The sequence below is a fragment of the Engystomops pustulosus genome, chromosome 5 (assembly GCF_040894005.1).
Source record: "Engystomops pustulosus chromosome 5, aEngPut4.maternal, whole genome shotgun sequence".
NCBI lineage: Eukaryota > Metazoa > Chordata > Amphibia > Anura > Leptodactylidae > Engystomops > Engystomops pustulosus.
The window spans coordinates 5059317-5131405 of NC_092415.1; the positions used below are offsets into that span (position 1 = coordinate 5059317).

At 41.9% G+C, this 72089-nt stretch overlaps 3 protein-coding genes across 4 annotated transcripts; all 3 read left to right on the top strand.

Annotated features, from left to right (window-relative positions):
* Positions 1-15791: 15791 nt before the first annotated feature.
* LOC140133930 (forkhead activin signal transducer 3-like) lies at positions 15792-18485 on the top strand. Its single transcript, XM_072154619.1, has 3 exons — positions 15792-16259; positions 16473-16577; positions 17829-18485. The coding sequence occupies exons 1-3, from the start codon at positions 15990-15992 to the stop codon at positions 18483-18485; spliced, it is 1032 nt and encodes a 343-aa protein (XP_072010720.1). The 5' UTR covers positions 15792-15989.
* Positions 18486-23276: 4791 nt separating this feature from the next.
* On the top strand, positions 23277-27472 carry EXOSC4 (exosome component 4). Its single transcript, XM_072154620.1, has 3 exons — positions 23277-23564; positions 23743-23949; positions 26984-27472. The coding sequence occupies exons 1-3, from the start codon at positions 23394-23396 to the stop codon at positions 27353-27355; spliced, it is 750 nt and encodes a 249-aa protein (XP_072010721.1). The 5' UTR covers positions 23277-23393; the 3' UTR covers positions 27356-27472.
* Positions 27473-33986: 6514 nt separating this feature from the next.
* On the top strand, positions 33987-49534 carry GPAA1 (glycosylphosphatidylinositol anchor attachment 1). 2 transcript variants are annotated; one of them, XM_072151076.1, is made up of 13 exons: positions 33987-34233; positions 36803-36887; positions 37744-37923; positions 38440-38551; positions 38625-38772; positions 39529-39630; positions 39818-40014; positions 40650-40846; positions 41265-41418; positions 43313-43384; positions 43459-43655; positions 45866-46036; positions 48947-49534. In XM_072151076.1, exons 2-13 carry the CDS (start codon positions 36814-36816, stop codon positions 49188-49190), a joined length of 1848 nt encoding a protein of 615 aa, XP_072007177.1. In that variant the 5' UTR covers positions 33987-34233; positions 36803-36813; the 3' UTR covers positions 49191-49534. The 2 variants fall into 2 exon arrangements, with proteins under 2 accessions (XP_072007177.1, XP_072007178.1); XM_072151077.1 differs by lacking the exon at positions 33987-34233 and adding an exon at positions 34365-34385.
* The last annotated feature ends 22555 nt before the right edge of the window (positions 49535-72089 follow it).

Sequence of the window (72089 nt, forward strand, 5' to 3'; positions counted from 1 at the left end):
AAGGTTATTTTAGATGTGGGGCGAAAAAATGCACAACATGCAAATACGCCATTAATAACAAAAAAATCCATTTTTGACAGTACGGGCACAAGAGAATGTTAACTGTAACTCCCAAAATGTGGTCTATGTCATCATGTGCATGATATGCAACCTTATGTACATAGGCCAGACAACACGAAAACTGAAAAATTCGACTGTAAGAACATCTATATGACATTTCACACCCAGAAGGAAGGAATCTTTCAGCAGCATCGAAACACTTTCTGATAGAGCATGGTGCCAATACAGATTCTCTAAAAACATTTGTCATCAAACAAGTATCAAATTCGACTAGAGATGGTAACATAATAGACAATTTATGCATTTCTGCATTTTTAATCTGGACACATGTTACCCACAGGGATTAAACATGAAGAAAAAAATTATGTATTATTATAAGAACAGATGAACTGCATAGCCAATAGGGAACAAGTACTAATAATAATGTATTCATAAGATCATCACATTTGCCAACATCCCTGTGTTCAATTCTTTCCATAGATATGCTTATTAATGTCTTCCGCAACATTTATTGTTTTTAACAGGTTTTTGTTTCTCGATGGAGGAGACTTCCCCGCGGCACGGGACTTCTTCTTACAGCTATATCACAGGCTGGACACATGGCCGATACCTTTATGCCCTAATGCCGGATTTACACCACGACACACAAGGTACCCCTGCCGCGTGACGAGTCTCCACTCGACAATGAAGTTCCTTATAAAAAAAGTTAAGAACTTTTTCGATTTTGTACTTCTGGTACATTGGACAATGTGAACTCAGCTCAATACTTACCTCCACCGTGAGAGCGACGCCTTCTTTTGAATATTCAAGGAAATACCGGAAGTGACGCACGGACTAAGGGGCGGGTACAGACTCACTGGCGGGGCTTTTAAATGTTTGTATGTTTTGTAATCACATTGCATTTTGCCATGAGTAAGGGCGGTTGTACCGCTTGAAACGCATTGACTGTAATGGATCGTTTCGTGGAGAGGTTATGATGTAACCGAATAAAGAAATCTTGACTGTCGGGAATCTGGCTGAACCGTGTTTACACATTTTTTGCAGAATCTTCTAATCTCCATAATTGGGAGACTATACAGTATCTGATCACTGCGTTACATTGTGCGGTTGCCCCGGGTGACAGTGATGGCAGATGTCAGTGTTTGGTGACCGTTTCCTCTCTGTCTCGGATTATCATGGGACACATCTATGGGAAGTCCATGTGCACCAACATATGGAAACTACACAAGAAATCACTAACCAAATCACACCGGAGGTTTAGAATAATAGATTAATGATTATCTGCAATATTAAGTCATTGATCACTTTAGATTTTATTTCTACAACTCTCGTCCAGTCATATACATTCTGCCGAAAATTCACAAAACCCGACCAAAGCCTCAGGTGGGACAAGTGAGGGGTCAACTGATTCCCTCTCATCTCCCTTTGCCGTGAATATCCTTCTGCCCTTTATCTAATGTATTCCCTCTTTCTCTTGGACACTGGAAGCTTCCCGTCACTAATGTCAGATATCCGGAACGTCTCCCAGAAGTCACCGAGGATGTGTCCGGCTTATGTACAACATCTCACAGGTATTGGGGCAGTTTCCAGGATCTTGACTCCCATTACATCTCACAAGACGTCCAATCATGTATGGAGCTGCTCACACTCATTGTGGGGGATAATCACTTTCTTATTCAGGATTTTATCATCTCCAAATAAAAGGCACCGCGATGGGGTCCAATGTGGCCCCTCATATGCAAATTACTACAAGGCCAAATTTGAACAGTGTTTCATGCACAAAATACCTCATTCATGGCTATTATTTTGTGGAAAGGAAATAAAGACAACATCATTCATATGGGGGTCGGGGGGGGTTTGACTCTTCATTCGGTTTCCATACCCAATTGAATCTTACTCAAAGATACAATACCACACGCAGGTAGGATCTGCTACAGTATTCAAATTTTCATCCAATGTCTCTCCCCGAATCTCAATTTCATCCCATTAACAAATCATGTCAAATGAAAAACTGAATATACCACATGCCTGAATGATTTGTGCAATAAGTTCCGATCACAAGCCGATCGTTATGTTTAGTTTTATCAGATAACCTGGAGTCTGTTCCTAAAGTAAAAATTTATAATTACATAATGTATTAATAAACATAGGATATCACAACTTACATTCCAAGTTCTTCAACAAGTCCCAGCACCCCCCCCCCCCCCCATCCGCTGTATCAGCCTGTGAGGAGATCACTGTATGGAATTTAAACATAAAGCAGAGTTTTGATATTTGGCATCTGGCTAAAACCTTTGGAAAAAAACCTTTGAGCTACTAAATACTTTTTAATTAAATCATAACTTTAGTTACTCCAATAAAGAAAACACTGATCATGGAGGACAAGAACAAAGTGTCCAAAAACAGACCAGTTACTACTATTATGTTACCAGTATATTATTATTCTGCTACTTAACCAAAACTCACACCAGGGAGGAAAGGAGCAGCATTTATTCCAATAACCCACATGGTAAAGAAACATTTGTAGAAAAGCTGTAATTAGATCGCAACCCCACGTGCTTCTGCACCCTTTCAATGCCAAACCTCAGCTTTTTACCCATATCCCCCCCCGACTGCTTGACAAAGGCGGTCTGTGCCGAAACGTCCCGCCATGCCACTAGAATGAAAATAACCTTCAGCATCTACTTAAAGGAGAGTTTCTGTTTCTTGCTAATTCTCTATTATCGGCGTAGGATCCCTAGTGCGGCTGTTGGAGTGCGCCCGGATAACTACACGCATGTGATCAATGTCAGGTAAACCGCTCCGAGCCTCCAGCAACAGAAAGTTTCTATGGTGAAAATGTGTAAAGTACAAGAAGAGGATTCTGTGAGGATATTAATCCCCGACAATGGCTTCTCTCCCGTGTGAATTCTCTGATATTCTAGGAGCTTGGCATAAAATACATAACAGAAGGCTGGTCCTTAGAAACATTGGGAAATGTTATTTACAGACTTTCCCCTTCATGACCAATGGTTATTAAAACCTTAAGGACCAGACAAAATTCAACAGTTTCAGCTTTGGATTATCTCAAAATAACTTTCTAATTAATCATCATAGTTTGTAAGCGACAACAGAGGCTTCCGCCAGGAGACTATTCCGCTCTGCAGAATGGACAATAAAATGTTGATAATCATTGTAACGTTATGAAAATGAATCATTAGACCTTTTATAAGGGTTTGATACAAAGAGCGAATTCTACATAATCCATCATGGAGACAATGGTGCGGAGAATCTTCTAATCTCCATAATTGGGAGACTATACAGTATCTGATCACCGCGTTACATTGTGCGGTTGCCACGGGTGACAGTGAGGACAGGTCAGTGTTTTGGTGACCGTTTCCTCTATCCCAAAAACCCGACCAAAGCTCCAGACGGCCAATTGAGGCATCAACACATTCCCTCTCATCTCTCTTTCCCATCTTTGCCAAGAAACTTCTTGCCCCTTAATCAATTGTTTTCCCTCTTTATTTTTTGGATACAGGAAACTTCCCGATATCCAGAGCGTCTCCCCAGGAGTCACCAAGGATGTGTCCGGCTTAGGTTTCCCGGATGCCGACTTACTCCCATCTCACTCCACAAGACGTCCAATCGTGCATTGAGCTCCTCACACTCATTGTGGGGGATAATAAGAATCCTGAAGAAAGTCATTATCTCCAAATAAAAGGCACCGCTATGGGGTCCAATGTGGCGCCCCCATATGCAAATTACTACAAGGCAACATTTTAACAGTTTCATATACAAAAATGACCTCTTTCATGATTATTATTTTGTGGAAAGGATATCTAGACCTCATTTGCATATGGGCGGTGCTTTGGTTTCTTCCTTCACTTTCTATACCTAAATTTATTTTATTTGGCCAGAACATCAATTTAGCACCAGTTCTGATCAGCACCAGAGTGATTGTCCAGACACCAAACTTACTCCAAGATACGATGGGGAACTCATCCACTGACCTCAGTGTTATATCTGCTACATTACTCCCATGTCTCTCCCCGGATCCCAATATCATCACATTAAATGCACAATGTCATAGGATAAAATATCAAAGGGCCCATGGGCATCTCTATACATTGCATTATATTTATCTAGCCTTTTGCCTCCATTGACCTTTGTTCCTTCATGTGGTAACTATACTACAGCAAAGTGCTGTATCCTTATAGGTTGTGCCATCTATTGTTTATCTACCTCATGGTGCTATACTTTTTTACTTTTTCTAACAACCTCCTTGTGCACAAACTGCTGTTTACTATTGGGGCTTGTGGCAATATTTATTTATTGGATATCAATTTTTGCAATGTATTGTATCTACTTATTAGGGTTTGATACAGAGGTCTTTCTCATATGTACCCTTGTACTTTTTAGATGTTTTTAATCTTGTTTTGTTTGGTACTATATCATGTAACATAATAAAATTTTGTACATAGTTTTTTGGCCATTATACACACTTCTTTCTTGTCTTTTCTTTGATTCATATTCAGTGTGTTACATTATGAATCAAATTAGCATATATTGAGCAGTGCCAGGTTTTTTCTAGCATTTGATATGATAAAATATAACACAAGCCTGAATGATTTGTGCAATAAATTCAGATGACAAGGGTTTCTCTCCTGTGTGAGTTCTCTGATATTCAAACAGCTTGGCTTTTATCTCTAATCACAATATACTGTATACAGAACATATAAGTGATAAACGTAATGAGACCTAACGAATTCCAGAGCTCGTACATAACTAATAAGAGGTTCTGGAAATAGTCATCAAAATTTCTGATAAGGGGGGAAACATGATGTTAGTTCAATGTCGGCCTCTGATCCTAAATTTATTAACTTGACAATTAATATTAAAAATCAAGTTGGTATTTTAGACCATAAAAAAAAAACAATTACCTTGCATCAATGTTATTTTTAGACATAAAATCTATTAAGATAAAGGAGGTTTCTGTCAGTAATGCAGAATGTACATGTGATAGAAGTCGCCCTCTACAGGGAGCTGCTGGAAGTGCAGCCACATCATCCGCACATGATCCTTACATCACAACTAGATACATTTACATATTCCCTGTAACATTATGTATTACTGGTGTATAGATTGTATAACATAACAGGTAAAGGAGGGAGCATCATCATATAATGCAATCAGTAATATAGTGACTTATACCATAATTAGACCTTTTATAAGGGTTTGATATGAAGAGCGAATTCTACATAATCCATCATAGAGACAATGGTTTGGAGAATCTTCTAATCTACATAATTGGGAGACTATACAGTATCTGATCACTGTGTTACATTGTGCGGTTGCCCCGGGTGACAGTGATGGCAGATGTCAGTGTTCTGGTGACCGTTTCCTCTCTGTCTCGGATTATCATGGGACACATCTATGGGAAGTCCATGTGCACCAACATATGGAAACTACACAAGAAATCACTAACCAAATCACATCGGAGGTTTAGAATAATAGATTAATGATTATCTGCAATATTAAGTCATTGATCACTTTACATTTTATTTCTACAACTCTCGTCCAGTCATATACATTCTGCCGAAATTCACAAAACCCGACCAAAGCCTCAGGAGGGACAAGTGAGGGGTCAACTGATTCCCTCTCATCTCTCTTTGCCGTGAATATCCTTCCGCCCTTTATCTAATGTATTCCCTCTTTCTCTTGGACACTGGAAGCTTCCCGTCACTAATGTCAGATATCCGGAACGTCTCCCAGAAGTCACCAAGGATGTGTCCGGCTTATGTACAACATCTCACAGATATTGGGGCAGTTTCCAGGATCTTGACTCCCATTACATCTCACAAGACGTCCAATCATGTATGGAGCTGCTCACACTCATTGTGGGGGATAATCACTTTCTTATTCAGGATTTTATCATCTCCAAATAAAAGGCACCGCGATGGGGTCCAATGTGGCCCCTCATATGCAAATTACTAATAACTTTTGTTCATTAATTTCATCTAACAATTTCTCGGTCACATAATTCTATATTCAAAGGTTTTTCCACTTGTGACTCCTCTCTCGTAGTTTATGCCATCCAGGTCCCATGTTGGGGAGATCACCCAGCACCTATGAGACTATCAAAGAACAAACGATACCAGATGTAATAAATAACTGTTACTACTTCTACCAAAACCCATTCCCCAAACTAGACACATAGGATATCACAACTTACATTCCCAGTAGCCAGGAGCCTTAGGTTCCGAGCACCCCCCCCCCCCATCCGCTGTATCAGCCTGTGAGGATATCACTGTATGTAACTTAAACATAAAGCAGAGTTTTGATATTTGGCATCTGGCTAAAACCATTGCAAAAAAAACCCAAACTTTGAGCTACTAATTCATTTTTATTAAATTAAAGCTTTAGTTACTACAATAAAGAAAACATTAATCATGGAGGGCAAGAAAAGTGTCCAAAAACAGACCAGTAACTATTATTATATATTAAAAAAAAATTATTCTGCTACTTAACCAAAACTCACATCAGGGAGGAAAGGAGCAGCATTTATTCCAATTACCCACATGGTAAAAAAACATTTGTAGGAAAGCTGTAATGTGATCGTGACCCCACGTGCTTCTGCACCCTTTCAATGCCAAACCTCAGCTTTTTACCCATATCCCCCCACGACTCTGCTTGACAAAGGCGGTCTGTGCCGAAACGTCCCGCTATGTTTGCCGTGACACTAGAATAAAAATAACCTTCAGCATCTACTTAAAGGAGAGTTTTGCGAATTCTCAGCGTAGAATCCCTAGTGGTGAGCTCCTGCAACTGTTGGAGTGCGGCCGTATAACTACACGTGTGTGATCAATGTCAGGTAAACCGCTCCGAGCCTCCAGCAACAGGAAAATGAAAATTGGAAAAGTGGATTCTGGGGGATATTAATCCCTGACAATGGCTTCTCTCCTGTGTGAATTCTCTGATATTCTAGGAGTTTGGCATAAAATACATATCAGAAGGTTGGTCCTTAGAGACATTGAGGAACGTTATTTACACACTTTCCCCTTATTGATCAATGGTTATCAAAACCTTCAGGACCAGACAAAATAAAACAGTTTCAGCTTCAGGTTATCTTAAAATAACTTTTTAATTAATCATCATAGTTTTTAATGGACAACAGAGGATTTATTTTAGAACAATAGGTTTAGAAATATTCCTGGGCTGAGTTGGTATTTATCCTTATTCATTTTACTGAGCTTGAGTATGGAGTTATCATGCTGAGCTCCCATTATTTAAGTGTAAGGTATATATGAGAATATATTGTATATTTCAAGCTTTAAAATTGTTATTATTATTATTAAAATAACCCAGAAATGGACTAAACCATCACGTAGAGCTTCGTTCGCCTCCGGCTTGATCTCCACGCTGTCTCCACGCCAGGAGACTATTCCGCTCTGCAGATTGGACGCTCAAGTTTTTTGCTGCAAAATAGACTTAGATAAATCCCCAAGTGCTGGATGTTATGTTATTGAGAATATGGTGATAAAATGGTGAAGATCATTGGAATTTTATGAAATTTGGAAGTTAAAAAAAGTTTAATTGGATCACAAGGCAAAGATTTCATTGATTGTACAATTTTCAGTTCAAGAGGTCACAAAACCTGTAAGATCACTCATAGTATTAACTGCTGCACAGGGGGGTCATTTATTATGCTACGTGTCCCTGTAACTGGATCTATGTGGGGATGACGTCCTGTGAGCGGAGGAAAAGGACAAGGAAGCGCATGTTGAGCATTGAGGGGGCGAAGGAAGAGGAAGACTTCACAAACTTGAAGATGATACCGAGGCTCATCAAGGAGAACCACAAATGTGACCGTAAAGGGTTTAACCAGTTTGCACTTTATGATGTACAATAAGTCCTACATGGAGACAACGGTTTGGAGAATCTTCTAATCTACAGAATTGGGAGACTATACAGTATCTGATCACTGTGTTACATTGTGCGGTTGCCCCGGGTGACAGTGATGGCAGATGTCAGTGTCTGGTGACCGTTTCCTCTCTGTCTCGGATTATCATGGGACACATCTATGGGAAGTCCATGTGCACCAACATATGGAAACTACACAAGAAATCAGTAACCAAATCACATCGGAGGTTTAGAATAATAGATTAATGATTATCTGCAATATTAAGTCATTGATCACTTTAGATTTTATTTCTACAACTCTCGTCCAGTCATATACATTCTGCCGAAAATTCACAAAACCCGACCAAAGCCTCAGGCGGCCAATAGTCTTCAACAGATTCCCTCTCCTCTCCCTTTCCCACCTTTGCCAAGAAAATTCTTATCCCTTAATCAAATGTTTTCCCTCTTTTCTATTGGACACAGAAAACTTCCCGATATCCAGAGCGTCTCCCCAGGAGTCACCAAGGATGTGTCCGGCTTAGGTTTCCCGGATGCTGACTTACTCCCATCTCACTCCACAAGACGTCCAATTGTGCATTGAGCTCCTCACACTCATTGTGGGCGATAATAAGAATCCTGGAGAAAGTCATTATCTCCAAATAAAAGGCACCGCTATGGGGTCCAATGTGGTGCCTTCACATGCTCATATACACAAATAACCTCTTTCATGATTATTATTTTGTGGAAAGGATATCTAGACAACCTCATTTGCATATGGGCGGTGCTTTGGTGTCTTCCTTTACTTTTGATACCAAGGCACATCAAGGAGAACCACAAATGTGACCATAAAGGTTCTAACCAGTTTGCACTTTATGATGTACAATATGTCCCAAAATACCTATACTGTGTCGGAGGATAATAATACGCTGGCCTCAGATACCGAGTCCGCTAGCGGGGATGATGGCTGGTTTTTCCTTTAATCACAATCATCTGATAGTGACCTAGAAAACCCGATAAAAGGGACCTTAGGACTTCTGCGGAAGTAGTAGCTGGGGCTTGTATGGAAGAAGTGCCTGAGACATCTACTGACCCCACATGGATAAACCCAAATAATTACACCCTCAAATCTCCAACTTCATGGGCAAACCTGGAATACAATTTGACTCGTCAAGAGTAGTGGGCTTTTAAAAAATTTTTCCATCTATGAGTTTTTGCATTATGCTGAGAAAACACAGCGCCCCCCAGAGGTGACCCCAGGTGTGATCAGTTAGTTATGCTCAGGCCCATCCTAGAACATTTTAGTGCAGAGTTTATCCCTGCAAAACACGTGTCCATAGACGAGCCCATGGTGAAATTTAAAGGGAGACTTCAGTTCCGCCAGTACTTGCCGTATAAGAGGGTATGGGGTGTATAATCTGTGTGAGAGAACATCAGGGTATGTGTACAAGTACCACTCTGCTTACTCACATCTTGCACTAAACCTTTATTAGACATCGGTGATATCATCAGAAGATGAACTTTATATTCGCCCCTTATCCCTGACATTCTAACAAGTGAAGTTACAGGTCCAAATTCTAGGACATGTTCCCCTACCCCAAGTTACAGGTCCAAATTATAGGACATGTTCCCCTACCCCGGACTATGCAGACAGGTGACACTTGGAGGGTTAATTTACCTTCTGTAGTCACATCACAACTAAATCCTTTATCCTCTGTGTCACTGTACAGAGAAGAACACATTGTCATGTAAAATAACCTCATTAAGTGGTTACAGGACCATGGACACCACCTCCTCCTCCTCCTCGTGATCTTTCATCATTGTCCTTTTCTAGGGTTTTGCCCTAATATTAGTCAAATTTAATTTGCACAATGTCCATTATTTCTAGAGAAAAGAAAGATACAGCCGGGTACATGTATCACATCTACAGGAATTCCTAAGACCTGAGCGCATTGTAATGAATGAGGAGGAAAATCCCCATATACTGCCATACTGTAGACTCTTAAGGGAGTCAGAAAACTAGTAAAAATTAAAAAAAAGTTAAAAAAAATAAATTCTAATTAACCCCTTAACGATATGTGACGAAATACTACTTCACATAACCAGGTGCATAGAGACGACTCACAGGCTGAGCCCTCTCCATGGCCAGTAAGTCTTTGCTGCATGGGCACCGCCATCTTTTTGAGGATCGTCGCTCCTCAAAAAAAAACTAAAAATTCTAATCACCCCCATTTCCCTAGAACTGATATAAATAAACAGTAAAAATCATAAACACATTAGGTATCCCCGTGTCCAAAAAGGCCCAATCTATCAAAATATGATAACGGTTTTTCACTGCGTTTAACCCCGTAACGAAAAATTGCGGCCAAAGTAAAAAAACTGCACTTTTTTTGCCATTTACAATTTTTTTTTTTGAACTTTGAAAGGTCGTAGAGTTCTAAAAATGATAACATTGTAAACATCATCAAAAGCCGCAAAAAACGACACCTCCCAAAGCTCCGTATACGAAAGTATAAAAAAAAGTTATTAGCGCAAGAAGACGGCAAAATCTAGTACAGGAGGTTTTCCTTTTTGTAAATGTATAAAAACATTATAAAACCTATACAAATTTGTTATCCCCATGATCGCTGTGACCCAAAGAATAAAGTAGACATGTCATTTGGGGCGCTCAGTGAAATCCGTAAAATCCAAGCCCACAAGAATACGGCACAAATGCGTTTTTTTTCCAATTTCACTGCATTTGGAATTTTTTTCCTGCTTCCCAGTACACGACATGGAATATTAAATACAACCATTTTGAAGTGCAATTTGTCACGCAGAAAACAAGCTCTCGCACAGCTCTGTACATGGAAAAATAAAAAAGTTATAGATTTTTGAAGGTGGGGAGTGAAAAATGAAAACGCAATAACGAAAAAGGTCTGCGGCGTTAAGGGGGTTAAAAAAAAAAACAATTCAAATCACCCATTCCCTAGAACTGATATAAATATAAACTGTAAAAATCAAACACATTAGGTATCGCCGCATCCGAAAATGCAGATTTACCAAAATATAACAACTTTTTTTTCACAGCGCTTAACCCCGTAACGGAAAATAGCGCCCAAAGTCGAAAATGACCATTTTGAAAAATATAAAAAATTCTATACAAAGTGATCAAAAGGCAGTAGAGTCCTAAAAACGGAAGCATTGAAAACGTCATCAAAAGTCATGTAAAAAATGACACCACCCACAGCACCGTACACTGAAGTATGAAAAAAGTTATTAGCGCCAAAATACATTTTTTTTTATTTTATTTTTTTGTAAATGTAGGAAAACATTATAAAACCTGTACAAATTTGTTATCCCCGTAATCGTACCGACCCAAAGAATAAAGTAGACCTGTCATTTGTGGCGCACAGTAAAATCCGTAAAATCCAAACCCACAAGAATTTGGCGCGCAAATGCGCTTTTTTCACCAATTTCACTGCATTTGGAATTTTTTTTCCTGCTTCTCAGTACACGGCATGTTATAATAAATACCGTCACTATGAAGTGCAATTTGTTACGCAAAAAACAAGCTCTGTATGTGTAAAAATAAAAAAGTGATAGATTTTTGAAGGTGGAGAGTGATAAATGGAGGGGAGTAAAAAAGTGATTAAAAAAAACACAAAAAAGGGCCAGTTCGTTAAGGGGTTAAAAATTGAAAAAAATTATTTCAACCTAAAGGTCGAGAATAACTTTACTCAAACAGATTTTTCTTAATTCAACAGTTACATTTTACTAATGACATGTTGTGACGTAATAACGTTGTGACATCGGGAGACGGCTCCAGGTCTGGAGATTTCTTCCTGCACTTTCTACGTAAACACTGATACAAGAGGGATTTCTATTTACCAAACAACAAAAAAATTAGCATTAACTGAAATGTTCCCGAGTAGTAAAAACATGAGTCTGGGCGAGGTGTTAGACACATGACAAGCCCCTATTCTAAGCGCAGAGATTGGGGAGGGGTCCGGGGGGGGGCCTCCTGCGGTGACAAATCAGTGGAAGTTTTGGAGATGTGATGGGGGAATATTGGGGCCAGTCAGATGGTAACGACCATAAACAAACAGCAGCATCAGCGCATGACGGGCCCCGGGGGGAACCATCAACTATCAAAGAGGAAAGTCACAGCTCAGCGTCATAAGAAGCAAATTAGACTCTAATATTCCACAGCTGTCAGAGAATTACAGATCAGTCTCCAGAGGAATCGCTACTTTATTATTTACTGATGGAAAAGGTTTTAATTCGTTTGGCACCTGAAAAGTCACAAAACATCTGTCTTGACACATTTAGGAAAACTTCAACAGACACAACCACCGGGTAACTTCTTAAGACCTTGGCATAGTCACAAATAGGCACCTAAGAAGTCCCAAAGCCTGCAAAAAGAAGAGAGAAAAATGTATCAAAATAAAGATACATGTTCCCTACTGATTCCTCATTATGTGGCTGTGAGATAATAAGGTTACAGCTAAAACTTCATGTGGATGATAAACCGACGCTGGTTTGGGGCTATTCATCAAATTGTTTTAAAACATCAACTATTGTTACATATTGATCCAACTATGGGTAAGATTATCTGATGGCTGTAGGATTGTTTCGAGGAGAGGAGTCACATTATACAACCGTTTAGAGATGAGTGCCCAAAATGAGACCCAAAAACGCTATCTTTTCCCAAAGTGCCAACACGGAAATTTAGGCAGTAACAAACTTATTGCTACCAGAATCTTTGAGCTCCAATCCGACCCTATCCACGCCTTCTCACTTTTTCGGACAGGACCAGGACGCACAGGATGGGTCACTTTAAAATAGCAGTGCCCTACTTGGACTGCCGGAGACTGCAGGAAAGTGCCATGTCTGGCAAACTCTGTGCCTGGGAGACAGTCAGCGTGCCCACAGAGATACCTCAGAGAGCCATCGCTGGCACCAGTGCCATAGGTTCGCCACCACTGCAATAGGTTGATATTTTCTGGGCTTATAGAGGTGAACCTAGACCAGTGGTGGTGAACCTATGGCACAGGTGGCACTCCGAGCTCTTTCTGTGGGCACCAGGTCCATTGCCCCAGCGCACCAGACAGAATTTTCCTGCAGTTCCAAGCAACTTAAAAGATGCGGCTTTCCGTCATATTTTGATACTTACTTGGGACTGTAGGGAGAGGGAGAATGAGTAGACAGGGCCGAATTATCCTTGGAGGACCTCCTGCTGGACCCATGATTCCCTGTGTACAGAGGGAGACTGGAAAGAAGCTACAATGATAAAACTCTTACATCTTTCTATTGTGTTGCTGTCCACAGGAGGCCAATATCATTGAAAGTTGTTGAACAGGGAGCAATAAGTGACTGCTTTAATTTTTGGTTGGCGCCTCGCAAAAAATAAGGGGGGTTTTGGGTTTCTTTTTGGGCACTCGGCCGCTAAAAGGTTCGCCATCACTGCCCTAGACTATGTATGGCTTGTTCTGAAGTGACACCGTTGATAGAGTTTACCAGCCCAGTGGATGGTAAGATCTATAGAATGAAATCACATATCGCATGCAAATCCACAAACGTGTTATGTCATATTAAATGTAATTCATGTGACAACTTATATGTAGGTTGTACTGTTAGGAAAATTGAAACTAGAATTTTAGAGCATCTAAATGTTATAGCCAAACCCACTGGGAGTGATGTATCCGGCGCTTCACGACACTTTGTGCATGAGCAGAATAGTAACACTAAGGATTTTTGTGTTTTTGGACTGGAGAAACTCCAGGAGGAGTCCAGGAGGAGTCTGATACAACACTGGTTACTGAAAATAGGATTTTCCTATTAGACTATTACATTTGAACAGATTTGGGGTCTGCGGCTGGTGTTCCGGGGGCTACACTTCTTATAGATTGTGTCAGGCAACAATTTAATATGTTAAGTAAAAAAAAAAAACTACTATCCAACATCTACTGCTACAATTGTGTGTAGATTCTACCTCGTGGCCAAGTTTGGTGCTTCATTATTTGCATTGTTCTTTCTTTGCTGCGTAGGTGGAGGGAGGGGGGGGGTTTATAGGTCATATTGGGGATATTTTTCTTTTTTGTTTTAATTTTTATTTAAAAAAAAAATGGAAAATGTCTGGATTTAAACAAAAAAAAAAAAAAATCAAAACCATTTCCTAATTTTACCTGCGCTGTCAATTATTCCATTACAGTCAATTAGAGACGACAAGTACGTGTTTTGGAACAGTCACTGCCACATCTAGAGACGATTTTTGTTCACTTCACAAAAAAATTCTCGAATTTAAAAAAAAAATAAAAAAATTAGAAGATGCATCAATGTCCTTCACAATGACTGGTGCACTCTAATATGAAAGGGGGGGGGTCTCTAATTGTCTTTTTTTTAAAAAAAAAAATGTTACATTTTTATTACTTTCATCAAAATGTTAAAGATCATTCAAAATTACAATAAATCTGTTACAAAACATTCACAGATCTTCTGCTTGATAAATGACTTTCGGAAACATTACAACCTTTATACCCATCCCCCCACCCCCACCTAAGCCTAAACAAACAAAAAAAAAACCACTCTTCGTGACGGTCTTCCCCTCTCTTCTCAGATCTTTGATTCCTTCCAGATCTGCGCTTCCATACAATCAATTCTTATACTGGATTCCTATCTACTGATTTTCCCCACTAGGTTCCGCCAATAGTTAATATTATACAAGATTTTATTGTATTAAAAGTATAACATACGCCCCTCGCAGGGGGATCTCATACAAGTTATATTAGAGTGATACAGAACCAGCAACTGTATTGAACAAACTGAACAAGTGAATGGGGGCGGGGGATGGGGGAGGGCAAAAATATCCAGGTTTTTTTAACTCCTTTCCAGTCTTTTATCAAAATCCGGCGGCCCAGAAAAAGCTGTTTTGATACTAATATTTTTTTAAACTTTACTAAGTTACTAACTCCACCGTGTAACCCAGAAGGCCTACAATTGCTGCGAACGGCAGGTCCAAACCAATATTTTTCTTAATGTCTGCAAAGATTTTACGCCAGAACAATGACGACGGGACAGAACCACAACATATGGGCACTATCCGCTGGCACGGGGGAAACACTAATCTGTTCTCCATCCTATTTTGAATGTTATATATGGTGAATAATACACTCTATACAAAATATTAAAATGTATACAGGCGGGCCCCTACTTGAGAACACCCGACTTACATACGACCCCTAGTTACAAACTGACCTCTGGATGTTGATAATTTCCTGTACTTAGCCCTAGGCTACAATGATCAGCTATAACAGTTATCACAGGCGTCTGTAATGAAGCTTTATTGTTACTCCTGGTTTAATCCTGGTTCTTATGACAACCCAACATTTTTAAGATATAATTGTCACAGACTCAAAAAAGTTTTGGCTGCTTTAATGAAATTTATACAATTTTTACAATTATAAAATATACAGTTCCGACTTACATACAAATTCAACTTAAGAACAAACCTACAGACTCTTATCTTGTCCTTAACTAAATCTTTCCTAACTTTGGACTTTACTGCATGTAATTTACCTAAATTAATCTTCTAATTAATCTCTAGTACTAAAGGGCCAATGTGATGGACATTCTGCAATTATCCAATGCAAGTCCAATGAGTTGAATTGCCATTATATATATATATATATATATATATATATATATATATAACATATACACACACATATATCTATATATCTATCGTGTATATCATCATTATCTATGTGTATGATGGTTGTGGATGCAGCAGGAGGAGAAGATACATGGTATACACACAGTATATACATGCTATATACATGACAAAACACATTTACAGATGGTTCCCACCCATCACCTGGACCTTGTGTGAAGGCTCCTTGTTATTGTTTATACGGATAGAGGTTGAGGTGTTACCTGCAATTGGCTCCTCTTGTCCTGGGGGGCATTTACATAACAAAGTCATAGGTGGGGTGACCGTCACTTATCAAGACCCCATCCTGGCCCAATGTCACATCAGATTTAGTATTGGAATCTGAAGACACGAGCAGGACATGGCCTTCCCTTTCCATCCCTGGGAAACTCCCTACATGTCCCCACCGGAGCTCCCCATGGTGGAACGCATAATGGAAGAACCCAATGGGGGAACTACTACAGAGGTGGAGACTAACATCCCGCGGGAGCCCGACTCCACAGGGGACCAGAAGAAAAAGACTGGGAAGAAGAAAAACTACCAGCGATACCCTAAACCTCCGTACACCTACCTGGCCATGATAGCGCTGGTCATACAGAACTCCCCGGACAAGAGGCTCAAGCTCTCCCAGGTAAGAGGGGGACACATGGCAGAGTGAACTGCTTTGGCTTCTGTTGTGCGGCTCTTGGTGTTGAGGGGCTGTCGTTAAGGTTACGTTTTTTTACATTTGGACATGCAACAAAATATCCACCTGTGGGTGATTGTCTCCAACATTCTGGGCAGTGGAGTTCAGATTTGACTAAACGATCCTAAAACTGAACGTTTTTTCCTTATAAAATATCAGATTCTACAAGAAGTCGGCTCCTTGTTCCCCTTTTTTAAGGGCGATTACAAAGGATGGAAGGACTCGATCAGACACAACTTGTCTTCCTGTGAATGCTTCAAGAAGGTAAGAACTCACCAAGTGCAATGTTCTCACTGTATGACGACTCTGTATATACATACATTTGCTTTAAGACCCTTTTACTGAAGATTATTGTGTAGCGGCTAATGTGACGTAATGTCTCCTTCAACAAAAAATAAAAATCACCTAATTATGCAACCAAAATAAACCTAACATAACTTTTAAAATGTATTCGAAAGGAGTATGGTGAAGTATCAGTATCCTGAAGCTTCAGATACACCAGCTATGAGGAGAGGTCCTTGGCCTTGAATCCCCAGGTACCTTATTGTGTTGTCCCCTGATCTGCTATCACACAGATATAATGTACAGATAGGAGAGGTCTGACCTTAGGTCTTCAAACAAAGGCCGTGTCTGTGGACTATGGAAGACCCAACATGTTGTGATCCAATCCTGCTTGAACCCACTGGTTGTTACAAGATGAGGGATAGTTTGCCATTCATCCCCCCCCCCCCCCCCCCGGCTCTCTTGCTATACGAGTGACTCGGCACCGTTGGACATGAGGCAGCGGCTTTACAGATTTCATTAAATGAAGGGGTTTTTTTTCCGATTTTTCTAGTTTGGGCCAAACATGTCACGTCCGGATGGGAATTTGATTCCTAACTGACACCTACCCCCTGTCTTGACTATACTTCTGACCCAGCCCTGAAGATAGACCAATAACTCTCTGGTCGGAGAAGATGGCTTGTTGCCTTAGGGCATAATTGGGGTAGTGACTTCTTAAGGGTCACATAGACCTTTGTCTGTTTGCCACAAGGGTTTCTTGACTCTGCGTTTTGTGACGTCTGATCGTGTATGTCATTGTGTAACTCCTGCAAAAGAAACAAGCAGGACTGGATCAGGACAGGTTGGATCTTCCATAGTCCACAGACACAGCCATTGTTTGAAGTCCTAAGGTGAGATCACATCAGGGGACAACACAATAAGGTAGCTGGGGATTCAAGGCCAGTGTTGGAGAAAGACCCCTCCTTTTATGTGGTGTATTTGTAGCTTTAGGACACTCTTATACTTCACCACACTCCTTATGGACCATGGACCGAGGCTTTCGATAGGAGAAAGTGGTAGAGATACATTAATTTCCACAGTACAAGGTGAGGAGACTAAATACAAGTGGTGTCATCAGTGAGGATTTTGTTCTTCTGATCAAAGATCTGACATTTAAATATAAAAAATCTTCAAATATATTTTTTAAGTTAAAAAACCCCAAATATATAATCTTTTCATCTATTTGTATTTCAGGTTCTGAAGGATCCGCACAAGCCGCATGCTAAAGGAAACTACTGGACAGTGGATGTGAGTCAGATTCCTCTCGATGCCATGAAGCTGCAGAACACGGCGGTGACCAGGCAGGACGTCTACCCACATGACCTGGCCCCGTACATTCTCCATGGATGTCCCTTCCGGCCCTTAGATCCACGTAATCCCCATCCTGGAACAGAAGTCAATCCATTTAGGACAGAACCAGAAGCCTCCGCTCCGGCCAACCCTTCAGTGTCTGACCCAGCGGTGTCTTTCCCATCCATCCTATGGAACCTTCCCACCTCCTATTCAAAGTGCGTCGCCCCCAACGTGGTGGCCCCTCCGAGTGTCCATCCGCTCCTCCTGTATGCCAACTTCCCATCCATATCCCTGTGTAACTATGTGCCGCCCCCTACAACTAGTCTCCAGTACCAGGACAGGAGGGAGGCCTTCACCTCCAGCCTCCCCCCACAGTTACCTCTCCCACCGCAGCCTCTGGAGATAAGAAACCCGTCTATAGATTTCCCCCCCAACAAAACCGTGTTTGACATCCCTGTATACCCCCCACACCCGGGGTACATGTCCCACCAGGGCCTGTACAGGGATCACATGGCACACAGTGCCGGCTACCCTGGCTATATGTACCCGGGCTACTAAATGTGTGGAAGAGCGGCTCGTGTATATACATCACCTGTGTCTTGTGTGGGAGGAGCCACTCCTGTATATACATCACCTGTGTCTTGTGTGGGAGGAGCCGCTCCTGTATATACATCACCTGTGTCTTGTGTTGGAGGAGCCGCTCGTGTATATACATCACCTGTGTCTTATCTGTGTACATAATCACTTCTATCACCGAATACTTTTATTTATGACTTGGCATTTTTATATTTTCACTTAATAAATTGCATTTCACAATGAACAGGTATCATCGATGCTCCTTCAGGTGTACACGAGACACTACTAACACACAGCAGTGAATCTTCTACATTGTGTACCCTGAGGGCTGTGGCTGAGTAATGTTAGGGACCCTGCAGGATGCAACAATGTGACGGTGCGTTCCAAAAGCCACAACATTTTCTCTACAGCCAAATATCAGGAAGTGATTACAGAGGGATAAGATTTATTTAGAAATACAATTTTGGGGACAGTGAATAAAACGGAACCAGTTACAATTCTCTCGTATACACAATGGCGCTTAACCCACAAATCTTTGCGTTTTCATCTTTCTCCTTCCAAAAGCCGTAACTTTTTAATGTTTCTGATTGCATCGCTGTATGAGGCTTATTATCTGTGAGACAATTTGTACTTCCTCGTGACCGTAACTAATATACCGTACGATTCAACAGATAGCAGGAAAAATATTACAAATGTGGAACTGAAACAAAAAAAGGTTCCGGCTCTGATGATATTTACACAGAACTCCTATTTCCTCAAACTGAACAATATTAGTAAAAAAAATTAAGTGGTAAATGGGCAAAAATCAGCTGTTTAGGAAACGACTACTATTACCTACTTAAGGCCATCCTACTTACGACCCCTAGTTACAGACGGACCCCTCTGCCCCCTGTGACCTCTGGTGACCTCTCTGGATGTTACTATAGTCCCCGGCTGCAATGATCAGCTGTAAGGTGTCTGTAATGAAGCTTTATTGATAATCCTTGGTCCCATTACAGCACAAAACTTTGAAATTTTTTTGTTTTTTTTGGTCTGTAGTAACAATAATAAAATATACCAGATCTGACTTGCATTTAAATTCAACTTAAGAGCAAACCGGGGACTGGCTGTATTGTAGGATCGGGAAACTTGACCATTACGTGTAATTGTACCTAATGCCGTTCTGAGTCATTTAAATTAATTTAAGTACAAAACTTGGTTTCAGCTCAACTTCTTATAGAGCCTCATTCACACAGAAGAAGGACAGCACCTGCTCCGACTGCTTCTATGTCTATATCAAGGAAAATAGTAAAGAATGAGAAGAACTTCCTATATTCACACCACACCGGTCTATCTGCACTCAGAAAACAAAATCTTCCGATCCGATCTGTCCGCGCAGACTGATAACTCCTGGATGACACTATAAAGACTGAACACAGTGCAGGTAAGCCAAATACATTCAATAGGATTACTTTATTAAAATAGACTCACAAATATTCTATATTAAGATACAAGTCGGGACGACCAAGTCAGATCGGCCGCTATTTATTTCAGGAGTCTCATTAATAAAATACTCGTCCTCATTTACATACAATCCTCTGTTTACACCTGTCCCTGTCTCCATCCTGTCTCCACATTTACATCCTCTTACAACCCTGCGGTGAGGAGAAGAAGGAGAAGTTTATAGGAGTCGCCTCATGAAAACAACTTCTGGATGTAAAAGTTTTCTGAGCTTTTAGCCGATACCAGGGGCCAGAAACTTCCTACTGAGCCCCTCAAGTCCGTGTCCATCATCCAACACATGGATGGCATGTGTTGGTTTTCTATTTTTGGGATCACAAGTGTTGGGTCCCTTTATTTTTTTTTTTAGCACACCTTTATCTAGTAGAAAACTAGATTTTAAGATTTTATCCCCCCCCCCCCCACTTATTCATTCCTTATCCCGGATTTCTGCGGGATATCACTTCCGGAGTGGTGGTTTTCTTCCACTTTTCTCCCACCAGGTATGACACATGATGATGAGTATATATACTCGGTGATGATGAAGTATCACTGGGGATTAACCCATGATGTACTGCCATCCCCTATGCAAGGGGTAGCCCTCATGTGATGACACATGAAAAGCAACGAGTATAGTAAATCTGCTGCTCGGCATACAAGAGCATTGCTATCGCCTCGGTCTTCAAAAGATCCAGGGATCTGCCAATGATAGGGACCACACGCAGAGGACACCCATGGGGACCAGTGTTATATAGAACAGGTCTGGAGTTTTTTCCACAGAGCAGTGAAAATATGTCCATGTGCACGGGAGGATTTAAAGGGAACTTGTCAGCAGGCGAATCGATATGAAACCACAACAAGTACCTTGTGTGGCCGGTTGCACGTGTGCTGGACATGTCTTTATAAATTTAGAACACTGTCTGCAGCCCGGAAAATTTATGGTGGACGTTTCGCTTCCAGTCAGGGGGGTGGGGTCCTGGAAAAAGCAGTCATGGAGGCGCCAACCCTCATGGCTGCATCTTTACATAACTGCGCCTCCTCATCTCCTCTGCTTCGTGTTCTCTCCTTGGCCTGGCGCGGTCTCGTGTCAATTCTTGCGCATGCGCAATGCACCTTACTCTCTCCGCGTACACGCAGGGTCGGATAAAGATTACAGGGAGATTAGGAGGTGCAGTTATATAAAGATGCCACCGTGATGATTGGCGCCTCCTTGACTCCTATGCCCGGACCCCCTGACTGCCAGCGGACCCCCAATACAAGCACATTAATCCGGCTACAGGCAGCGATCTCCATTTATACTGACATGTCCAGCGCACAGGCAGCCGCCGTACAAGGGACTTATTGTGGCTTCATAGCGATTGGCCTGGTGACAGGTTCCCTCTACATAAATGGGTCAGATAAACAGTAACAGCCGTACGTGGCCTAAGGGCGCGGTCACATTGTGCGTTTCTGATCCGTGATTCTCACTAATCCGTTCTTATCTATGGGCGTTGTCAAATTTCAGTTTCTTTCCCCCGGGGGAGAAATATATTTTAGAACCTGTCCACGATTTTTCTTCCTCTCGATCACGAAGGCGAATGAAGGTCTATGAGTCCGCAAAAAAAACCTACAGGTGTGTTATCTTTTTATCACTGATGATGTTGGTGAACAAGAAGTTTTCTTAATTTGTGTTAAAACTTAATTCGATTTTTACTGATCGAAGCAGCCAAAAAAACTAAAGTAAAGCAGAAACAAAACGCAAGGGACGCCCCAGTGGAGCCACGGTCTACGTACAAGATAGGGTCTGGAGGTTTGTTCTTAAGTTGAATTTGTATGTAAGTCGAAACTGTATATTTTATAATTGTAGATCAAAAAAATATTTTTGCCCCAGTGATAATCGGGGTTTCAAATTTTTAGCTGTAATGTGACCGAGGATTATCAATAAAGCTTCATTACAGACACCGCACAGCTGATCATTGCAGCCGGGGACTAAAGTAACATCCAGAGAGGTCACCAGAGGTCACAGGGGGCCGTCTGTAACTAGGGGTCGTCTGTAAGTCGGGTGTCCTTAAGTAGGGGACGGCCTGTACTGAGACTATGACACCTGCTCATAGAAACATTAATCACCATTGGTGAACCCTCATCAAGCAGGCGGCAGCCTCAGTTACAGGGCTTACATTTTTAGGAAAATGCGTTTAAGTCTAAAAATGGGTGAATAGACTGAGGTTTAGGGTCAACTCAGATTCAAAAAAAAAAAAAACCAAGGTGGCAAACCACGAATTATATAAAGGCCTCCTGACGTGGTGCTACTAGACAGGAATATTATTTATTTCCTTATAATAACTAAGAAATTCTTGGATAAAATCTTGTTAAATGTAAGTCTCCACCTCTGAGAAAATCTTCCTCTCCCTCAGGTGCAGTTCACACAAAGCAGCATTTTCTATGATAAAACCTCTTATCGCTGACCACATGACGCGTCTCTGCGTTTTGGTGACTGATAAATGACTCGTCTCTGCGTTTTGGTGACTGATAAATTACTCGTCTCTACGTTTTGGTGACTGATAAATGACTCGTCTCTGCGTTTTGGTGACTGATAAATGACTCGTCTCTGCGTTTTGGTGACTGATAAATGACTCGTCTCTGCGTTTTGGTGACTGATAAATTACTCGTCTCTGTGAGGCGTCAGCACCATTTCCCTTCCTATATATAACATGTACTGTATAGGACTGGGCTCCGGCCCTGAGCACCATTACACGGGATGGACGGTGTGTGAGGTAAATTTACCTCATGAAGTCATCACAAGCTAAACCCCTGTTCACACTGACATCTCCCCTGTATAACCAGCATCATCCTGCAGTGTAATGGCCCCTACATGAGGGATTCTCCACAGTTATGTCCCCTCATACACCTCCAGCTCCCCTATCTCCCTGTCACACACTGCACAAGATGGCGCCGCTCCCCTCACAGCTCCCCTTATATACCCGAGTACAGAGCGGCCGCGGAGCCGGAGAGAACAGCGACACCTGGTGGTGGGAGGAGGGAACTGCAGCTCCTGCTGGACTCTACCATTAACCTGTGCATGGGGGTCTGGGGTGCAACCAATGCTGAGGGAGATCAGGGGGTGACTACAATGTTACAGGAGTCTATGATTACAGACACTGTTATGGGGGATGTGTATAGAGCAGTGCAGAGCTCTGGGTGGATAGTGTATAGAGCAATGCAGACATGCGCTCTACACACGTGGTGTCACATGGCCATGACATCACCGCAGGTCCATTTCATTTGGCCAGATCCCATCATAGTCACTCCTCCTCTCACTAGTCACATGGTCATGACATCACCGCAGGTCCTTTAGGCTCTGCCCACACACCCGGTCACATGGTTATGACGTAGAGACAGGTCCTGTGTCCCGGAGTAGGTCGGTGCAGCAGCATGGCGGGTCTGGAGCTGCTATCTGATCAGGGATACCGGGTGGACGGGAGGAAGGCGGGGGAGCTGCGCAAGATCCAGGCCCGGATGGGAGTGTTCGCCCAGGCCGACGGCTCCGCCTACATAGAGCAGGGGAACACCAAGGCGCTGGCTGTAGTGTACGGACCGCATGAGGTGAGGGGCGGGGTGGATGATGAGAGCTCCGCGCTGGAGGCGGGGCCTGAGAGTTCCGCGCAGGGGCAGGGCTTGGGAGGAGCCCTGCAGTCTGGTATATATATATCACACGCTGTGAGCTCTTCCCTCTGTTAATCACCTCTGACTTCGCCTCCGCCCTCCATGTTTCTCTCTCTAGATCCGCGGTTCTCGGGCCAAAACCCTCCATGACCGCGCGGTGGTGAACTGCCAGTACAGCATGGCCACCTTCAGCACCGGCGAGAGGAAGCGCCGCCCCCACGGGGACCGCAAATCCACCGAGATGACCCTGCACCTCAAGCAGACATTCGAGGCGGCGATCCTCACCCAGCTATACCCCCGCTCCCAGATAGACATCTATGTACAGGTGAGGGGGATACAGGCTATTACTCTCTGTTATCAGCCATTACATCCCGGGGAGAGGAGACTGTACAGGGGGGGATACAATCTATTACTCTCTGTTATCAGCCATTACATCCCGGGGAGAGGAGACTGTACAGGGGGGATACAATCTATTACTCTCTGTTATCAGCCATTACACCCCGGGGAGAGGAGACTGTACAGGGGGGATACAATCTATTACTCTCTGTTATCAGCCATTACACCCCGGGGAGAGGAGACTGTACAGGGGGATACAATCTATTACTCTCTGTTATCAGCCATTACATCCCGGGGAGAGGAGACTGTACAGGGGGGGATACAATCTATTACTCTCTGTTATCAGCCATTACACCCCGGGGAGAGGAGACTGTACAGGGGGAGGGATACAATCTATTACTCTCTGTTATCAGCCATTACACCCCGGGGAGAGGAGACTGTACAGGGGGATACAATCTATTACTCTCTGTTATCAGCCATTACATCCCGGGGAGAGGAGACTGTACAGGGGGGATACAATCTATTACTCTCTGTTATCAGCCATTACATCCCGGGGAGAGGAGACTGTACAGGGGGGGGGATACAATCTATTACTCTCTGTTATCAGCCATTACATCCCGGGGAGAGGAGACTGTACAGGGGGGGATACAATCTATTACTCTCTGTTATCAGCCATTACATCCCGGGGAGAGGAGACTGTACAGGGGGGGATACAATCTATTACTCTCTGTTATCAGCCATTACATCCCGGGGAGAGGAGACTGTACAGGGGGATACAATCTATTACTCTCTGTTATCAGCCATTACATCCCGGGGAGAGGAGACTGTACAGGGGGGGATACAATCTATTACTCTCTGTTATCAGCCATTACACCCCGGGGAGAGGAGACTGTACAGGGGGGGATACAATCTATTACTCTCTGTTATCAGCCATTACATCCCGGGGAGAGGAGACTGTACAGGGGGGGATACAATATATTACTCTCTGTTATCAGCCATTACATCCCGGGGAGAGGAGACTGTACAGGGGGGATACAATCTATTACTCTCTGTTATCAGCCATTACATCCCGGGGAGAGGAGACTGTACAGGGGGGGGGGATACAATCTATTACTCTCTGTTATCAGCCATTACACCCCGGGGAGAGGAGACTGTACAGGGGGGGGGGGGGGATACAATCTATTACTCTCTGTTATCAGCCATTACATCCCAGGGAGAGGAGACTGTACAGGGGGGGATACAATCTATTACTCTCTGTTATCAGCCATTACACCCCGGGGAGAGGAGACTGTACAGGGGGATACAATCTATTACTCTCTGTTATCAGCCATTACATCCCGGGGAGAGGAGACTGTACAGGGGGAGGGGATACAATCTATTACTCTCTGTTATCAGCCATTACATCCCGGGGGGAGGAGACTGTACAGGGGGGATACAATCTATTACTCTCTGTTATCAGCCATTACATCCCGGGGGGAGGAGACTGTACAGGGGGGATACAATCTATTACTCTCTGTTATCAGCCATTACATCCCGGGGAGAGGAGACTGTACAGGGGGGGATACAATCTATTACTCTCTGTTATCAGCCATTACACCCCGGGGAGAGGAGACTGTACAGGGGGAGGGGATACAATCTATTACTCTCTGTTATCAGCCATTACATCCCGGGGGGAGGAGACTGTACAGGGGGGATACAATCTATTACTCTCTGTTATCAGCCATTACATCCCGGGGAGAGGAGACTGTACAGGGGGGATACAATCTATTACTCTCTGTTATCAGCCATTACACCCCGGGGAGAGGAGACTGTACAGGGGGGGATACAATCTATTACTCTCTGTTATCAGCCATTACACCCCGGGGAGAGGAGACTGTACAGGGGGAGGGGATACAATCTATTACTCTCTGTTATCAGCCATTACATCCCGGGGGGAGGAGACTGTAGAGGGGGGGATACAATCTATTACTCTCTGTTATCAGCCATTTCATCCCGGGGAGAGGAGACTGTAGAGGGGGGGGGGGATACAATCTATTACTCTCTGTTATCAGCCATTACATCCCGGGGAGAGGAGACTGTAGAGGGGGGGGGGGGATACAATCTATTACTCTCTGTTATCAGCCATTACATCCCGGGGAGAGGAGACTGTACAGGGGGGGGGGGTACAATCTATTACTCTCTGTTATCAGCCATTACACCCCGGGGAGAGGAGACTGTACAGGGGGATACAATCTATTACTCTCTGTTATCAGCCATTACATCCCGGGGAGAGGAGACTGTACAGGGGGATACAATCTATTACTCTCTGTTATCAGCCATTACACCCCGGGGAGAGGAGACTGTACAGGGGGGGATACAATCTATTACTCTCTGTTATCAGCCATTACACCCCGGGGAGAGGAGACTGTACAGGGGGATACAATCTATTACTCTCTGTTATCAGCCATTACACCCCGGGGAGAGGAGACTGTACAGGGGGGGATACAATCTATTACTCTCTGTTATCAGCCATTACACCCCGGGGAGAGGAGACTGTACAGGGGGATACAATCTATTACTCTCTGTTATCAGCCATTCCACCCCGGGGAGAGGAGACTGTACAGGGGGATACAATCTATTACTCTCTGTTATCAGCCATTACACCCCGGGGAGAGGAGACTGTACAGGGGGGATACAATCTATTACTCTCTGTTATCAGCCATTACACCCCGGGGAGAGGAGACTGTACAGGGGGGGATACAATCTATTACTCTCTGTTATCAGCCATTACACCCGGGGAGAGGAGACTGTACAGGGGGGATACAATCTATTACTCTCTGTTATCAGCCATTACATCCCGGGGAGAGGAGACTGTACAGGGGGGATACAATCTATTACTCTCTGTTATCAGCCATTACACCCTGGGGAGAGGAGACTGTACAGGGGGGATACAATCTATTACTCTCTGTTATCAGCCATTTCACTATTGGCCTGGATACATTGTGGACTAAATGTAATTTGTCATTTATTTTCCCAATCCTCAGATCCTGCAGGCGGATGGTGGGAATTACAGTACGTGTGTGAACGCGGCCACACTGGCGGTGATAGACGCTGGGATCCCCATGCGGGATTATGTGTGCGCCAGCTCGGCCGGCTTCATCGAGGACACCCCTCTGGCGGATCTCAGCTATGTGGAGGAGTCGGCGGGGGGACCCCAGTTGGAGTTGGCTCTGTTACCCAAATCGGATCAGATTGCGTTACTGGAGATGAACTCCCGGCTGCACGAGGATCACCTGGAGCGCGTGATGGACGCCGCCAGCAAGGCCTGTAGGGACGTGTACGCGGTGCTGGACCAGGTGGTGCGCGACCACTTACAGGAGGTGTCAACGCTGATCGGGGACCGGGGGTCAGCGTAGATATAGATGATACTAGAAGAGGGAGGAGCAATGAACATGACATCATCACAAGTGCGGACTCCGCCCAGATTTATATATTTTTCTATATTTGGTTCAATAAATAAATGTTAAAAAGTGTTTTCCTTTTTTTACAATTTAACAATTCGGCTCGTCACAGCCTCCTCATAACTGTCCTATCATATTTTAGGATCCCATTCACTCTCTTTTTCCTGACACGTTATCTCTGGGCAGTGACATTTAATGTACACTCACCGGCCACTTTATCAGGTACACCTGTCCAACTGCTCGTTAACACTTATTTTCTAATCAGCCAATCACATGGCGGCAGTGCATTTAGGCATGTAGACATGGTCAAGACAATCTCCTGCAGTTCTCCCGAGCATCAGTATGGGGAAGAAAGGTGATTTGTGGTCTTTGTACGTGGCATGGTTGTTGGTGCCAGAAGGGCTGGTCTGAGTATTTCAGAAACTGCTGATCTACTGGGATTATCACGCACAACCATCTCTAGGGTTTACAGAGAATGGTCCGAAAAAGAAAAAACATCCAGTGAGCGGCAGTTCTGTGGGCGGAAATGCCTTGTTGATGCCAGAGGTCAGAGGAGAATGGGCAGACTGGTTTGAGCTGATAGAAAGGAGGGGAGTAGTTTTCATCTTCTAAATCCTGAAGTATCTGTATTACTCTCTCATCACGTCTAGCCATATCTGATTCTACGTTACTTTCCTTCATAAAATGTTTGTGCAGGGCTAATTTTCCTGCGAGCAAATTAATGTCCTTAACCCAAAGGAAGGTACTGGAGTAAATGATAAGCCCTTTCTGAGAAGACTTAGTTCAAAATAATCCAAATTGTACGAGGACAAATTAATTACCAGTTTGTCTCTATCATTTATGGCTTTTAGATTGTCTCCTGGGTCATTATGGATCACTTCCTGTTGAAACCCCATTTTCAGCTAGTGACCAAGGACATTAAAAAAATCTGCCCACATAAGAGACACATAGCTTCCAATCTTAACCAACAGGAACAAAGGGCGATGGTGAACTTATAATCAAATAACAACTTGGTTATAAAGCCCTCTGATAAAGGGGGTAACACTGTGGTAATGGATCAAGACCAATATATAGGAATGGTTAAGCGATCAAGAAACCTATAAGATCTTACCACGGGACCCCACTACAGATTTCCTACTAGAACTGAAGGAAATTTTGGATAAGGCTTTGGAAGAAAATTACATCTCGAAAGACGGACATAAATATCTTTTAAACCAAAAACCGACCCTATCCACTTTTTATGCATTGCCGAAGGTCCATAAAAAAACCATACCAATTCCAGGACGCCCTATTGTGTCAGGGACGGAAAACCTTACACAGGGCATTAGTGAGTATGTGGACATTATTTTAAGACCATTTGTAACGACCCTCCCTATCTAAGGGACATCACTGTGAACTCTGGTACACATCTGGCCAGTTTGGATGTAGAAAGCCTGTATTCAAACATTCAATACCATTTAGGCCTCCAGGCAGTTAAACGTTTTCTGGACACCAAAGGCACACAATTTTCGGATCACAGCAAATTCACTCTCACTGTACTTGAGTTCCTCCTTACTCACAATTATTTTGTGTTTGGCAGTACCCTTTACCATCAGGTGAAGGGTACCGCCATGGGCACAATTTGGGCACCCACCTACGCCAACCTTTTTTTAGGTTGGTGGGAGGCAGAACATGTTTTCACTGATCAAAACACTCTATTCACCAAACACATTCTTTTTTGGGGAAGGTTTATAGATGATATCCTCATCCTTTGGGAGGGGGATGAGGACATCTTCAATATTTTTGTTATAAAATTGAACCAGAACACTATAGGTATGAGATTCACGCCTGAATTTCATGCCTCGCATATTAATTTCTTGGATCTCACGGTGAGTATAAACTCGGAGGGTACAGTAAAGACCACTATTTTCCGGAAACCAACTGCCACTAACAGCCTTTTAAATTGGAAAAGTTGGCACCCCAAGGCACTTAAATGTGGCATTCCAGTGGGCCAGTACCTTCGGGCCAGATTAAACTGTTCCAGTGAAACAGACTTTGAATTAGAGAGCAAACTTCTCTTCAATCGTTTCATTGAGAAGGGCTACCCCAAACGTACCCTATAACGGGCCTACCGTAGGGCTAAATTGACGGACAGGGACACTCTCATTTTGGAGAAAAATGAGAAGGATAAGAAAGATCATCTGATCAGTTGTATAGGTACATGCGTATGCTGACGACATCCTAAACATTCTGAAGAGATATTGGCCCGTCCTACAGGCCGATGACAAACTTACTAGTGTAATAAGTAAACATCCAAATATTACTTTACGCCGTGGTCCGAATCTTAGGGACAAATTAGTCCACGGTCACTTTTCAATTAGAAACCCTGCAAAGAAGACTTGGCTATCCCCCACGATGGGCTCCTACCCCTGTGGGGATTGTAGCTTTTGTAAATATATGGTCAAAACCAAGCAGTTCACAGTTGGGAAGACCTTCACTGTGAACAAATTTCTAAACTGCAAAAGTACCTGTGTGGTCTATGTAGCACAATGTGCCTGCCCCAAATTGTATGTGGGCAAGACCACACAAGAACTGAGACGACGAATATCTGCACACCTCAGTACAGTTCGTACAAACAAGGATACAACATTGGCTAAACATATTAGGTCAACACACCAAGGTGATAAAAATCACCTAAAGTTTTGGGCCGTTGATCAAGTCAAAGGCAATGTGGATAAACGCCTGTTTCAACTAGAGGCGAGATGGATGGATCGATTGAATTCATTGAGTCCCAATGGATTAAATGAGGGGTTCACCTTTGCAGCTTTCTTGTAGGAAGTTACATGCTTTCTCCCTTGCATTAGAACGCCTTGAGGGCACCAGCCCCCCCCCCTCCTTTTTCATGCATTCTTCTACCCCCCCCCCTCTTTGGTGGTTTGTCTCTTATGCTTTATCTATAGAAAACAGCGCTTGCTATAAACACCTATATTCAAATGAATTACATGTGTGGGATGTAGAAAAATACATTATACCTTTTTAAAAAAAATCCTATATTTTGGAATAATTTGTTAACCTATCAAGATAAATATTTTGTTGGAATTTTTTCATCCTTAATGGGGTCAATTTAGAATCAGAATTATACTATTCTACATCAATTTAAATATAGTGCCAATGATGCGTTGCACTTTCAATATAAATCTATACAAACAACCATGAGAATACACATTGGTTAATCCAAACATAATAGTTTCAATTGGTAAGATTGGATATGGCCCAGATCGATTTTAGTAATGGTTTGAGCCACACCGGGTATACTTTAAAACATATGGATACAGGCGCCCTATACTTACCATCTGGTGTTAAGAAACTAAGTTCCTACGCAAGCGTATTTGACAGCCCGATGTAGGGCTTTGTAGTCTAAGTGCCGGCGCATGCGCTTTTCCACCCTACGTAATGAAAAAATCAAAGTCTACGCGCATGCGCATTTTAACACCCCTACGGACGGACTTCTAACCTAAGTGCCAGCGCAGGCGCACTGTCACTATCCTTTCGGCGAAAAGAAGCAAAGTCGGTTCACATGCGCGGCGCATGAGTAGGACGTAAGTATTAAGATCCAATTGGAATTCTTTATATCGTTGACAGGTACCAACCATTGGACAAATTTCTATAAACCCCAATGATGACCTATCCAGTATCGGTCGGGCCGTTCTGACATCACAAACGGAGTCTTTAAAGCCCAACTCGTTATCTCCAACATTCATATACAGCCGGGGCACCCCTGAGGACGCCATCATCTTGGCGAAACATGTCGGGGGGGCTATTATCCTCTTTTTAGACAGCAATGATATGGTGTGTAGGGATCAGCTCACATGTCCATTAATTGTTAGAAAGTGAGGAGAAAAATATTCACAGATAGGGAGAGCTCTAGTGGATCTATATACCAGTGAATAGTGACTTGGAAGTCAGCCAACGGTAGCATACTGCTACACCAGTGACTACAGTTATAGCAACTAAGTTGCAGAACTAATAAAAACATTACTGATCTAATATATAGACAAACCAGAACTATTCCACTGGCGACCCCTAGTGGTTCCCCCTATATTGAATTGATATGACAGACAACTCCGCTCTAACTGGACTCGCTTACAAATATTAATATATCCTACACCATGGATTTGTAGAAATTTTAATTGTGTGTTTTCGAATAGGTTTCAATAATCCAAACAAGACTTTTTAGTGCTTGAACATATTAAAAGTTAAGTTTTAGACCAATGGGTCTCAGTGAGGTCCCCAGGGACCATTTTTGTAAATAACTAATCTGTGTGTATGGACCCAGTCACATAACACATCCACGTTTAGTACTTTCAGCGCACCCATCACACGTGTGTACAGCGCACACATCACACGTGTATACAGCGCACCCATCACACGTGTGTACAGCGCACACATCACACGTGTATACAGCGCACCCATCACACGTGCGTACAGCGCACACATCACACGTGCATACAGCGCACCCATCACACGTGTGTACAGCGCACACATCACACGTGTATACAGCGCACCCATCACACGTGCGTACAGCGCACACATCACACGTGCGTACAGCGCACCCATCACACGTGCATACAGCGCACACATCACACGTGCGTACAGCGGACACATCACACGTGCGTACAGCGGACACATCACACGTGTATACAGCGCATACATCACACGTGTATACAGCGCACACATCACACGTGCATACAGCGCACACATCACACGTGTATACAGCGCACACATCACACGTGTATACAGCGCACACATCACACGTGTATACAGCGCACACATCACACGTGTATACAGCGCACACATCACACTGTATACAGCGCACCCATCACACGTGTATACAGCGCACACATCACACGTGTATACAGCGCATACATCACACGTGTATACAGCGCACCCATCACACGTGTATACAGCGCACCCATCACACGTGTATACAGCGCACCCATCACACGTGTATACAGCGCACCCATCACACGTGTATACAGCACACACATCACACGTGTATACAGCACACACATCACACGTGTATACAGCACATACATCACAAGTGCATACAGCGCACCCATCACACGTGTATACAGAGCATACATCACACGTGTATACAGCACATACATCACACGTGTATACAGCGCACCCATCACACGTGTATACAGCGCACACATCACAAGTGCATACAGCGCACCCATCACACGTGTATACAGAGCATACATCACACGTGTATACAGCACATACATCACAAGTGCATACAGCGCACCCATCACACGTGTATACAGAGCATACATCACACGTGTATACAGCACATACATCACACGTGTATACAGCGCACCCATTACACGTGTATACAGCGCACCCATCACACGTGTATACAGCGCACCCATCACACGTGTATACAGCGCACACATCACACGTGTATACAGAGCATACATCACACGTGTATACAGCACATACATCACACGTGTATACAGCACACACATCCCACGTATATACAGCACATACATCACAAATGCATACAGCACACATCACACGTGTATACAGCACATACATCACACGTGTATACAGCACATACATCACACGTGTATACAGCACATACATCACACGTGTATACAGCACATACATCACATGTGTATACAGCACATACATCACACATGTATACAGCGCACACATCACACGTGTATACAGCACATACATCACACGTGTATACAGCGCACCCATCACACGTGTATACAGCGCACCCATCACACGTGTATACAGCGCACCCATCACACGTGTATACAGAGCATACATCACACGTGTATACAGCGCATACATCACAAGTGCATACAGCGCACCCATCACACGTGTATACAGAGCATACATCACACGTGTATACAGCGCATACATCACACGTGTATACAGCGCACACATCACACGTGTATACAGCGCACCCATCACACGTGTATACAGCGCACCCATCACACGTGTATACAGCGCACCCATCACACGTGTATACAGCGCACCCATCACACGTGTATACAGCGCACCCATCACACGTGTATACAGCGCACACATCACACGTGTATACAGAGCATACATCACACGTGTATACAGCACATACATCACAAGTGCATACAGCACACATCACACGTGTATACAGCACATACATCACACGTGTATACAGCACATACATCACACATGTATACAGCACATACATCACACATGTATACAGCGCACACATCACACGTGTATACAGCACATACATCACACGTGTATACAGCACACACATCCCACGTATATACAGCACATACATCACAAGTGCATACAGCACACATCACACGTGTATACAGCACATACATCACACGTGTATACAGCACATACATCACACATGTATACAGCACATACATCACACATGTATACAGCACATACATCACACTGTGTACATGTTCTGATGGCATGATAAGCATAAAGCTGCAGTTTCCCCTCCTGCCATGAGATGTCGCTGTGGCCTTCCCACCCGTTTTAGTTTCTACCAGTGGCTGCTCTAGCCTTCCTCTGCCCCTCTATGCTATCTTCCTGTGGCCGCTCTAGCCCTCCTCTGCCCCTCTATGGTATCTTCCTGTGGCCGCTCTAGCCCTCCTCTGCCCCTCTATGGTACCTGCCTGTGGCCGCTCTAGCCCTCCTCTGCCCCTCTATGGTACCGGCCTGTGGCCGCTCTAGCCCTCCTCTGCCCCTCTATGGTACCTGCCTGTGGCCGCTCTAGCCTCTGCTTCCTGGTCTCTATGATGCGGAAGTCTCTGCAGTGACAGCGGCTGCACCCGGAGGAGGTGAGAGACAGGAGGGAAGTGATGATAATAACTGGACATTGTTACCGTAGTATAATGTCCTGCATGTCATTAATAGGGAATAATACTGTAAGCTTCTCTATGTAATGCAGGACGCTGCGTTTAACACCCGAGATTTACCAGCAGAGTCTGAGGTAAAACTGAAGTGGTTGCCCATAGTAACCAATCAGCGCACGGCTTTCATTTTATAAACTGCTGTGGTAAAATGAAAGATGAGCCTTGATTGGCTGCCATGTGTTCTGATCTAAGACACTTCTGATGTACATTATACACTCCCGGGCTCTGTGCGTTATACACTCCCGGGCTCTGTACATTATATACACTCCCCGGCTCTGTACATTATATACACTCCCCGGCTCTGTACATTATATACACTCCCCGGCTCTGTACATTATACACTCCCGGGCTCTGTGCATTATATACTCCCCGGCTCTGTGCATTATATACACTCCCCGGCTCTGTACATTATATACACTCCCCGGCTCTGTACATTATATACACTCCCCGGCTCTGTACATTATATACACTCCCCGGCTCTGTACATTATATACACTCCCCGGCTCTGTACATTATATACACTCCCCGGCTCTGTACATTATATACACTCCCCGGCTCTGTGCATTATATACACTCCCCGGCTCTGTACATTACACACACTCCCCGGCTCTGTACATTATATACACTCCCCGGCTCTGTGCATTACATACACTCCCCGGCTCTGTGCATTATATACACTCCCCGGCTCTGTACATTATATACACTCCCCGGCTCTGTACATTATATACACTCCCCGGCTCTGTACATTATATACACTCCCGGGCTCTGTACATTATATACACTCCCCGGCTCTGTACATTATATACACTCCCCGGCTCTGTACATTATATACACTCCCCGGCTCTGTGCATTATATACACTCCCCGGCTCTGTACATTATATACACTCCCCGGCTCTGTACATTATATACACTCCCCGGCTCTGTACATTATATACACTCCCCGGCTCTGTACATTATATACACTCCCCGGCTCTGTACATTATATACACTCCCCGGCTCTGTGCATTATATACACTCCCGGCTCTGTGCATTATACACTCCCCGGCTCTGTACATTATATACACTCCCCGGCTCTGTGCATTATATACACTCCCCGGCTCTGTGCAGTATATACACTCCCCGGCTCTGTACATTATATACACTCCCCGGCTCTGTACATTATATACACTCCCCGGCTCTGTACATTATATACACTCCCCGGCTCTGTACATTATATACACTCCCGGGCTCTGTGCGTTATACACTCCCGGGCTCTGTACATTATACACTCCCGGGCTCTGTGCATTATACACTCCCGGGCTCTGTGCGTTATACACTCCCGGGCTCTGTACATTATATACACTCCCGGGCGCTGTGCGTTATACACTCCCGGGCTCTGTGCATTATACACTCCCGGGCTCTGTACATTATATACACTCCCCGGCTCTGTGCATTATATACACTCCCCGGCTCTGTGCATTATATACACTCCCCGGCTCTGTGCATTATACACTCCCCGGCTCTGTACATTATATACACTCCCCGGCTCTGTACATTATATACACTCCCCGGCTCTGTACATTATATACACTCCCCGGCTCTGTACATTATATACACTCCCGGGCTCTGTACATTATATACACTCCCGGGCTCTGTACATTATATACACTCCCGGGCTCTGTGCATTATACACTCCCGGGCGCTGTGCGTTATACACTCCCGGGCTCTGTGCATTATACACTCCCGGGCTCTGTACATTATATACACTCCCCGGCTCTGTGCATTATATACACTCCCCGGCTCTGTACATTATATACACTCCCCGGCTCTGTACATTATATACACTCCCCGGCTCTGTACATTATATACACTCCCCGGCTCTGTACATTATATACACTCCCCGGCTCTGTGCGTTATATACACTCCCCGGCTCTGTACATTACATACACTCCCCGGCTCTGTACATTATATACACTCCCCGGCTCTGTGCATTATATACACTCCCCGGCTCTGTACATTATATACACTCCCCGGCTCTGTGCATTACATACACTCCCCGGCTCTGTACATTACATACACTCCCCGGCTCTGTGCATTATATACACTCCCCGGCTCTGTGCATTATATACACTCCCCGGCTCTGTACGTTATATACACTCCCCGGCTCTGTACGTTATATACACTCCCCGGCTCTGTACATTATATACACTCCCGGGCTCTGTACATTATATACACTCCCCGGCTCTGTACATTATATACACTCCCGGGCTCTGTACATTATATACACTCCCCGGCTCTGTACATTATATACACTCCCCGGCTTCTGCTCTGTACATTATATACACTCCCCGGCTCTGTACATTACATACACTCCCCGGCTCTGTACATTACATACACTCCCCGGCTCTGTACATTACATACACTCCCCGGCTTCTGCTCTGTACATTTATACATCTCATTCTCCCTGTTCTGATTGTGACTTATTTTACCTTCTCTCATTATATGTTAAAATAGGCGCAGACACCATGGGGATCCTCTCTGACCCGAACCGGCGGCAGGCGCTGTCACGTGTCATCACAAGGCTCAATGCCCCCCTCTGGTGAGTGCTCCGTGATATATACAGACTACTGCTCTCTGTTATCAGCCATTACATCCCGGGGAGAGGATACAATCTATTACTCTCTGTTATCAGCCATTACATCCCGGGGAGAGGAGACTGTACAGGGGGGGTACAATCTATTACTCTCTGTTATCAGCCATTACACCCCGGGGAGAGGAGACTGTACAGGGAGGGATACAATCTATTACTCTCTGTTATCAGCCGTTACATCCCGGGGAGAGGAGACTGTACAGGGGGGATACAATCTATTACTCTCTGTTATCAGCCATTACATCCCGGGGAGAGGAGACTGTACAGGGGGGATACAATCTATTACTCTCTGTTATCAGCCATTACACCCCGGGGAGAGGAGACTGTACAGGGGGGGGGGGGGGGGTACAATCTATTACTCTCTGTTATCAGCCATTACATCCCGGGGAGAGGAGACTGTACATGGGGGATACAATCTATTACTCTCTGTTATCAGCCATTACATCCCGGGGAGAGGAGACTGTACAGGGGGGGATACAATCTATTACTCTCTGTTATCAGCCATTACATCCCGGGGAGAGGAGACTGTACAGGGGGGGGGGATACAATCTATTACTCTCTGTTATCAGCCATTACATCCCGGGGAGAGGAGACTGTACAGGGGGGATACAATCTATTACTCTCTGTTATCAGCCATTACATCCCGGGGAGAGGAGACTGTACAGGGGGGGGGGGGGGATACAATCTATTACTCTTTGTTATCAGCCACTTCAGGTGAGGGTGCTGCTCTATCGTTGTCTGTGTCTCAGGGTCCCCCATGAATATGACGTCTTTGTTCTTCTGATGTTTCTCTCTTCCTCCGCAGTGTTATCAGTTATCTGGTTGGGGTTTGCTGGTTCCTGGGTTTAGCTTTCCAGCCGTTCACACTGCGCTCCTACATATCGGAGAACTCTATGGGATCCACTATGGTGGACGAGAAATTCATCTACGGGGAGCGGGCGCTGTTCTACGCACGAGATTTTGCTGCACACAAGAAATCTGCCGGGTGAGTGACATCAGAATATAGAGAGATGACATCATGCTCTGTAGGAGACGCTCACTAATTATATGTGCACAATGTACTCGTATCTGAGGGTTTGTTACAGTTGTATCCAGTCTAGAGAATCGTCTGATATATATCCAACCTAACTGATTCCGCCCCACACATATATTGGTTTGTCACAGTAGTATCTCGCCCATTCACCTGTGCCACCTCGACTTTAGCCTGAGAAATTTTACCTTCACTGATACATTGTAACAAACGATCAGCACAGTAGCAGAATTTCTGCTTATTAAATTTCAGTTTAGCTCACCTGGGATTGTCTAGATTGGATACAACTTAATTGACTAACCCCCGGCCCACACAGCTGAGGGTTTGTTACAGTTTTATCTAGTCCATTCAGCACTTACTCCAGCCTGATACATTGTAACAAACTGTCAGCACAAGTGCAGAAGTTGTGCAGCTGTTATGTTTAGCCACAGAGGTTGATTTTTTCTGGGGGGTTCCCCGGTTTTTGTGCAGGGGCTCCCCAGTGGCCTGGCTGGAGCGGACGATGCGAGGGATCGGGCTGGAGGTTTACACTCAGAGCTTTGTGAGGAACTTGCCGTTTCCTGATGAATCCACAGAACGTTACGTATGTATATCTCGTGGTGTACAGGGTATACAGGAGGCGGGGAGCAGTGTAATAACCTCTATTATGTTCACAGATGGTGAAGGGCACCAATGTATACGGCATCCTCCGCGCCCCTCGTGCTGCCAGTACTGAGTCTCTGGTCCTCAGTGTCCCCTGCAGCGAGGGGAACAACAACAACCAGGCTGTGGGGCTCCTGCTGTCACTGGCTTCTTACTTCCGAGGTGAGACCCCCAATAGGAGGGGAGGGTAAGACCCCCAAGGTGGTTTCCCTGTTGCTCCTGTTGGTTGTTCCTGGGTCCTAAGTGACGGCCCTTACTACCTGTAGGGGAGGGGGGATTAGCGGAGTCTTGGATTTGCTTTCTCCCCTGCAGACCCTTAGGACAGAGCTGTAAATAATCGATTAGATGCCATCACTGATCGCTCCACAGACCATCTGCTTCCATATGACTCAGCTCCACAGATACTGGAAGACCCCTTTAATCCTGCATCACTGAGAACTGAAAGATGACGGATTATCAGATCTTCTGGATTACATAGAACTATTTTTCTACATTATGTTCAGATTTCTGGATTGTCAGATACTGGATTGAAGGGAACCTGTCAGAAGATGTGACCTTACAGGCAGTAGCCAGTGTTACGTACTGTCCCTGGAGAGATGTGTATGTTGTTATTAGCAGCAGGACTGTAATATATGGATTTATATTCCAGGATTGTTTCCTAACACTGCTGTGCTCTGTGCATTAAAGCGATCCACAGCCTTTACTCTCTTCTCTGCTTTGTAAAATCTTTCGTAGGCTTCTAGTTGAATACGAGAGATGTCGCTCAAAGCAGAGGGCAAGGGCAGTGGACCGACCCAGTGCTGAGAGTTAAGAGCACAGCAGTGTGAGGACAGGCACGTCTGTCTGTAAAACGGGAAGGAGGTGATTATTTGTAAGTTTGTATTCTTACTAATGTGTGACCTTGTTGTGTACTCACAGGGCAGATCTACTGGGCGAAGGATATCATCTTCCTGGTGAATGAGCATGACCTGATCGGGATGGAGGCCTGGCTGGAGGGGTACCATGACGTCAACGTGACAGGTACGAGAGGTCCGCACCCAAAGTGGTCACAGTAACACATGTGACTGCTAGTTTGTGTGCATAGACAACCCCTTTAATGTGGCAGATTAGTTTCCAGCATTTTCCTTGTGTCTGCTGCCATCTACAGGCAGTTCTGGATATTACACTACATGACGCACATTGACGTGTTCCCTATTGCGCCCGCCAGAAATAAAGTCGTCAGTGATGATGGGACGAGCCGGAGCCATCCAGGCGGCCATATCCCTGGAGATGAGCAGTGATGTCATCACCAGCTTCGATGTGGTCGTGGAAGGACTGAACGGGCAGCTGCCGAACCTGGACATGGTGAACCTGTTCTTAGCTTTCTGCCAGAAGAACCAGCTGCTGTGCACCATACAGGGCAAGGTGAGCCTGGCACCGCCATCCGAGGGTCACAGCATCCGGCCTGGATCCCTGGGCATGGGGGCTAAGGTGATGGCTTATCAGCTGTCCCATCTAGAGCTGCATTCATAATTGTGTCTGAAAGTGCACAGCAACGTGTCCATCAGTGCAAGGTGTGCACCAGGTGTAAACCCCTGTGGGGTAAGTTCATATTCAGAGCTGCATTCATAATTCTCTCTGAAAGTGCCTTTCTTTCAGAAATGGCAACAAAACGTAAGTGTGTGTGAGTGTATAAATGTGTGTGTGTGAGAGGAACTGTATGTTTATGTATATAGGTATATAAATGTGTGAATTTTTAAGGGGGATGTTGAGCCATTCCGAGGCCTTCTATGGGGCCCTGCCTCTCATATTTACGCCCCTGCTGATTACCTTTGGGATAAGTGGCGCTGTTCCTTGGAGAAAACAATTTTGTTCTTTCTAATCCCTTTAATAACCCTTTCTTTCAGAATACACTCCGCCCCCTAATGTATTTGTTTCTCATAGCTCCGCCCCCTAATGTATTTGTTTCTCATAGCTCCGCCCCCTAATGTATTTGTTTGCTCATAGCTTCGCCCACTGCCCTCTGTGCTTTACACTGCTGCGTCTCTCTCCCGGTACAGCTTCAGCGCAATGATTATGACACTCTCCCGGGATACCTCCACAACCTGCACACTATGCTGCTCATGGTCCTGAAGCAGGGGTCCGGCCGACCTCAGGGAGACCACGGCCTCTTCCTCCGCTACCACATCGAAGCCATCACCCTGAGAGGCATCAACAGCTTCCGGCAGTACAAATACGACATGGTCACCATCGGGGAGTAAGTCTGTTCGGATCTTATTACAGCACAGGGGTGTAAGGGTAATATGGACTCGTGTGGTTACATTCTGGGGGGATATGTAAAGTAACAGAAGCAGACCCTCGCACGGCTGTGATACAGTAAATTATGGTGGAATGTGTGTGCATCTCTCTGCCATAAACGGCGCCACACAATGGGCAGTGCCAGGTATTACAACTGAGCCTCAGTTCATTTCTCTACAGCCGATCTTCAGCACAGACACAGACAGAAAGCAGCATGTTCCTAACCCAAGGATAGTCCCTAAGGGGTTAAACAGCAGCTCCCTACTCGCTTAGTTGTAGCAAGAAATCAGAAATGCCCGGATCCTGTCCTGCAGTTACATCCGGCGTCTTCCCGTATTATCAGGATTATATCTGAATTTTCCTTTGTTCTTTTCCAGGACTATTGAGGGAATGTTCCGTAAACTGAACAACCTCTCGGAGCGCCTGCACCAGTCCTACTTCTTCTACCTCCTCCCCTCCCTCTCCAGGTTTGTGTCTATCGGGATCTACATGCCGGCCATCGGCTTCCTCATCCTCATTCTCATCCTGCGAATATCCTTCAGTGTGAGGTTTATGGTAACGTGCGGACCCCCTTCTCCCGCTTATAACCCTGAGTCACGAGAATGTAGGACTCTTCCTGCCAGCAGGGGGCGCTTGCAGGCAGCTCACATTGGTTTGTATGGGAGCAGTATATTCCATATACAGTCAGCTCCCACTAGTGGTAAGAATATAGGAATGAGGTGGAGAGACAAGCGGAGACAGAGAGCGCTGCTATGGTGTATTACCCTCCAAAATATGGAGATCAGTGTTGTGGTATTCCACTCACCTCTGAGAGTTGTGCATGAAGGGCATAAAGGGCTGTTCGCTCTCCTGTAAACAGTACACAGTATTCAAGAGCATTCGAATGGGGTGCGTTGATGTTCTCCTCAAGTTTTGGGACATGAGACAGGCGCTGACTTACTCGGAAGTTTTTTCCTTAAAATGGCTTTTTTTATTTAAGCCATAAATGGCGATAAAACAATAAAAGGTTCTTACAATTAAAAATTGGAATAACGCGCTTCGCGCTAGGACTTAGCGCTTCCTCAGATTCCTTAACATACAATTAGCTGCTTGACATTTATAGATGACAGGGAGCAATCAAACAAACAGGAAGTCCAACAGTGAGACTTCCGGCCCAGAACCGCATGGGGACCGGCGGGCCAGTGGCCACATCAAGTATTAGCAGGTGAAATACATGGCATTAATCACAGTAAAAAACATAAATATGATTACTTATCCAGCTTGATTAGATCAGAGTCCTAGGACTACAAAAATGAAGCTGCCCTTGGAACTACAACTACGGAGGCCCCAATGAACCAAGTGTGGATCCACTGGCGTGGCTATAGCTGTACAAGGGGAGTCGGGAACTACAAATATGGGGTAGTTCTTGAAACTACAAGTAAGGTGGCCTGACGGGATCAAAATTAGATTGGTTCCTGCATCAGTGTAGATGTACTCTGAGGGCATCTAGTGGTCATTTTGCAGATTTACTCTGGGGATAAGAATTTAAGCTCAGAACTCGTGAATGATGTGACTAGATGGACTTGTGTAGTTGGAGGTAAGTTATCTATTTTTATTCTTTGGGGTTTATGAAAGTGAGAGGTGAAGTGTTGAACAGAAATGTCTTGCGTATATACTCAGGAAGGACGGGCTGTAACAATAAAATAAAGGATGGTTCACAATTAATTTATTGTGTGTGGATAAACATCCTATTTCACAGTGGACTAGGATAATTAGAATTAATTAAGTCCTAGGACTCTGATCTAATCAAGCTGGATAAGTAATCAAGCTGCGATTAATGCCATGTATTCCACCTGCTAATACTTGATTTTATTTTAACCTATTTTGACTTGTTGTAAGTAACGGTTTGATGTCGCCACTGGCCCGCCGGTCCCCATGCGGTTCTGGGCCGGAGGTCTCACTGCTGGACTTCCTGTTTGTTTGATTGCTCCCTGTCATCTATAAATGTCAAGCAGCTAATTGTATGTTAAGGAATCTGAGGAAGCGCTAAGTCCTAGCGCGAAACGTGTTATTCCAATTTTTACTTGTAAGAACCTTTTATTGTTTTATCGCCATTTATGGCTTAAATAAAAAAAGCCTTTTTAAGGAAAAACTTCCGAGTAAGTCAGCGCCTGTCTCATGTCCCAAAACTTGAGGAGAACATCAACGCACCCCATTCGGATGCTCTTGAATACTAGTGGTAAGGAGAGATCCCAAATTGGAGACTCCTTTTGACTATCTGTATGAGACTTCAGGACTTTGGCTGGATCCAATCCGTGTGCTGGAGGCTATAAATCCATGGATAATTCTCCATATACTGTGGTATTGCAGTATATGGTAGGAACAATCATGTTTTCGAATCCTGGACAACCCCTTTAATTTCTTGTTGATCCTTGACCCTTTCTACGCTCTGGATCTGTGGATTAAGCTGAGCCGGCCAGAAGTGAATAGCGAGGACGGTGCTGGAGATAGTGAGCCGGTGCGTATGTCTCCGCTATATGCTGGGGCGTTGTACAGGTAGAGTCCAGTCTGATCTATGTTCTTGTGTTCTAGGAGGGGAGGCCGGGGGTCCTGTCACTGGCGACCCCCATCGTCATCTGTCACGCCACAGGGCTCAGCCTCTACTACCTCCCGGTGCTGAGCCAGGACATGGCCACCGAACACTTCCCAGTCTCCGAGGCAGAGGCCGTGGTGCTCATTGCCATCGCTATATACGTGGCAGGTCTGGCGCTGCCCCATAATACTCACAGGTACTGAACAAAAAAAAACTGCTACTGTAATAACTATAGATTTCTGCGTACTGTAAATGAGTGGAGAGTTTCATGTGAAAAAAAGAATCATAACCCCATCCAGTGCTTCCTGCGGAGCTGCACTACGTGTTCAGTGTTGTACAGCAAAGCAGCACAAGGGCAGGGGTAGTCTGAAAAGTTCTGTCAAAGGGAAACCATCAGCAGGTGAGACCATACAGACTGCAGCCAGCATTGGAGTGATGTGTAATCAGACCTGTGTTTGTTGTTTAATAGCAGCAGGACTGTAAGTTATGGATTTTTATTCCAGGATTGTAGCACTCGAGTGTGATCTCACACTGCTGTGCTCTATGCTCTCTGCAGCCAGTGTTATACATGTGTGTAATCAGACCTTTGAGTGTGTTGTTAATGGCAGCAGGACTTTGAAATATCATAGTTTATACGGTTGAAAAACTGTAAGAACTCTCAATCTGTGGAGTAGCTTGCCTCAGGCGCTGGTCACAGCAGGGACAGCAGAGAGCTTCAAGAAGGTTCTAGATTTACATCTAAATAACATTGATGGTTATGTTATATTGTTACTTGCATCTCTGCACTGAGCTACTCACAGTCCCTGGATTGTAGCAGTGTGAGGACACCTCGAAGTACATAAGAATTCTACAATATAAATCTATACTTCACAGTCCTGCTGCTACTAACAACATACACAAAGATCTGATTACACCCATCTCCAGGGCAATGCATAACACTGGCTGCAGTCTACATGGTCTCACCTGCTGACAGGTTCCCTTTAGAGAGTTGTCCAGGTTCCCTGTCCAGGTCCACGTCTCCATATTCCCTCCAGTACTGGCGGTCCGGTCCCTGGGTCTGGAAGTTCTGACGTCTTGTATATTGTGCGTTTGGTTGTGGACACTTGTCTTGGTAATGACATATTGATCATTCACACCAAGTCCCTGGGCTAAGGGATTGGCTCTGCACAATAAACCTGACATCATCACCTGGAGCAGAGGCGGAGATGGGGTACGGGAGGAGAGGCGCCAATGGGGGACGGGAGGAGAGGCGCCGATGGGGTACGGGAGGAGAGGCGGAGATGGGGGACGGGAGGAGAGGCGCCGATGGGGGACGGGAGGAGAGGCGCCGATGGGGGACGGGAGGAGAGGCGGAGATGGGGGACGGGAGGAGAGGCGGAGATGGGGGACGGGAGGAGAGGCGGAGATGGGGGACGGAAGGAGAGGCGGAGATGGGGGACGGGAGGAGAGGCGGAGATGGGGGACGGGAGGAGAGGCGGAGATGGGGGACGGGAGGAGAGGCGGAGATGGGGGACGGGAGGAGAGGCGCCGATGGGGGACGGGAGGAGAGGCGCCGATGGGGTACGGGAGGAGAGGCGGAGATGGGGGACGGGAGGAGAGGCGCCGATGGGGTACGGGAGGAGAGGCGCCGATGGGGTACGGGAGGAGAGGCGGAGATGGGGGACGGGAGGAGAGGCGCCGATGGGGGACGGGAGGAGAGGCGCCGATGGGGGACGGGAGGAGAGGCGGAGATGGGGGACGGGAGGAGAGGCGGAGATGGGGGACGGGAGGAGAGGCGGAGATGGGGGACGGGAGGAGAGGCGGAGATGGGGGACGGGAGGAGAGGCGCCGATGGGGGACGGGAGGAGAGGCGGAGATGGGGGACGGGAGGAGAGGCGGAGATGGGGGACGGGAGGAGAGGCGGAGATGGGGGACGGGAGGAGAGGCGGAGATGGGGGACGGGAGGAGAGGCTGGGAGCTGGGGGACGGGAGGAGAGGCTGGGAGCTGGGGGACGGGAGGAGAGGCTGGGAGCTGGGGGACGGGAGGAGAGGCGCGGAGCTGGGGGACGGGAGGAGAGGCGCGGAGCTGGGGGACGGGAGGAGAGGCGCGGAGCTGGGGGACGGGAGGAGAGGCGCGGAGCTGGGGGACGGGAGGAGAGGCGCGGAGCTGGGGGACGGGAGGAGAGGCGCGGAGCTGGGGGACGGGAGGAGAGGCGCGGAGCTGGGGGACGGGAGGAGAGGCGCGGAGATGCCAGTACCGGGGCCTTTGCACAAGTGGTTCCTTCTTATTTCCTTTGTTACCCCTAGCAATGTCTGACTATGTTTTATGAGTCCTTAGTGCACCCCCTGCAGTGCACTTACCTCAGGGGGTCCTCATGCCTCTATAGGAAGGTGAGTGTGTCTGATGTCTGTGTCCTCCCCCTGCAGGGTTCTGACCGGAGGAGGATCGGACCAGGGCTGGATGACGCTGAAGCTGATCTCGCTCCTGTACCTGGCCGTGCAGCTCGGCTGTATCGCCGTCATCAACTTCTCCCTGGGATTCATCCTGGCCGTCACCATGGTGCCCGTGGCCGCTGTGGTCCAGCCCTCCGGACCAAAGTGAGTGATTGCTACAACCAGTTTGTGACTGCTTAAAACTTTTGTTATTGCATTTACCATTAGTCGTCAATGTTATATCAGTGTCCAACAGCCACCTCCCCACGGGGAGGGAACGGAAGAGAGTACAGTGCTGGACCCTGCAGCCCATTCTTCTTGTGTGTGTATGTAAGTAGCAGCAGCACTGTTTAAAAATGGATGTATATTCCAGGATTGTAGTTTGTCCTCACACTGCTGTGCTCTGTGCTCTCTGCAGCCAGTGTTATGTATTATCCCTGGAGAGATGTGTAATCAGACCTCACACTGCTGTGCTCTGTGCAGCCAGTGTTATGTATTGTCCCTGGAGAGATGTGTAATCAGACCTCACACTGCTGTGCTCTGTGCTCTCTGCAGCCAGTGTTATGTATTGTCCCTGGAGAGATGTGTAATCAGACCTCACACTGCTGTGCTCTGTGCAGCCAGTGTTATGTATTGTCCCTGGAGAGATGTGTAATCAGACCTCACACTGCTGTGCTCTGTGCTCTCTGCAGCAAGTGTTATGTAATGTCCCTGGAGAGATGTGTAATCAGACCTCACACTGCTGTGCTCTGTGCTCTCTGCAGCCAGTGTTATGTACTGTCCCTGGAGAGATGTGTAATCAGACCTCACACTGCTGTGCTCTGTGCTCTCTGCAGCCAGTGTTATGTATTGTCCCTGGAGAGATGTGTAATCAGACCTCACACTGCTGTGCTCTGTGCTCTCTGCAGCCAGTGTTATGTATTGTCCCTGGAGAGATGTGTAATCAGACCTCACACTGCTGTGCTCTGTGCTCTCTGCAGCCAGTGTTATGTACTGTCCCTGGAGAGATGTGTAATCAGACCTCACACTGCTGTGCTCTGTGCTCTCTGCAGCCAGTGTTATGTACTGTCCCTGGAGAGATGTGTAATCAGAACTCACACTGCTGTGCTCTGTGCAGCCAGTGTTATATACTGTCCCTGGAGAGATGTGTAATCAGACCTCACACTGCTGTGCTCTCTGCAGCCAGTGTTATATACTGTCCCTGGAGAGATGTGTAATCAGACCTCACACTGCTGTGCTCTCTGCAGCCAGTGTTATATACTGTCCCTGGAGAGATGTGTAATCAGACCTCACACTGCTGTGCTCGGTGCTCTCTGCAGCCAGTGTTATGTATTGTCCCTGGAGAGATGTGTAATCAGACCTCACACTGCTGTGCTCTGTGCTCTCTGCAGCCAGTGTTATGTATTGTCCCTGGAGAGATGTGTAATCAGACCTCACACTGCTGTGCTCTGTGCTCTCTGCAGCCAGTGTTATGTATTGTCCCTGGAGAGATGTGTAATCAGACCTCACACTGTTGTGCTCTGTGCTCTCTGCAGCCAGTGTTATGTATTGTCCCTGGAGAGATGTGTAATCATACCTAACACTGCTGTGCTCTGTGCTCTCTGCAGCCAGTGTTATGTATTGTCCCTGGAGAGATGTGTAATCAGACCTCACACTGCTGTGCTCTGTGCTCTCTGCAGCCAGTGTTATGTACTGTCCCTGGAGAGATGTGTAATCAGACCTCACACTGCTGTGCTCTGTGCAGCCAGTGTTATGTATTGTCCCTGGAGAGATGTGTAATCAGACCTCACACTGCTGTGCTCTGTGCTCTCTGCAGCCAGTGTTATGCACCGTCCCTGGAGAGATGTGTAATCAGACCTCACACTGCTGTGCTCTGTGCTCTCTGCAGCCAGTGTTATGTATTGTCCCTGGAGAGATGTGTAATCAGACCTCACACTGCTGTGCTCTGTGCTCTCTGCAGCCAGTGTTATGTACTGTCCCTGGAGAGATGTGTAATCAGACCTCACACTGCTGTGCTCTGTGCTCTCTGCAGCCAGTGTTATGTACTGTCCCTGGAGAAATGTGTAATCAGACCTCACACTGCTGTGCTCTGTGCTCTCTGCAGCCAGTGTTATATACTGTCCCTGGAGAGATGTGTAATCAGACCTCACACTGCTGTGCTCGGTGCTCTCTGCAGCCAGTGTTATGTATTGTCCCTGGAGAGATGTGTAATCAGACCTCACACTGCTGTGCTCTGTGCTCTCTGCAGCCAGTGTTATGTATTGTCCCTGGAGAGATGTGTAATCAGACCTCACACTGCTGTGCTCTGTGCTCTCTGCAGCCAGTGTTATGTATTGTCCCTGGAGAGATGTGTAATCAGACCTCACACTGCTGTGCTCTGTGCTCTGTGCAGCCAGTGTTATGTATTGTCCCTGGAGAGATGTGTAATCATACCTCACACTGCTGTGCTCTGTGCTCTCTGCAGCCAGTGTTATGTATTGTCCCTGGAGAGATGTGTAATCAGACCTCACACTGCTGTGCTCTGTGCTCTCTGCAGCCAGTGTTATGTACTGTCCCTGGAGAGATGTGTAATCAGACCTCACACTGCTGTGCTCTGTGCAGCCAGTGTTATGTATTGTCCCTGGAGAGATGTGTAATCAGACCTCACACTGCTGTGCTCTGTGCTCTCTGCAGCCAGTGTTATGTACTGTCCCTGGAGAGATGTGTAATCAGACCTCACACTGCTGTGCTCTGTGCTCTCTGCAGCCAGTGTTATGTATTGTCCCTGGAGAGATGTGTAATCAGACCTCACACTGCTGTGCTCTGTGCTCTGTGCAGCCAGTGTTATGTATTGTCCCTGTGTAATCAGAACTTTGTATATGTTAGTAGCAGCCAATATTCCACAGCTCTTAGAGGAGCCTTTTAGAGCACAGCAGTTTGAGGACACGCCCCCAGAGCACTTGGAGAAGCTACAATCCTGGAATATAACAGTCCTGTGCTGCAGTATATGCATCAAATTCACTATGTAAATGCAGCTGTGGATGTGAGTAGAGTTGTTTGCAGTGGTGTCACCGGTCCGGTGTGTTCTGTCTCCAGGCTCCTGTATGCGGCTCTGCTGGTTCTGGTCACTCCGGCCAGCACTCTCCTGGGCAGTATATTCCTGTACCGGGAGCTGATTGAGTATCCGGTGACGTTTCTGGAGTGCTGGCAGCTCTTCCTCCAGGCCATCGCCGGCGGCATGCTGGACCACTACCTGTACGGATCGCTGCTCTTCCCCTTCATCTGCTTCTTCGTGTATCCGTGCTGGCTGCAGCTGTGGAACGTGGTCTTCTGGAAGTGAGAGGAGGACACGGCAACACAAGGAGGAGGATGAGGAGGGTCCGCTGCACCTCGGGGGCTACACATCCACCTGATGAACAGGAGGGAGGAGAAAGCCACACAGGACGAGCTAATTATTTATTAACGCCGGTGATGAGATGCATGAGACTCACTGATTGGTGGACTTTACTTTTGGAATTCTTCGGGAGGTTTTTTATGAAAAAAAAAAAAATGTTTACAGTTTTGAGTCAATAAAGATGCAAACAGAAAAAACTTTCTACAGGAACAGATGGACCTAATACAGGAGGCGAAATGTCACTAATACTGTATAACTGAGAGCAACAATAAAGAGATTTTCTTTCTTCATGTCCAAGAATATAACTACTATAATACTGCCCCCTATGTACAGGAATATAACTACTATAATACTGCCCCCTATGTACAAGAATATACCTACTATAATACTGCCCCTTATGTACAAGAACATAACTACTATAATACTGCCCCCTATGTACAAGATTATAACTACTATAATACTGCCCCCTATGTACAAGAATATAACTGCTATAATACTGCCCCTATGTACAGGGATATAACTACTATAATACTGCCCCCTATGTACAGGAATATAACTACTATAATACTGCCCCCTATGTACAAGAATATAACTACTATAATACTGCCCCCTATGTACAGGAATATAACTACTATAATACTGCCCCCTATGTACAAGAATATAACTACTATAATACTGCCCCCTATGTACAAGAATATAACTACTATAATACTGCCCCCTATGTACAAGAATATAACTACTATAATACTGCCCCCTATGTACAGGAATATAACTACTATAATACTGCCCCCTATGTACAAGAATATAACTACTATAATACTGCCCCTATGTACAGGAATATAACTACTATAATACTGCCCCCTATGTACAAGAATATAACTACTATAATACTGCCCCCTATGTACAAGAATATAACTACTATAATACTGCCCCCTATGTACAGGAATATAACTACTATAATACTGCCCCCTATGTACAAGAATATAACTACTATAATACTGCCCCTATGTACAGGAATATAACTACTATAATACTGCCCCCTATGTACAAGAATATAACTACTATAATACTGGCCCCCTATGTACAGGGATATAACTACTATAATACTGCCCCCTATGTACAGGAATATAACTACTATAATACTGCCCCCTATGTACAGGAATATAACTACTATAATACTGCCCCCTATGTACAAGAATATAACTACTATAATACTGCCCCCTATGTACAAGAATATAACTACTATAATACTGCCCCCTATGTACAGGAATATAACTACTATAATACTGCCCCCTATGTACAGGGATATAACTACTATAATACTGCCCCCTATGTACAGGAATATAACTACTATAATACTGCCCCCTATGTACAGGAATATAACTACTATAATACTGCCCCCTATGTACAAGAATATAACTACTATAATACTGCCCCCTATGTACAGGAATATAACTACTATAATACTGCCCCCTATGTACAGGAATATAACTACTATAATACTGCCCCCTATGTACAAGAATATAACTACTATAATACTGCCCCCTATGTACAGGAATATAACTACTATAATACTGCCCCCTATGTACAAGAATATAACTACTATAATACTGCCCCTATGTACAGGAATATAACTACTATAATACTGCCCCCTATGTACAGGAATATAACTACTATAATACTGCCCCCTATGTACAGGAATATAACTACTATAATACTGCCCCCTATGTACAGGAATATAACTACTATAATACTGCCCCCTATGTACAGGAATATAACTACTATAATACTGCCCCCTATGTACAAGAATATAACTACTATAATACTGCCCCCTATGTACAGGAATATAACTACTATAATACTGCCCCCTATGTACAAGAATATAACTACTATAATACTGCCCCTATGTACAGGAATATAACTACTATAATACTGCCCCCTATGTACAGGAATATAACTACTATAATACTGCCCCCTATGTACAGGAATATAACTACTATAATACTGCCCCCTATGTACAGGAATATAACTACTATAATACTGCCCCCTATGTACATGAATATAACTACTATAATACTGCCCCCTATGTACAAGAATATAACTACTATAATACTGCCCCCTATGCACAGGAATATAACTACTATAATACTGCCCCCTATGTACAGGAATATAACTACTATAATACTGCCCCCTATGTACAAGAATATAACTACTATAATACTGCCCCCTATGTACAGGAATATAACTACTATAATACTGCCCCCTATGTACAAGAATATAACTACTATAATACTGCCTCCTATGTACAAGAATATAACTACTATAATACTGCCCCCTATGTACAAGAATATAACTACTGTAATACTGCCCCCTATGTACAGGAATATAACTACTATAATACTGCCCCTATGTACAAGAATATAACTACTATAATACTGCCCCCTATGTACAAGAATATAACTACTATAATACTGCCCCCTATGTACAGGAATATAACTACTATAATACTGCCCCCTATGTACAGGAATATAACTACTATAATACTGCCCCCTATGTACAAGAATATAACTACTATAATACTGCCCCCTATGTACAGGAATATAACTACTATAATACTGCCCCCTATGTACAGGAATATAACTACTATAATACTGCCCCCTATGTACATGAATATAACTACTATAATACTGCCCCCTATGTACAAGAATATAACTACTATAATACTGCCCCCTATGCACAGGAATATAACTACTATAATACTGCCCCCTATGTACAGGAATATAACTACTATAATACTGCCCCCTATGTACAAGAATATAACTACTATAATACTGCCCCCTATGTACAGGAATATAACTACTATAATACTGCCCCCTATGTACAAGAATATAACTACTATAATACTGCCTCCTATGTACAAGAATATAACTACTATAATACTGCCCCCTATGTACAAGAATATAACTACTGTAATACTGCCCCCTATGTACAGGAATATAACTACTATAATACTGCCCCTATGTACAAGAATATAACTACTATAATACTGCCCCCTATGTACAAGAATATAACTACTATAATACTGCCCCCTATGTACAGGAATATAACTACTATAATACTGCCCCCTATGTACAGGAATATAACTACTATAATACTGCCCCCTATGTACAAGAATATAACTACTATAATACTGCCCCCTATGTACAGGAATATAACTACTATAATACTGCCCCCTATGTACAGGAATATAACTACTATAATACTGCCCCCTATGTACAGGAATATAACTACTATAATACTGCCCCCTATGTACAAGAATATAACTACTATAATACTGCCCCCTATGTACAAGAATATAACTGCTATAATACTGCCCCCTATGTACAGGAATATACTATAATACTGCCCCCTATGTACAGGAATATAACTACTATAATACTGCCCCTATGTACAGGAATATAACTACTATAATACTGCCTCCTATGTACAGGAATATAACTACTATAATACTTCCCCCTATGTACAAGAATATAACTACTATAATACTGCCCCCTATGTACAAGAATATAACTACTATAATACTGCCCCCTATGTACAAGGATATAACTACTATAATACTGCCCCCTATGTACAAGAATATAACTACTATAATACTGCCCCCTATGTACAGGAATATAACTACTATAATACTGCCCCCTATGTATAAGAATATAACTACTATAATACTGCCCCCTATGTACAGGAATATAACTACTATAATACTGCCCCCTATGTACAGGAATATAACTACTATAATACTGCCCCTATGTACAAGAATATAACTACTATAATACTGCCCCCTATGTACAGGAATATAACTACTATAATACTACCCCCTATGTACAAGAATATAACTACTATAATACTGACCCCTATGTACAGGAATATAACTACTATAATACTGCCCTCTGTGTACAAGAATATAACTACTATAATACTGCCCCCTGTGTACAAGAATATAACTACTATAATACTGCCCCCTATGTACAGGGATATAACTACTATAATACTGCCCCCCTATGTACAGGAATATAACTACTATAATACTGCCCCCTATGTACTGGAATATAACTACTATAATACTGCCCCCTATGTACAGGAATATAACTACTATAATACTGCCCCCTATGTACAGGAATATAACTACTATAATACTTCCCCCTATGTACAGGAATATAACTACTATAATACTGCCCCCTATGTACAAGAATATAACTACTATAATACTGCCCCCTATGTACAGGAATATAACTACTATAATACTGCCCCCTATGTACAGGAATATAACTACTATAATACTGCCCCCTATGTACAGGAATATAACTACTATAATACTGCCTCCTATGTACAGGAATATAACTACTATGATACTGCCCCCTATGTACAAGAATATCATTACTATAATACTGCCCCTATGTACAGGAATATAACTACTATAATACTGCCCCCTATGTACAGGAATATAACTACTATAATACTGCCCCCTATGTACAAGAATATAACTACTATAATACTACCCCCTATGTACAGGAATATAACTACTATAATACTGCCCCCTATGTACAAGAATATAACTACTATAATACTACCCCCTATGTACAGGAATATAACTACTATAATACTGCCCCCTATGTACAAGAATATAACTACTATAATACTGCCCTCTATGTACAGGAATATAACTACTATAATACTGCCCCCTATGTACAGGAATATAACTACTATAATACTGCCCCCTATGTACAAGAATATAACTACTATAATACTGCCCCCTATGTACAGGAATATAACTACTATAATACTGCCCCCTATGTACAAGAATATAACTACTATAATACTGCCCCCTATGTACAGGAATATAACTACTATAATACTGCTCCTATGTACAGGAATATAACTACTATAATACTGCCCCCTATGTACAAGAATATAACTACTATAATACTGCCCCCTATGTACAAGAATATATCTACTATAATACTGCCTCCTATGTACAGGAATATAACTACTATAATACTGCCCCCTATGTACAGGAATATAACTACTATAATACTGCTCCCTATGTACAGGAATATAACTACTATAATACTGCCCCCTATGTACAGGAATATAACTACTATAATACTGCCCCCTATGTACAGGAATATAACTGCTATAATACTGCTCCCTATGTACAAGAATACAACTACTATAATACTGCCCCCTATGTACAGGAATATAATTACTATAATACTGCCCCCTATGTACAAGAATATAACTACTATAATACTGCCCCCTATGTACAAGAATATATCTACTATAATACTGCCTCCTATGTACAAGAATATAACTACTATAATACTGCCCCCTATGTACAGGAATATAATTACTATAATACTGCCCCCTATGTACAAGAATATAACTACTATAATACTGCCCCCTATGTACAAGAATATAACTACTATAATACTACCCCTATGTACAAGAATATAACTACTATAATACTTCCTCCTATGTACAAGAATATAACTACTATAATACTGCCTCCTATGTACAAGAATATAACTACTATAATACTGCCCCCTATGTACAGGAATATAACTTCTATAATACTACCCCCTATGTACAAGAATATAACTACTATAATACTGCCCTCTATGTACAGGAATATAACTACTATAATACTGCCCCTATGTACAGGAATATAACTACTATAACACTGCCCCCTATGTACAAGAATATAACTACTATAATACTGCCCCCTATGTACAAGAATATAACTACTATAATACTGCCCCTATGTACAAGAATATAACTACTATAATACTGCCCCCTATGTACAAGAATATAACTACTATAATACTGCCCCCTATGTACAAGAATATAACTACTATAATACTGCCCCCTATGTACAAGAATATAACTACTATAATACTGCCCCCTATGTACAAGAATATAACTACTATAATACTGCCCCTATGTACAGGAATACAACTACATTATAATACTGCCCCCTATGTACAAGAATATAACTACTATAATACTGCCCCCTATGTACAGGAATATAACTACTATAATACTGCCCCCTATGTACAGGAATACAACTACATTATAACACTGCCCCCTATGTACAAGAATATAACTACTATAATACTGTCCCCTATGTACAGGAATATAACTACTATAATACTGCCCCCTATGTACAAGAATATAACTACTATAATACTGCCCCCTATGTACAGGAATACAACTACATTATAATACTGCCCCCTATGTACAAGAATATAACTACTATAATACTGCCCCCTATGTACAGGAATATAACTACTATAATACTGCCCCCTATGTACAGGAATACAACTACAGTATAATACTGTCCCCTATGTACAAGAATATAACTACTATAATACTACCCCTATGTACAAGAATATAACAACTATAATACTTCCTCCTATGTACAAGAATATAACTACTATAATACTGCCTCCTATGTACAAGAATATAACTACTATAATACTGCCCCCTATGTACAGGAATATAACTTCTATAATACTACCCCCTATGTACAAGAATATAACTACTATAATACTGCCCTCTATGTACAGGAATATAACTACTATAATACTGCCCCTATGTACAGGAATATAACTACTATAATACTGCCCCCTATGTAAAAGAATATAACTACTATAATACTACCCCTATGTACAAGAATATAACTACTATAATACTTCCTCCTATGTACAAGAATATAACTACTATAATACTGCCCCCTATGTACAAGAATATAACTACTATAATACTGCCCCCTATGTACAAGAATATAACTACTATAATACTGCCCCCTATGTACAAGAATATATCTACTATAATACTTCCTCCTATGTACAAGAATATAACTACTATAATACTGCCTCCTATGTACAAGAATATAACTACTATAATACTGCCCCCTATGTACAGGAATATAACTTCTATAATACTACCCCCTATGTACAAGAATATAACTACTATAATACTGCCCTCTATGTACATGAATACAACTACTATAATACTGCCCCTATGTACAGGAATATAACTACTATAATACTGCCCCCTATGTACAAGAATATAACTACTATAATACTGCCCCCTATGTACAAGAATATAACTACTATAATACTGCCCCCTATGTACAAGAATATAACTACTATAATACTGCCCCCTATGTACAAGAATATAACTACTATAATACTGCCCCCTATGTACAAGAATATATCTACTATAATACTGCCCCCTATGTACAGGAATATAACTAGTATAATACTGCCCCCTATGTACAATACTATAACTACTATAATACTACCCCCTATGTACAGGAATATAACTACTATAATACTGCCCCCTATGTACAGGAATATAACTACTATAATACTTCCCCCTATGTACAGGAATGTTACTACTATAATACTGCCCCCTATGTACAAGAATATAACTACTATAATACTGCCCCCTATGTACAAGAATATAACTACTATAATACTGCCCCCTATGTACAGGAATATAACTACTATAATACTGCCCCCTATGTACAGGAATATAACTACTATAATACTGTCCCCTATGTACAGGAATATAACTACTATAATACTGTCCCCTATATACAAGAATATCATTACTATAATACTGCCCCTATGTACAGGAATATAACTACTATAATACTGCCCCCTATGTACAGGAATATAACTACTATAATACTGCCCCCTATGTACAAGAATATCATTACTATAATACTGCCCCTATGTACAGGAATATAACTACTATAATACTGCCCCCTATGTACAGGAATATAACTACTATAATACTGCCTCCTATGTACAAGAATATAACTACTATAATGCTGGCCCCTATGTACAAGAATATAACTACTATAATACTACCCCCTATGTACAAGAATATAACTACTATAATGCTGGCCCCTATGTACAAGAATATAACTACTATAATACTTTCCCCTATGTACAAGAATATAACTACTATAATGCTGCCCCCTATGTACAAGAATATAACTACTATAATACTACCCCCTATGTACAAGAATATAACTACTATAATAATACCCCCTATGTACAAGAATATAACTACTATAATGCTGCCCCCTATGTACAAGAATATAACTACTATAATGCTGCCCCCTATGTACAGGAATATAACTACTATAATACTGCCCCCTATGTACAAGAATATAACTACTATAATACTGCCCCCTATGTACAGGAATACAACTACATTATAATACTGCCCCCTATGTACAAGAATATAACTACTATAATACTGCCCCCTATGTACAGGAATATAACTACTATAATACTGCCCCCTATGTACAGGAATATAACTACTATAATACTACCCCCTATGTACAAGAATATAACTACTATAATAATACCCCCTATGTACAAGAATATAACTACTATAATGCTGGCCCCTATGTACAAGAATATAACTACTATAATACTACCCCCTATGTACAAGAATATAACTACTATAATGCTGCCCCCTATGTACAAGAATATAACTACTATAATACTACCCACTATGTACAAGAATATAATTACTATAATAATACCCCCTATGTACAAGAATATAACTACTATAATGCTGCCCCCTATGTACAAGAATATAACTACTATAATGCTGCCCCCTATGTACAGGAATATAACTACTATAATACTGCCCCCTATGTACAAGAATATAACTACTATAATACTGCCCCCTATGTACAGGAATACAACTACATTATAATACTGCCCCCTATGTACAAGAATATAACTACTATAATACTGCCCCCTATGTACAGGAATATAACTACTATAATACTGCCCCCTATGTACAGGAATATAACTACTATAATACTACCCCCTATGTACAAGAATATAACTACTATAATAATACCCCCTATGTACAAGAATATAACTACTATAATGCTGCCCCCTATGTACAAGAATATAACTACTATAATGCTGCCCCCTATGTACAGGAATATAACTACTATAATACTGCCCCCTATGTACAAGAATATAACTACTATAATACTGCCCCCTATGTACAAGAATATAACTACTATAATACTGCCCCCTATGTACAAGAATATAACTACTATAATACTGCCCCCTATGTACAGGAATATAACTACTATAATACTGCCCCCTATGTACAGGAATATAACTACTATAATACTGCCCCCTATGTACAAGAATATAACTACTATAATACTGCCCCCTATGTACAAGAATATAACTACTATAATACTGCCCCCTATGTACAGGAATATAACTACTATAATACTGCCCCTATGTACAGGAATATAACTACTATAACACTGCCCCCTATGTACAGGAATATATAACGACTATAATACTCCCCCCTATGTACAGGAATATAACTACTATAATACTGCTCCCTATGTACAGGAATATAACTACTATAATACTGCCCCCTATGTACAGGAATATAACTACTATAATACTGCCCCCTATGTACAGGAATATAACTACTATAATACTGCCCCCTATGTACAGGGATATAACTACTATAATACTGCCCCCTATGTACAAGAATATAACTACTATAATACTGCCCCCTGTGTACAAGAATATAACTACTATAATACTGCCCCCTATGTACAGGGATATAACTACTATAATACTGCCCCCTATGTACAGGAATATAACTACTATAATACTGCCCCCTATGTACAGGAATATAACTACTATAATACTGCCCCCTGTGTACAAGAATATAACTACTATAATACTGACCCCTATGTACAGGAATATAACTACTATAATACTGCCCCCTGTGTACAAGAATATAACTACTATAATACTGCCCCCTGTGTACAAGAATATAACTACTATAATACTGCCCCCTATGTACAGGGATATAACTACTATAATACTGCCCCCCTATGTACAGGAATATAACTACTATAATACTGCCCCCTATGTACTGGAATATAACTACTATAATACTGGCTCCTATGTACAGGAATATAACTACTATAATACTGCCCCCTATGTACAGGAATATAACTACTATAATACTGCCCCCTATGTACAGGAATATAACTACTATAATACTGCCCCCTATGTACAAGAATATAACTACTATAATACTGCCCCCTATGTACAGGAATATAAAACGAATATAATACTGCCCCCTATGTACAAGAATATAACTACTGTAATACTGCCCCCTATGTACAAGAATATATCTACTATAATACTGCCCCCTATGTACAGGAATATAACTATAATACTGCTCCCTATGTACAATACTATAACTACTATAATACTGCCCCCTATGTACAGGGATATAACTACTATAATACTGCCCCCTATGTACAAGAATATAACTACTATAATACTGCTCCCTATGTACAATACTATAACTACTATAATACTGCCCCCTATGTACAGGAATATAACTAGTATAATACTGCCCCCTATGTACAATACTATAACTACTATAATACTACCCCCTATGTACAGGAATATAACTACTATAATACTGCCCCCTATGTACAGGAATATAACTACTATAATACTTCCCCCTATGTACAGGAATATAACTACTATAATACTTCCCCCTATGTACAGGAATATAACTACTATAATACTGCCTCCTATGTACAGGAATATAACTACTATAATACTACCCCCTATGTACAAGAATATAACTACTATAATACTGCTCCCTATGTACAATAATATAACTACTATAATACTGCCCCCTATGTACAGGAATATAACTAGTATAATACTGCCCCCTATGTACAATACTATAACTACTATAATACTGCCCCCTATGTACAGGAATATAACTAGTATAATACTGCCCCCTATGTACAGGAATATAACTACTATAATACTGCCCCCTATGTACAAGAATATAACTACTATAATACTGCTCCCTATGTACAATACTGTAACTACTATAATACTGCCCCCTATGTACAGGAATATAACTAGTATAATACTGCCCCCTATGTACAATACTATAACTACTATAATACTACCCCCTATGTACAGGAATATAACTACTATAATACTGCCCCCTATGTACAGGAATATAACTACTATAATACTTCCCCCTATGTACAGGAATGTAACTACTATAATACTGCCCCCTATGTACAAGAATATAACTACTATAATACTGCCCCCTATGTACAGGAATATAACTACTATAATACTGCCCCCTATGTACAGGAATATAACTACTATAATACTGCCCCCTATGTACAGGAATATAACTACTATAATACTGCCTCCTATGTACAGGAATATAACTACTATGATACTGCCCCCTATGTACAAGAATATCATTACTATAATACTGCCCCTATGTACAGGAATATAACTACTATAATACTGCCCCCTATGTACAGGAATATAACTACTATAATACTGCCCCCTATGTACAAGAATATAACTACTATAATACTACCCCCTATGTACAGGAATATAACTACTATAATACTGCCCCCTATGTACAAGAATATAACTACTATAATACTACCCCCTATGTACAGGAATATAACTACTATAATACTGCCCCCTATGTACAAGAATATAACTACTATAATACTGCCCTCTATGTACAGGAATATAACTACTATAATACTGCCCCCTATGTACAGGAATATAACTACTATAATACTGCCCTCTATGTACAGGAATATAACTACTATAATACTGCCCCTATGTACAGGAATATAACTACTATAATACTGCCCCCTATGTACAAGAATATAACTACTATAATACTGCCCCCTATGTACAGGAATATAACTACTATAATACTGCCCCCTATGTACAAGAATATAACTACTATAATACTGCCCCCTATGTACAGGAATATAACTACTATAATACTGCTCCTATGTACAGGAATATAACTACTATAATACTGCCCCCTATGTACAAGAATATAACTACTATAATACTGCCCCCTATGTACAAGAATATATCTACTATAATACTGCCTCCTATGTACAGGAATATAACTACTATAATACTGCCCCCTATGTACAGGAATATAACTACTATAATACTGCTCCCTATGTACAAGAATACAACTACTATAATACTGCCCCCTATGTACAGGAATATAATTACTATAATACTGCCCCCTATGTACAAGAATATAACTACTATAATACTGCCCCCTATGTACAAGAATATATCTACTATAATACTGCCTCCTATGTACAGGAATATAACTACTATAATACTGCCCCCTATGTACAGGAATATAACTACTATAATACTGCCCCCTATGTACAAGAATATAACTACTATAATACTGCCCCCTATGTACAAGAATATAACTACTATAATACTGCCCCCTATGTACAGGAATATAATTACTATAATACTGCCCCCTATGTACAAGAATATAACTACTATAATACTGCCCCCTATGTACAAGAATATAACTACTATAATACTACCCCTATGTACAAGAATATAACTACTATAATACTTCCTCCTATGTACAAGAATATAACTACTATAATACTGCCTCCTATGTACAAGAATATAACTACTATAATACTGCCCCCTATGTACAGGAATATAACTTCTATAATACTACCCCCTATGTACAAGAATATAACTACTATAATACTGCCCTCTATGTACAGGAATATAACTACTATAATACTGCCCCTATGTACAGGAATATAACTACTATAATACTGCCCCCTATGTACAAGAACATAACTACTATAATACTGCCCCCTATGTACAAGAATATAACTACTATAATACTGCCCCTATGTACAAGAATATAACTACTATAATACTGCCCCCTATGTACAAGAATATAACTACTATAATACTGCCCCCTATGTACAAGAATATAACTACTATAATACTGCCCCCTATGTACAAGAATATAACTACTATAATACTGCCCCCTATGTACAGGAATACAACTACATTATAATACTGCCCCCTATGTACAAGAATATAACTACTATAATACTGCCCCCTATGTACAGGAATATAACTACTATAATACTGCCCCCTATGTACAGGAATACAACTACATTATAATACTGCCCCCTATGTACAAGAATATAACTACTATAATACTGCCCCCTATGTACAAGAATATAACTACTATAATACTGCCCCCTATGTACAAGAATATAACTACTATAATACTGCCCCCTATGTACAAGAATATAACTACTATAATACTGCCTCCTATGTACAAGAATATAACTACTATAATACTGCCCCCTATGTACAGGAATATAACTACTATAATACTGCCCTCTATGTACAGGAATATAACTACTATAATACTGCCCCTATGTACAGGAATATAACTACTATAATACTGCCCCCTATGTACAAGAATATAACTACTATAATACTACCCCTATGTACAAGAATATAACTACTATAATACTTCCTCCTATGTACAAGAATATAACTACTATAATACTGCCCCCTATGTACAAGAATATAACTACTATAATACTGCCCCCTATGTACAAGAATATAACTACTATAATACTGCCCCCTATGTACAAGAATATATCTACTATAATACTTCCTCCTATGTACAAGAATATAACTACTATAATACTGCCTCCTATGTACAAGAATATAACTACTATAATACTGCCCCCTATGTACAAGAATATAACTACTATAATACTGCCCCCTATGTACAAGAATATAACTACTATAATACTGCCCCCTATGTACAAGAATATATCTACTATAATACTTCCTCCTATGTACAAGAATATAACTACTATAATACTGCCCCCTATGTACAAGAATATAACTACTATAATACTGCCTCCTATGTACAAGAATATAACTACTATAATACTGCCCCCTATGTACAAGAATATAACTACTATAATACTGCCTCCTATGTACAAGAATATATCTACTATAATACTTCCTCCTATGTACAAGAATATAACTACTATAATACTGCCCCCTATGTACAAGAATATAACTACTATAATACTGCCTCCTATGTACAAGAATATAACTACTATAATACTGCCCCCTATGTACAAGAATATAACTACTATAATACTGCCCCCTATGTACAAGAATATAACTACTATAATACTGCCCCCTATGTACAAGAATATAACTACTATAATACTGCCTCCTATGTACAAGAATATAACTACTATAATACTGCCCCCTATGTACAAGAATATAACTACTATAATACTGCCCTCTACGTACATGAATACAACTACTATAATACTGCCCCTATGTACAGGAATATAACTACTATAATACTGCCCCCTATGTACAAGAATATAACTACTATAATACTGCCCCCTATGTACAAGAATATAACTACTATAATACTGCCCCCTATGTACAAGAATATAACTACTATAATACTGCCCCCTATGTACAAGAATATAACTACTATAATACTGCCCCCTATGTACAAGAATATATCTACTATAATACTGCCCCCTATGTACAAGAATATAACTACTATAATACTGCCTCCTATGTACAAGAATATAACTCCTATAATACTGCCCCTATGTACAGGAATATAACTACTATAATACTGTCCCCTATGTACAAGAATATAACTACTATAATACTGCCCCCTATGTACAAGAATATAACTACTATAATACTGTCCCCTATGTACAGGAATATAACTACTATAATACTGCCCCCTATGTACAGGAATATAACTACTATAATACTGCCCCCTATGTACAGGAATATAACTACTATAATACTGCCCCCTATGTACAGGAATATAACTACTATAATACTGCCCCCTATGTACAGGAATATAACTACTATAATACTGCCCCCTATGTACAGGAATATAACTACTATAATACTGCCCCCTATGTACAAGTATATAACTACTATAATACTGCCCCCCTATGTACAGGAATATAACTACTATAATACTGCCCCCTATGTACAGGAATATAACTACTATAATACTGCCCCCTATGTACAAGAATATAACTACTATAATCCTGCCTCCTATGTACAAGAATATAACTACTATAATCCTGCCTCCTATGTACAGGAATATAACTACTATAATACTGTCCCCTATGTACAGGAATATAACTACTATAATACTGCCCCCTGTGTACAAGAATATAACTACTATAATACTGCCCTCTATGTACAGGAATATAACTACTATAATACTGCCCCCTATGTACAGGAATATAACTACTATAATACTGCCCCCTATGTACAGGAATATAACTACTATAATACTGCCCCCTATGTACAAGAATATAACTACTATAATACTGCCCTCTATGTACAGGAATATAACTACTATAATACTGCCCCCTATGTACAAGAATATAACTACTATAATACTGCCCCCTATGTACAGGAATATAACTACTATAATACTGCCCCCTATATACAGGAATATAACTACTATAATACTGCCCCTATGTACAAGAATATAACTACTATAATACTGCCCCCTATGTACAGGAATATAACTACTATAATACTGCCCCCTATGTACAGGAATATAACTACTATAATACTGCCCCCTATGTACAAGAATATAACTACTATAATACTGCCCCCTATGTACAAGAATATAACTACTATAATACTGCCCCCTATGTACAGGAATATAACTACTATAATACTGCCCCTATGTACAGGAATATAACTACTATAACACTGCCCCCTATGTACAGGAATATATAACGACTATAATACTCCCCCCTATGTACAGGAATATAACTACTATAATACTGCTCCCTATGTACAGGAATATAACTACTATAATACTGCCCCCTATGTACAGGAATATAACTACTATAATACTGCCCCCTATGTACAGGAATATAACTACTATAATACTGCCCCCTATGTACAGGGATATAACTACTATAATACTGCCCCCTATGTACAAGAATATAACTACTATAATACTGCCCCCTGTGTACAAGAATATAACTACTATAATACTGCCCCCTATGTACAGGGATATAACTACTATAATACTGCCCCCTATGTACAGGAATATAACTACTATAATACTGCCCCCTATGTACAGGAATATAACTACTATAATACTGCCCCCTGTGTACAAGAATATAACTACTATAATACTGACCCCTATGTACAGGAATATAACTACTATAATACTGCCCCCTGTGTACAAGAATATAACTACTATAATACTGCCCCCTGTGTACAAGAATATAACTACTATAATACTGCCCCCTATGTACAGGGATATAACTACTATAATACTGCCCCCCTATGTACAGGAATATAACTACTATAATACTGCCCCCTATGTACTGGAATATAACTACTATAATACTGGCTCCTATGTACAGGAATATAACTACTATAATACTGCCCCCTATGTACAGGAATATAACTACTATAATACTGCCCCCTATGTACAGGAATATAACTACTATAATACTGCCCCCTATGTACAAGAATATAACTACTATAATACTGCCCCCTATGTACAGGAATATAAAACGAATATAATACTGCCCCCTATGTACAAGAATATAACTACTGTAATACTGCCCCCTATGTACAAGAATATATCTACTATAATACTGCCCCCTATGTACAGGAATATAACTATAATACTGCTCCCTATGTACAATACTATAACTACTATAATACTGCCCCCTATGTACAGGGATATAACTACTATAATACTGCCCCCTATGTACAAGAATATAACTACTATAATACTGCTCCCTATGTACAATACTATAACTACTATAATACTGCCCCCTATGTACAGGAATATAACTAGTATAATACTGCCCCCTATGTACAATACTATAACTACTATAATACTACCCCCTATGTACAGGAATATAACTACTATAATACTGCCCCCTATGTACAGGAATATAACTACTATAATACTTCCCCCTATGTACAGGAATATAACTACTATAATACTTCCCCCTATGTACAGGAATATAACTACTATAATACTGCCTCCTATGTACAGGAATATAACTACTATAATACTACCCCCTATGTACAAGAATATAACTACTATAATACTGCTCCCTATGTACAATAATATAACTACTATAATACTGCCCCCTATGTACAGGAATATAACTAGTATAATACTGCCCCCTATGTACAATACTATAACTACTATAATACTGCCCCCTATGTACAGGAATATAACTAGTATAATACTGCCCCCTATGTACAAGAATATAACTACTATAATACTGCCCCCTATGTACAGGAATATAACTACTATAATACTGCCCCCTATGTACAAGAATATAACTACTATAATACTGCTCCCTATGTACAATACTATAACTACTATAATACTGCCCCCTATGTACAGGAATATAACTAGTATAATACTGCCCCCTATGTACAATACTATAACTACTATAATACTACCCCCTATGTACAGGAATATAACTACTATAATACTGCCCCCTATGTACAGGAATATAACTACTATAATACTTCCCCCTATGTACAGGAATGTAACTACTATAATACTGCCCCCTATGTACAAGAATATAACTACTATAATACTGCCCCCTATGTACAGGAATATAACTACTATAATACTGCCCCCTATGTACAGGAATATAACTACTATAATACTGCCCCCTATGTACAGGAATATAACTACTATAATACTGCCTCCTATGTACAGGAATATAACTACTATGATACTGCCCCCTATGTACAAGAATATCATTACTATAATACTGCCCCTATGTACAGGAATATAACTACTATAATACTGCCCCCTATGTACAGGAATATAACTACTATAATACTGCCCCCTATGTACAAGAATATAACTACTATAATACTACCCCCTATGTACAGGAATATAACTACTATAATACTGCCCCCTATGTACAAGAATATAACTACTATAATACTACCCCCTATGTACAGGAATATAACTACTATAATACTGCCCCCTATGTACAAGAATATAACTACTATAATACTGCCCTCTATGTACAGGAATATAACTACTATAATACTGCCCCCTATGTACAGGAATATAACTACTATAATACTGCCCTCTATGTACAGGAATATAACTACTATAATACTGCCCCTATGTACAGGAATATAACTACTATAATACTGCCCCCTATGTACAAGAATATAACTACTATAATACTGCCCCCTATGTACAGGAATATAACTACTATAATACTGCCCCCTATGTACAAGAATATAACTACTATAATACTGCCCCCTATGTACAGGAATATAACTACTATAATACTGCTCCTATGTACAGGAATATAACTACTATAATACTGCCCCCTATGTACAAGAATATAACTACTATAATACTGCCCCCTATGTACAAGAATATAACTACTATAATACTGCCCCCTATGTACAAGAATATATCTACTATAATACTGCCTCCTATGTACAGGAATATAACTACTATAATACTGCCCCCTATGTACAGGAATATAACTACTATAATACTGCTCCCTATGTACAAGAATACAACTACTATAATACTGCCCCCTATGTACAGGAATATAATTACTATAATACTGCCCCCTATGTACAAGAATATAACTACTATAATACTGCCCCCTATGTACAAGAATATATCTACTATAATACTGCCTCCTATGTACAGGAATATAACTACTATAATACTGCCCCCTATGTACAGGAATATAACTACTATAATACTGCCCCCTATGTACAAGAATATAACTACTATAATACTGCCCCCTATGTACAAGAATATAACTACTATAATACTGCCCCCTATGTACAGGAATATAATTACTATAATACTGCCCCCTATGTACAAGAATATAACTACTATAATACTGCCCCCTATGTACAAGAATATAACTACTATAATACTACCCCTATGTACAAGAATATAACTACTATAATACTTCCTCCTATGTACAAGAATATAACTACTATAATACTGCCTCCTATGTACAAGAATATAACTACTATAATACTGCCCCCTATGTACAGGAATATAACTTCTATAATACTACCCCCTATGTACAAGAATATAACTACTATAATACTGCCCTCTATGTACAGGAATATAACTACTATAATACTGCCCCTATGTACAGGAATATAACTACTATAATACTGCCCCCTATGTACAAGAACATAACTACTATAATACTGCCCCCTATGTACAAGAATATAACTACTATAATACTGCCCCTATGTACAAGAATATAACTACTATAATACTGCCCCCTATGTACAAGAATATAACTACTATAATACTGCCCCCTATGTACAAGAATATAACTACTATAATACTGCCCCCTATGTACAAGAATATAACTACTATAATACTGCCCCCTATGTACAGGAATACAACTACATTATAATACTGCCCCCTATGTACAAGAATATAACTACTATAATACTGCCCCCTATGTACAGGAATATAACTACTATAATACTGCCCCCTATGTACAGGAATACAACTACATTATAATACTGCCCCCTATGTACAAGAATATAACTACTATAATACTGCCCCCTATGTACAAGAATATAACTACTATAATACTGCCCCCTATGTACAAGAATATAACTACTATAATACTGCCCCCTATGTACAAGAATATAACTACTATAATACTGCCTCCTATGTACAAGAATATAACTACTATAATACTGCCCCCTATGTACAGGAATATAACTACTATAATACTGCCCTCTATGTACAGGAATATAACTACTATAATACTGCCCCTATGTACAGGAATATAACTACTATAATACTGCCCCCTATGTACAAGAATATAACTACTATAATACTACCCCTATGTACAAGAATATAACTACTATAATACTTCCTCCTATGTACAAGAATATAACTACTATAATACTGCCCCCTATGTACAAGAATATAACTACTATAATACTGCCCCCTATGTACAAGAATATAACTACTATAATACTGCCCCCTATGTACAAGAATATATCTACTATAATACTTCCTCCTATGTACAAGAATATAACTACTATAATACTGCCTCCTATGTACAAGAATATAACTACTATAATACTGCCCCCTATGTACAAGAATATAACTACTATAATACTGCCCCCTATGTACAAGAATATAACTACTATAATACTGCCCCCTATGTACAAGAATATATCTACTATAATACTTCCTCCTATGTACAAGAATATAACTACTATAATACTGCCCCCTATGTACAAGAATATAACTACTATAATACTGCCTCCTATGTACAAGAATATAACTACTATAATACTGCCCCCTATGTACAAGAATATAACTACTATAATACTGCCTCCTATGTACAAGAATATATCTACTATAATACTTCCTCCTATGTACAAGAATATAACTACTATAATACTGCCCCCTATGTACAAGAATATAACTACTATAATACTGCCTCCTATGTACAAGAATATAACTACTATAATACTGCCCCCTATGTACAAGAATATAACTACTATAATACTGCCCCCTATGTACAAGAATATAACTACTATAATACTGCCCCCTATGTACAAGAATATAACTACTATAATACTGCCTCCTATGTACAAGAATATAACTACTATAATACTGCCCCCTATGTACAAGAATATAACTACTATAATACTGCCCTCTACGTACATGAATACAACTACTATAATACTGCCCCTATGTACAGGAATATAACTACTATAATACTGCCCCCTATGTACAAGAATATAACTACTATAATACTGCCCCCTATGTACAAGAATATAACTACTATAATACTGCCCCCTATGTACAAGAATATAACTACTATAATACTGCCCCCTATGTACAAGAATATAACTACTATAATACTGCCCCCTATGTACAAGAATATATCTACTATAATACTGCCCCCTATGTACAAGAATATAACTACTATAATACTGCCTCCTATGTACAAGAATATAACTCCTATAATACTGCCCCTATGTACAGGAATATAACTACTATAATACTGTCCCCTATGTACAAGAATATAACTACTATAATACTGCCCCCTATGTACAAGAATATAACTACTATAATACTGTCCCCTATGTACAGGAATATAACTACTATAATACTGCCCCCTATGTACAGGAATATAACTACTATAATACTGCCCCCTATGTACAGGAATATAACTACTATAATACTGCCCCCTATGTACAGGAATATAACTACTATAATACTGCCCCCTATGTACAGGAATATAACTACTATAATACTGCCCCCTATGTACAGGAATATAACTACTATAATACTGCCCCCTATGTACAAGTATATAACTACTATAATACTGCCCCCCTATGTACAGGAATATAACTACTATAATACTGCCCCCTATGTACAGGAATATAACTACTATAATACTGCCCCCTATGTACAAGAATATAACTACTATAATCCTGCCTCCTATGTACAAGAATATAACTACTATAATCCTGCCTCCTATGTACAGGAATATAACTACTATAATACTGTCCCCTATGTACAGGAATATAACTACTATAATACTGCCCCCTATGTACAAGAATATAACTACTATAATACTGCCCTCTATGTACAGGAATATAACTACTATAATACTGCCCCCTATGTACAGGAATATAACTACTATAATACTGCCCCCTATGTACAGGAATATAACTACTATAATACTGCCCCCTATGTACAAGAATATAACTACTATAATACTGCCCTCTATGTACAGGAATATAACTACTATAATACTGCCCCCTATGTACAAGAATATAACTACTATAATACTGCCCCCTATGTACAGGAATATAACTACTATAATACTGCCCCCTATATACAGGAATATAACTACTATAATACTGCCCCTATGTACAAGAATATAACTACTATAATACTGCCCCCTATGTACAGGAATATAACTACTATAATACTGCCCCCTATGTACAGGAATATAACTACTATAATACTGCCCCTATGTACAAGAATATAACTACTATAATACTCCCCCCTATGTACAGGAATATAACTACTATAATACTGCCCCCTATGTACAGGAATATAACTACTATAATACTGCCCCTTTGTACAGGGATATAACTACTATAATACTGCCTCCTATGTACAGGAATATAACTACTATAATACTGCCCCCTTTATACTCTTTGCACTTATATTCTGATTATATGTGACTCTTTCAGGTTTCTATTATTTCTTTGTTTTGAGTCTTTGTGATCTGTATCTATATATATATATCAGTGATATCTGTGGGGTGTGCGGTCGGGATGGTGACTCCTTTGTTTTTGATCCTGATTCCCTCCCGTTCCTGTATTCTTTTCTAGTGACTCCCCAGAATGTAGTAAACTATAAATATTGTGATGTTGAATGTTCTGGTAACAATGCCTCGTGCGCAGTCACTGGACCCCAGCGGGGAATAGAGAGTCAGAAATATCTCCCCGTGTCCCGCGTCATGGAACAGGAAGTCGTTAATCTACACTTCCTGTGTGTGCCGTAAACACATATCGACAACAAAGGGCACGTGTCCCCCCGACCTCCCGGGATACATCTCTCCTTAATACTGGACCTGAGCCAAAGACTGTCCTGGTCCTTCACCCCTTGTGATAGTCATGTGGAGCGGTCAGGCCTGACGGGGCTTGTGCATGATGTCACCTAAGATGCGGAGCAGCTTCTCACCCGTCCGTCTCATGGAGAGACCAAAACTCTGCGTCTCTCCGGTCTCAACTATTCATAGACTGATACATTGTATCTACTGTA

Bases quoted from the DNA above. Each gene is read 5' to 3' on its own strand.
- LOC140133930 (XM_072154619.1), top strand. From the start codon at position 15,990: ATGGCCTTCCCTTTCCATCCCTGGGAAACTCCCTACATGTCCCCACCG. The intron at 16,260-16,472 runs GTAAGAGGGGGA...ATAAAATATCAG, and splicing joins AGAGGCTCAAGCTCTCCCAG to ATTCTACAAGAAGTCGGCTC. The intron at 16,578-17,828 runs GTAAGAACTCAC...TTTGTATTTCAG, and splicing joins CCTGTGAATGCTTCAAGAAG to GTTCTGAAGGATCCGCACAA.
- EXOSC4 (XM_072154620.1), top strand. From the start codon at position 23,394: ATGGCGGGTCTGGAGCTGCTATCTGATCAGGGATACCGGGTGGACGGG. The intron at 23,565-23,742 runs GTGAGGGGCGGG...TTCTCTCTCTAG, and splicing joins TAGTGTACGGACCGCATGAG to ATCCGCGGTTCTCGGGCCAA. The intron at 23,950-26,983 runs GTGAGGGGGATA...CCCAATCCTCAG, and splicing joins AGATAGACATCTATGTACAG to ATCCTGCAGGCGGATGGTGG.
- GPAA1 (XM_072151076.1), top strand. From the start codon at position 36,814: ATGGGGATCCTCTCTGACCCGAACCGGCGGCAGGCGCTGTCACGTGTC. The intron at 43,385-43,458 runs GTGCGTATGTCT...CTTGTGTTCTAG, and splicing joins GTGCTGGAGATAGTGAGCCG to GAGGGGAGGCCGGGGGTCCT. The intron at 46,037-48,946 runs GTGAGTGATTGC...TTCTGTCTCCAG, and splicing joins GTCCAGCCCTCCGGACCAAA to GCTCCTGTATGCGGCTCTGC.